This window comes from Cornus florida, unplaced genomic scaffold, assembly GCF_030987335.1.
Source record: "Cornus florida cultivar Cherokee Brave unplaced genomic scaffold, ASM3098733v1 CherokeeBrave_3.0.0_Hap2_Chr03, whole genome shotgun sequence".
NCBI lineage: Eukaryota > Viridiplantae > Streptophyta > Magnoliopsida > Cornales > Cornaceae > Cornus > Cornus florida.
This window is the reverse complement of record NW_026775573.1, coordinates 4303142-4364089: the sequence shown is the minus strand read 5'-3', so window position 1 is coordinate 4364089 and position 60948 is coordinate 4303142. Positions and strand designations below refer to the sequence as shown.

The window sequence follows — 60948 nt, the reverse complement described above, 5'->3', positions numbered from 1 at the left end:
CACTACAACACTTGTAAAAGTCACCACACCACCAAATATATGAGTAATTTATGGACAATATTCATCTGATACCATTGGTCAAAGGAGTTTAAAAAAAGAAAATCTGATCACTTGTTTTAATTGAATTGAATCACAAGTAATTTATGTGAATATTTTTTTTTAAGATGGTGAATCTTAATTTTTTTATTTATTATATTGATAGTAAATAATTGAATTATCAAATATATTTACAATAGGTTTATATAATGTGATAATTTATTTTTTATAAATTTAATGTAAGGGAGATTAAATAAATTATGTTATCAAAAATATATATATTATTTTAATTCTTAAATGAAATATTTACTTTGAAACAGACAAAAATAAAAATATGAATATTTAATTTGAGACGGTTGAATTATTATTTTTGGAAAAAGGTTCGCCAAACTACTACTTTTTAGAAAATGGTTTGTCTTTGTCTGTGCGTATATATAGAGACAACTAACGACCCACTTTATAAAAACAAAGACAAACACATAGACAGAGAGTAACAGAGATGGCACGGTCTGTGAAAGTGCCGGTGATCGGAGCCGGTACTGCCCGTCTGATCTCGGCCCGTGAATTACAAAGAGAAGGCCACCAAATAGTCGTCTATGAAAAAGGAGGCCAACTGGGTGGAACATGGGTCTACGACCCTCGAGTCGAGTCCGACCCACTCGGTCTCGACCCGAACAGAGAGATCATTCACAGCAGTGCGTAGCATTCACTCCGGACCAATCTCCCTCGCCACGTAATGGGTTTCTCGGACTCTCCGTTTACTGCTAGGAAAAATGGGGACCCCAGGAATTATCCGGGGCATGAGGAGGTTCTGGGGTTCTTGAATGATTTTGCGATGGAGTTTGGACTCACTGAGTTGATTCGGTTTGATACTGAAGTCGTCCGAGTTGAGTCAAGGTATGATGAATGGGTGGTTGAGTCGAGGACGAATGGGTTGAGTTCAGTGGATATGTTCGAGGCAGTAGTAGTGTGTATTGGCCACAACACTGAACCACGGTTAGCGAATCTTCCAGGTACTCTACCATCTTATTTGTCTCTTACAACTATTCTCTTTAGGTGGTCAGGTGCATGTATATGACACAAAGGTTAAATTTTTATTTTTCGAGACACCAAGAACGAGTTTTTATTCACCCGAGATAATTTTTAAGATTTGTTATTATAATTTTTTCTTTATTTGTATAATAATAATAATATTAAATTGTAGCAAGATTAAGATAAATATCCTACCAATTCAACTCGTTGGTCTACAAGAAATACAAAAAAATTGTGTTTTCTTTATCATCTTACATAAGCCAAGGGGGTCAATAGGCCCAGTTTTACTACAATTACTCCACTTTGAAATGCGTTTTTCCAATTGGGTATGGGCTCTATAGATATTGGCCCTATTTTGGGAACTTACTGAAACCTCAAAACACCTTAAAAAGTCATTCCTTGTTTTAAAAGTTGTGATACTTCGGTTACAAGTGTGTAAAGGGCCTTTTCTCAAACTCTTTTAAGGTTAGGTTATTTTACACCTATATGAAAATTTTGATTTCAATTTTCAGTTATATTTGAAAAAGTGATTTAATATTTCACTTACACTCCAAATTGACATTTTGAGTAATGTCAGAATTACTTTTAGGTGTAAAATGGCTATAAAACTCTTTTGATTTTGTACTTATTTTATTTCATATATAAAAATTACTTAACTATCCCAACAGACCCATCTGAAATGACCAAAATGTCCCCAAAACACTAACTGAATCCTATTGGCAGAGTTTATTGGTGGAATGAGCTGCTCGGCGGGAAGCTAGAAATGTCGGCACTGATGACGCTGAAATTTAAGGAACAGCAGCCAAGGAATACACCAGTAAGAGGTGGGTTTGTCCGCAGAGGCGAGCGGTGATGGGTGGCTGCTGGCAATCGCCGAATTGGGGTAGGTTTGTTCCGGCGTTAGTGATGATGGATGACGTGATTGCAAGGCGGCATGGAACGGCGAGAACAGGAGGCTATGACCATGAGTGGACGGTTAACGTGTCCGGCAAACTTACCGGCAGAATTGTCTTCACAGGTTAGCATGGAGTGCACGCCGGCGAAGTGGGTCTATGGTGATGATGGACGGCAGGTTCGAAGCGATGGAGATGGCTGGTGGTTGATGGGCCGGCGATGGTGAAGATGATGGCATGGTTTTGAGTCTTGACGGCGACGGATTGAGCAGCTCAACATGGACGACGGTACGGAATGGCAGTGGGAACACTCCGTCCAAACTCTCTCCATCGTCACAACCATCTTGCAGCCTGAAAAACTTACCGGCGGGCTACGGAAATGTCTTCGCCGGTGAGCATGGAGTGCACAGTGGCGAAATGGGTCTAGTGATGATGGACGGCAGTTCGAAACGAAGGTGTGTCTGTTACTCTATCTCTATTCCGTCCATGGAGTCACAAGCTTGTCCAAGAATATGGGAAGAGACTACAGGCACGAAGAAAAGAGAGTAAAAAAAAAAAAATCAGAATTAATTAAATAAGAGTAACATGAACAGCAACAATCATTAATCATTTAAATGCATTCCACACACCTCAATTGCTAAAGCGTTGCCAATCAAGAATGTGCATAGCAAAAGATGTTGATTCTTTACCACCAGAAATATTTTAGCTGCCAAAAAATAGATAATTTTAAACACAATTAAGGGCCTCTTTGCCAATTAAAACTACTGAGACAACACCACACACACAAACACACATTTCTCTTCCCACTTAGTCTGGTTGAATTCAACTTCCAACCCATGAATATTAATTACCCAATTCATACAACAACCGTGTGAGCCGGAATTGATTCCGAACTCAGAGAGTGAAAATAAGGAGATTATGGTCCACAAAAAGTTTGCGAAATTTCCTAATACATCATAGCTACTTCAATGGGCTATAGCTAGCTCTTAAATTTATCACCGACCAACAATATTTGAAATTCTCAACCAATATTAGCATCTAATGAAAAATAATACAAAACCCAAATTGAAAACAGCATAATCCCCATTTGCCGAGAAACAAAATTGCATAATTCTTGTATAATTATCAGAAATTTGAGAGCAATAGTAGTGTAGTGGGTAGATTTATTATATATATGCATATAAGTATATATATAGAGAGAGAGAGTGTACAAGCATGTAAGCGATCTTGGGGATGGCCTGACTTGATGAGGACTTCGAGGTCGACGAGGCCGAGAGACATGAGGCCAAGAGTGAGACCAGCCATGAGACCAGCGAAGATCACAAGTCCTATGATTATCAGCACAAACAGCGCGAACATAGTCCCACAGCACGGTGCGTCCGCTGCCATCTCTAAAACTCGTATTTCTCTCTCTAAAACTCTGTCTCTCTATATCCTCCTCAAGATTTTGCAGTCGTAAGGGAAGGAAAGGGAAGAAGGTGTGTCTGTTACTCTATCTTCTTTTTTTTATATAATTATATATATATATATATAGTATATATTTTCACTTTCCCAGGTCGGCAGAATAGCTGATGATGAAGATGGCAGAACAGACAAGAGCGGCGCCGGCAGCGATGAAGGGGCGGTGGTGGCCGATGCAGGAGGTGTAGCGGTCGCTGTAATAGCAGGGGACGGGATATGTATTTATATAGGGGCTTTTTTGTCATTTAAGATTACAGATATTTTGTATTAAACAATTGAGGGTAAGATGGTCAATTTACATGTATCAGAAGTGTAAAAGAAAGTTGGGGTGTAAGTGAAAGTTAAAACTAAAATTTTTATCTATCTGAAATATGACCTAACCTCAAGAAGTGTCGGTGTAATTTACCCTTTTTGAAAAGCATGAATCGTTAGGAAGTCCATTTAGAAAAGTAAGAAAATGTTGTTTTTAAAATATCTTTTTAGGAAGTCAAAATTTTTAAAAGGGAAATTTGTTATTTTACTAAATTGTCAATTTATTTTTGATAGATTGACAAAATTGTCTTATGTTCTCTCTTGATCCTCGTTCCTCCACCACAATGATTTTCCACCACTGGCGTTTTGCCATTGCCACTGTCACTTTCCACTCCCACCACCGCCACAACCAACTTCCATAATCGTGATTGCGTTTCGCCACTTCACCTTCATACTTTTAGTTAGAGGTTTGCAATAATTGTCAAGGATAAGGTATACTATTATTAAGAAAAAAATAATCTGTAAATGTAAGGAATGCACTCCCTGGATGTTTTTTTTTTTTTTTTGTTCCTCATGAAGTCATTTCAACAAAATTCCTTATGACTTTTGATATTAAGAAGCTCAATCAATACTGTTACCTATAAAGCATAGACTAGTAGACTCTATTGATGCTCGGGATGGGACTAAGTGTGAATCTCATCCACTGCATCAAATTGACAAAAATTTCTTCGACTAAATACTACGACTTGAAAAATCAATTAAAATATCATTATTCGTGTTTATTATTATAACACTTCTTTTTCTAACTTGTTTATCATCTCGATCTTTATTGAATTTACCTAATTAATTTTTTTGACAATTAATTTACCTACTAAATTCTAAAAGTTAGCCAGATGGATCTCATCATGTCTTCACTTTAGTGGCCGCATCGCTCGCTCGTTTCATCCATTGTGTAGACATTGGCTTTACGGACATAGACACAAGCCCTGATGCAAAATTATTTTTCAGCCAAGTCGACTAGATCTAAAATAAAATTTCATATTTGTATGAAAAATAATAAGTTGTTGATGATAGTTCGTGATGATGTAAGGAGATCATTCCACGTCTGTCGGGAATGTTAAGATCAAAGGTTGAGTGGAGCTCCAAACTAACACAAGGGATTCTCCCTAGAGGAGATTGGGAGAGAGAAGGCAGATTTGTTTAACACCCTATGGTAGCTCGAACCCTAGAGGACCATTCTCTATGGTTATGGTTGTGCATATGTATTTTTCAACCTCTGTAAATGGTGAGACTTAAGCCCTATTTATATTATTTTCATTTGGGTAAGGACCCTTGGCCATAAAAGCCAACTCCCTTTTTATCCGATGGTCGCTTTACCTAGGTAAGGACCCTTGGTAATGAGAGTAGCTTAGTCTTTATCCAATGGTAATTCTGTGAGATATATTGAATGTATTATGTGGTCTATATTACTCGAGCTCAACTATTGGGTATTAAACATTCTCTCCCCCTTGTGTAGACTTCAAGGTGAGGCAATTCCTTGAAACTCAGTCACCTAATCATTAATACTCAGATTCCCGCAACTGAAGATAAGGCAAAGAGCCTTCCTCGGGTTTTCGCCTTCTTGGCCCCGCAAAGCTCTATCCTGGCTCTATGCCCCGAAATTCCCACCATAAAAAAGGAGGCTCGAGTCGAGGGCCAAAAGAAATGCTCGAGGTTCCCCCTGCAGGAAGGAACCTCAGAAAGGAAAGGAGGAGGGGTCCATCCGACTGGAGAGGGGCGCGCCATAAGAAATGAAGGGTAGCGACCCTTTCCTCGGTCAGTAAATTCAGTTATAGGATGAGTAGCTCGAGGATACTTAGGGCTAGTTTGGTGTGGTGGAATGAATTGGAATGGAATGAGAATGGAGGTGGGAATGGATGAAAATGGAATGGAATGGTCATTCCTTTTGTTTAAAAGTGAAACGATATTGATGGAATGACCATTCTCCAATAATAATGGGGAATGATGATTCCAACTTTAAAATTGGCACCAAACACGAGAATGGAAAAAAAATCATTTCATTCTACTTTCTTTTATTTCATTCCACCACGCCAAACTAGCCCTTAGTCCTTTTAGGAACACGCCAGATAAGTACTAGCCAGGTGTGCTTATTTTCATAGATGGTGCCACTCAAGCAGACGTGGTAGCACATATATCAACATAAGTGAACCAATCTTCTCGGCCGAAATCAGAGACGGAAGGCTTCTCAGTTATGAGATGCATTCATACGTGATGTGGGTCCTGTAGACACTTAAATTTTAGTGGACTTTGATTTGGACAAATGGACCCTTTAAATATGGGCCTAATGTTTAATTAAGTTATTTAATCGGTCCAAGTTTGATCCACTTAAATTATTTAATTAAGTTCGGTCCAGATGGTTAAATAAAAAAAAGAATATATTTTATTATTCCTAATAAAATATATTTAGAATAATTATTTTTAAGAATAATTATCATAATATAACCGGCCCGGCCCAGTTATGATATTTTCCTTATCAGAAAGGACATGTGTCATCATCTTGTGGATCCAAGAAGCCTATAAATATAGGCCTGGAGGAAGGGAGAATGGGACACAAAGTCAGAATTAGAAATCTAGAATTCCAGAGAGAAATACAGAAATTCTCATCTTTAACATCCAAACCCAAAAACGAAGAACACTAAGCACATCAAATCGTGCCGTTCTTCATCAAATTCCACGGTGATCAACAACAAGCGCAGCCAAAGACGTGACATTCTTCATCAAATTACACGGTGATTCAAGATCAAGCCTGTGCAGCCCTTGGATCCAACCAATCAACAGAAAAAAGGAGATTTAATCAGATGATCAGTTCTTTCTTTTGTAAAGGATATTACAGAGGATTGTACCTCAATTTCTCAAATTAATAAAATTATATTATTTGCTCCATATTTTGTTTCTATTGTAGACTAACAAAATTTGTGTGTATAAATTTGTGGCACGCCCGGTGGGACATCCTTTGCCTCTCATCTTTTTCTCCTACCATCAAGTTTATTTTTCTATCAGATTCTATGGCTCCCCCTAAGACTCCGACAGAGAAGAAAGCCCAAAAGAACATCGCTACCACAAAGGTCGACGCCAAAGCCACCATGAAAAGCGGCACGAAAGCCAAATCAAGTGATGAAAGTACCTTGGCGGGCCCTGTGACACGTAGCAAGTCCCAGGCGATGGCTTCATCCAAACATCAGCAAGACTTGGTGAAAACCAATCCTGCAAAGCTGGCAAACGTGAAAACCCAACATATCAAGAACCCTGACGTGTTCCAGAGGAGATTCCGCGACCAGATTCACCTCATTCCATCCATGATGCTCGCTTTAGTGTCGGTTCACCCCTAGAGTCACCACGTCAGACTTCGGAGTATTCAATCACTTCAAGAAACATTGACTCTCAAGGCCTATCATACTCAGATGTGGTCGCTGCTATGATGACTGGAGCTGCCACGGTGGAGGAACAACTAGCAACTATGTCTCGTGCCATTGAGAACCTCACAAAGACTGTTGAAGAGAAGTACTTACAAATCACTACGCTGATGAACAAATTGGAATTTCAGACCTTCGGTGAATCACCAGTATAATCTGGGAATCCTACATCTTCCACAGCACCGCCAACTGGGAATCGTGCAACTTTCACACCACCACTGTCTGGGAATCCTACATCTTCCACAGTAATGCCGACGGAGAATCTTAATTCTACCGCACAAGGTACTCGCATGGAGGACCCCAAACAGACGCCGGTGACAGAACAGGTGGCTAGTCAAAACCAGATGCCGGTGACAGAACAGGCAATTAGTCAAACCAATCATGTTTCTTCAGTCTCTTCATTATCTATCGCACAATTGCAAGATATGATAACGAATACAATCTAAGCCCAATATGGAGGCATCTCACAGAGCATTCTCATGTACTCAAAGCCCTATACGAGGAGAATCGACAGTATGAGGATGCATGTAGGATACCAACCTCCAAAGATTCAGCAATTTGATGGAAAAGGTAACCCCAAGCAACACATTGCCCATTTTGTCGAGACTTGTAACGATGCCGGAACAGAGGGGGACTTACCAGTTAAACAGTTTGTCCGCTCCCTTAAAGGAAATGCGTTAAAGTGGTACACCGACCGAAAGTCAGAGTCAATTGATAATTGGGACCAAATGGAACGAGAATTCTTGAACAGGTTCTATAACACTCGTCGTACTGTTAGTATGATAGAGTCGACTAACACGAAGCAATGGAAGGATGAGCCTGTAATCGACTACATTAATCGGTGGAGAGCACTCAGTCTTGACTGCAAGGACCGATTGTCATAAATCTCTGCTGTGGAGATGTGTATGCAGGGAATGAATTGGGGCCTTCTTTACATTCTGCAAGGTATAAAACCTCGCACATTTGAAGAATTGGCAACACGTGCCCATGACATGGAGATCAGTATGAAATCCCATGAAGGCAAAAGTCCCGTGGCCATAGAACCACGCAAGGATAAGAAAGAATGGAAGAAGAGCGATAAGTTGTCAAAGACCGCTGCTAAAGATTCCATGGCTATCTCAACCACCCCAATCAAGATATCTATTAAAGATGATAAGAAGGATGATAAAAAGTCTCGCCAGTTTCAAAATGGGGAAAGACAGCGTCCTACGCTAAAGGAGTTAGAAAAGAAGGAATACCCTTTCCCCGATTCTGATGTCTCTGGCATCTTGGAATGTTTACTCGAAAGTAAAGTTATAGAACTCTCTGAATGCAAACGCCCTCAAGAGATGGGACGTGTCAACGATCCAAAATATTGCAAATACCATCGTATTGTCAGTCATCCAATTGAGAAGTGTTTTATCTTCAAGGAGGTTGTAACACCCCGATATTTTAAAAGATTTATTAATTGGGATTAATTAATTTTATTTTTATTTTATTTTTTTAAATGATTTAGTTGATTTAATTGGGTTTAATTAATTTTATTTTATATGATTTGTTTTTATCTAGTTGAGTGCTTAAACTAATTGTCTTGTTTTAATTAAATTATACTTCGTGATTAATATGATGATTGTTATGTGTGTATTTAATTATTGATTGAATTATTGATATGTTGATTTTATTGGTATGGTGTGACTTGATTGTAATTTCTTGTTTTGTTTATTTGCTTCATGTAATTAGTTTTAATTTAAGCGTTTATTTAATTATTTTATTTATTTAAATTAATTGGAGTGGGCTTAAGGAAAGTTGGACCAAAGGATATGGTCTTGGGCTTGAATGAAGCCTTATTGGGTTAATTAATAAAGCCCATGGTTTTGTGATTATTTAAATAATCATTTTGTATAATTATAAATATATATTTAATTATATATAAATATAATTAATTAATAAGTGTTATGAAAGAATATATATATAGATACATATATTTATGGATATATATAGGTATATATGATTTAATTAATTAATAATTAATTATGGAAGGTAATATGCATATATATATATTATATAATATGTGTGTTTAGATATATATATTAGTTAATGATTATTAGTTTCCTTTTATTTAGTAGTCCTACTTTGAATAGAATTTGGATTTTAATGGGTGTATAAATATACACATAAGGCTTTAGGGTTAAAAGTTTTCTACGTTAGAAAATAAGAGAGGTAGAGAGAGAGAAGAAAAGAAGGCTAACAAGGAGGAGGCCGGATCTGAAAAAGAGGATGTTGGATTTGGAAGAGGAAATCAAGGCTTAAAGCGTCGGTTTCGTTTCGAAACCTTCAGGCAAGTTCTCTCTAACTTTCCTCTTAGAACTCATAAGGATTTCACCTTGAGTATCAAAATCTAAAGTTAAATTTATTGATTAAATGATGGTTAGAACGGAATATTTAAAATATGAATTATTATTTTTATTTTTAAAATTTTAGATTTTTATTGTTGTATAAATGTGTTGCATATTTTGTTTACATCAACAGATAGGCTAGATCTGGACCCAAGAGGGGTTAATTAGTGTTTTTAAAATTTCTGGAATTTTTCTTAAATTTTCTGGAATTTTTTGATATTTTTCTGGTATTTTTGGTAATTTATTAGAATTTATTTTTATATATTTATTGAAAATATATATATATTTATATATATATATATATATTATTTATACATATATTCACACTGGATGCGACGTCTATAGTTGGCGCAACAATAAGGTTGTAATCCAGTGTGGGATGGCAAATGGAATGATGGTGTGAATGCTAATCTAGGCTGTTGAAAAAGTTTAATATAAGTGGATTGATCTAGTGCATCGCGGTGCATTGAAGTATGGTGCGCATGTGAATCTGGATCATGGATTAGGTTTGGTCAACAAAAAATTAATCTGGTCTGGGTGCATTTGTGTGAGCTCAAGTGAGCTAATCCAGTGTGGGCGCGCTTACAGTAGCGTTTGAGCTCAGCCAATTAGTTTTGCCTGTTTGTGACGTAAAATTAAAACGGTCATAACTTAGTCATCTTAAATCGAAATTGGGTCATTCTTGAGCTCAAATTCAAGGATTTTTCGTGCTCTTTCCAATGGTACAAATTTCATTATCAGATTCCTATCATACTAAGAGATATTTACATTTTAGTGAAATGATGTTGGAAAATTATTTAAACTGATATGGAGTATTTATGGGAAACTATTTCTGACGATATTTAGTAGCATTTAAATTACGTAAATATAATTAAATTAATATATTGTTATGGAAGGAAGTGTGTGTGTATATATATATATATATAATTATTTATATATGTGTATATATGGTTTAATTGTTTAGGATAAGTATGGAGGGATGTGTATATATATATATTGATATATATGTATATATATGATTTAAATAATTAAAGATTATTATGGATGGTATTATACATATTTATATATTATATAATATATGTGTATGTATATATATATATCAATTAGGATGATTATTATTATTATTCTTATTTGATATATCTGGAGAGCCTGGTTAGCAAATTTGCGAGATGCTTATAATCTGCAGGAGATGTTTACGTATGAATTAGCTTACTATTAAGTTTAAAGTTGATACATAGTTAGGTTGTAGGCATGGATGAGTTGTCATAGGTGTAAATATAGTGCATAAGTATTTGTATAAATAAAATACATACATAGAAAGTATGGATGAGTTGCTAATTTAAATGTATAAAATATATACTTGTGGAAGCATGGTTGAATTGCCAATGTATAAAATATATACTTGTGGAGGCATGGTTGAATTGCCAATATATAAATAAATATACTTATGGAGGAATGGTTGAATTGTCAAAGTACAAATATATATACTTAAGGAGGTATGGTTGAGTTGTCAATGTATAAATAAATATATTTACAATGGTATGGTTTATTTGTCAAAGCATAAGTTAATGGCTATGGGTATGAGGTGTTTAAATTACATATATGGTTATTGTAGGTATAAGTTAGATTAGGATTAGATATTCTTAAATTAGAATAATCTAGTAGTTACATGTTAGTATATTATTTTATATATATTAATAAAATAATATCAGAAGAGACATGGATGATTTATCAAAGCCTAGGTATTCGCTGTATGGTTTAAATAATTAAATTCATTATTGGATTTTGGATTAAATATAATTTTCTTTGAATTATATTTTATTATTTAAATGATTAAATAATTATTTAAAATGGAGTTAAGGTTTAAGGAGTTTCTCTTCAAAAGAGAACGAGTTTTGAATTGGTTTAGGTATGATTATATTTTAATTATGATTTAATGATTTTAAAAATTAATGAAACTATTAATGGATGTGAAGGTTATACCGTATACAATTATTTATGTATATGCGTATCATTGTTTATTAAACTTAAAACTTTATTAGGTTTGGTTTTGATCAAAGATAATCTACTTATTAGTTTTCAGAGGTCTGGTAGAGTGAACTTGCTCGTAGGGTTTAACCCACGATTTATTTTTCAGATTATTAGAAGTTCAAGTCTCAAAGTTGAGGATCCGCAGGTGGAGGACTTATCTATTCTTTCTATTTTATTTCAAAGGAGGATAGTATTACTTCAACAATTATTAATGAATTTATGGATAATGAATTTTGGTTAAGGGGTCCTTGAGTTACAGATTCCCGAGTTGTAACCATTGACAAGTTATTAATGGAAATTTTTATTTATTAGTTTTCATCAGCGTATTATTTATTCTTTTTATTTCATTTTGTACTCTGTGCTTGTTTGAAATACTTTAATTGTTTTGATATCCTCTTATTTTGTGTGCGGACTTGATCAACCCGTGTTCCGAAATTAGGGGGTATCACAGAGGTGGTGATGAATCTGGCAAAATAAGGGAAAATCTTGTTGGACACGGACGAAATTGTAACTTCAAATCATACTACTGCTACTGTGACAACCTCTGTTGTGAAGAGTGCTCGTTCTTAACCTTTAACTTCTGAGATATATTGCACAACCATCCAGTTTGGCTCATTGAAACCAATCCCCATCTCTCTTGGCAAAGGGAGTGCACTTGACGTTTCAACCTTTGGAAGGGTTTTTCCTCAGGATGATGAAAAATGATGAACTCTAGTGATAAGAAAGAAACCACGGAAGCAACGAGCTGACATTTTTCAGACTAGTTATTCTGACATGGGGCAAAGGAAGAAGAAACCTCAATATCACTATAAGCAGTCTGGCCATAACAGAAAATGGGTCAAGAAGACACAGTCAACCAAACACGCCTCAATAAGCAAAAGGATCCAGAAGCCCATTACTTTGTAAGAGTTCTTTCCAGAAGGATATCTAGATGACGAAGTTGTGGCAGCTTACATAGTTTCAACTAAAACGAGCCCTGATGGTGAGAATAACAAGGATCAAGATGAAGCCCAGACTGTGGAGAATCATGCAAAAGACGTTGCCATCATTGAAAAGTTCGATGATGATGAAGTAGTTGGAGGTACGCTGGATTCATGTTATGCACCAATTATTTTCACTGACGAAGATCTTCAATTGGGTTCGAAGCCGCACAATTGTCCTCTTTTCGTTTCCGGTTACATAAAGGAACAAAGAGTTACTCGAATTCTTGTTGATGGTGGATCAGCGGTGAATCTCATACCAAAATTTATGATGAAAAATCTTGGCATCACAGTCGACGAGTTATCTCGTAGCCGTCTTATTATTCGAGGTTTTAACTAAGGAGGACAGAGAGCTATTGGCATGATTCGAGCAAAACTAATTATTGGCGAGCTCCAAGCTGAAACCTTATTCCATGTTATTGATGCAAAGACGTCCTACAATTTGTTGTTAGGAAGGCCTTGGATACATAGTAATGGTGTCATTCCATCGACTCTTCATCAGTGCTTTAAATTCTACAAGAATGGCGAACAAACAGTTATGGCGGACCATAAACCATTTACAGAAGCAAAATCTCATTTTGCCGATGCCAAGTTCTATATCGATCCTGATACACCTTCGGAAGTGTCCATCCCAAGCCATCCATTTACACAAGAGGTTCAATCTACAAAAACAAAAGAAGCGTTAAGTGATCCATTAGATGTTTCAGTGACAGACATTGTAAAGGTAGCTAAAACGAGAAGGGTCTTGATAAAAGCACATCGGATGAAACCTATTTTAAAGTATGTTCCAAAATCTCAACGACAAGAAGGGCAATCACCTGTCATTGAAATACTTAAAACCAAATAATTTAGATGGAAGATGTCACAAACCAAAGAAAAAGAAGATGTGCAAAAGTTAAAAGGAGAGTTAACTCTTCCCCTCACCAAGATCAAAAGTCTTCGCCTTCTAAGCCTCCGTTAAAAGGGTTCATGCGGCCTTCTCAATCTCTGATCAATCATGGATCACTTCCAAAACAAAGGAGTGATGAAGGATTCGATCCTAAAGCATACCAACTCATGGCTAAGTCGGGGTATGATTTTACAAATCCTGCAAACCTTAGAAAACTGAATTTAGAGGTCACCGGTGAGAAAATGCATGGCCTCAATGAGACACAGAAGAAGTTGAAAGATCAAGGGCATAAGATCATTCCACCTAAGTCTGGTATCGGTTTCGTACCTTCTGGGCCACTTCGAATTCACATCACAAAAAAGGATAAGAAGTTAAACACTTTTTACATTGGGTTTGAAGAAGTTGTAGATGAACAAGACCAACAGACTATGCATCAAAAATCAGTCTTCGATCGTATAGGAGCTCTATGTGATCGAATATCTGTATTCAACAGGTTGTCAAGCCAAAAGTCAAATGTTTCAAATTCTCATGTCAACAATTTGCCTCGTACCTCTGTTTTTAACAGAATGAGCTTTCATGACCAAAGAAGAAAATCTCCACAACCTCAATCTCGAAAGACAGTATTTTATCGGATTGGTACTATTAATGATACATCACTAAGAAGCAGCAAGAGTGGAAAGTCAAAGAAAACTAACATCGACGTGGTGAACAATAGTGAAGTTCGGAGCCTAGTGCCCTCGCGAATGAAACGTAAAACAGAGGTAGATGTCACCAATGATGTTACATTAAAAGCTAAAAGGTGAACCGTTGTATTCACTAATCAAGCAAAAGAAGTGGATAAAATAGAAGACATTGGCGAATCATCTTGTGTTACTTCATACCACATCACTATTGAAGAGGAACTTGACTCTGAACAACCTGATGACATCGAGAAAGCTCCACCAACACTAGAAGACGGGGGGTAGGTTACCATTGATCAACTCAAAGAAATCAACTTAGGAACTGATGATCAACCCAGACCAGTTTTCATTAGTGCATTCCTAAGCCCCTCAAAAGAAAATGATTACTTTCAATTGTCGTCTGAGTACAAGGATGTCTTTGCTTGAACATACAAAGAGATGCCCGGTCTTGATCTTAAAATTGCAGTGCACAATCTTGCTATTAAACATGGGACACGTCCGATTAAGCAGTCTCAACGTTTCTTCCGTCCAGAGCTAGTTCCGAGGATAGAGGAAGAACTCAACAAATTGATTGAAGTAGAGTTCATTCGTGAGGTCAAATATTTTAACATGGATTTCGAGGATTGTTCCAATGAAGAAGAAAAATGGACAGATTCGAATTTGTGTGAATTTTCATGATTTAAATGAGGCATGCCCAAAAGATGATTTTCCTCTTCCCATCCCCGAACTCACTGTAGATGCAACCACAGGGCATGAAGCTCTCTCGTTCATGGATTGTTACTTTGGGTACAATCAGCTAAGAATGACTCCGAAAGATAAGGACCTAACTGTCTTTTGCACTCCTAAAGGCATATATTGCTACAAAGTTATGCCCTTCGGACTCAAAAAAGCTGGAGCAACATACCAGCGCGCCATGCAAAGGATCTTCGACGACATACTCCACAAGATTGTTGAGTGTTATGTTAATGACTTGGTGGTTAAGATAAAAGAATGAAGGAATCATTTACAAGATCTACATACAGTTTTTAATCGCCTCCGAAAATTTCAACTCAAGATGAATCCTCTTAAATGTGCATTTGGTGTGATTTCAGGGAAATTCCTGGGATACGTTGTACGTCATCATGGTATTGAGATTGATCCTAATAAAGTGGAGGCCATTTAAAAGATGCCGCCACCAAAGAATTTACACGAGCTTCGAAGTTTACAAGGTTAACTTGCGTTCATTCGTAGGTTCATCTCAAATTTGGCTGGCCGTTGTCAGCCTTTTAACCAACTCATGAAGAAAGACGCCCCATTCATCTGGGACCAATCTTGCCAAAATGCTTTTAATAGTATCAAAAAGTACCTTCTCAATTCTCCGGTATTGGGAGCACCCGTACTTGGAAAGCCGCTCATACTTTACATTGCTGCGCAAGAAGAATCGTTGGGTGCCTTACTTGCTCAGAATAATAAAGAACATAAAGAAAAGATATTGTATTACTTAAGTCGCAGACTCACCCCAATGGAGTGAAATTATCCTCCAATTGAAAAAACATGCCTCGCACTTGTCTTCGCCTCTAAGAAATTGAGGCATTATTTCTTGGCTCATACGATACATCTTATTGCAAGAGCTGATCCTCTCAAATATGTCATGTCTAAACCGGTCCTTTCCGGACACTTGGCGAGGTGGTCAATTTTGTTCAACGAATTTGAAATTGTTTATGTGCCACGAAAAACAGTAAAAGGACAAGTCCTGGTAGATTTCTTGGCTGACCATCTTATTCCGGCCGATTGGGAAATTTCTAAAGATTTTCCTGATAAAGAAGTCTTCCTTGTGGACATCCTTCCTCCATGGATAATGTTTTTCGATGGGGCAGCACGAGCAGACGAGGCCGGAGCAAAAGTAGTGTTTGTCTCTCCAAAGAGACATGTTATTCCGTACTCTTTTGCACTCGCTAAAAACTGCTCAAATAATGTAGCTGAATATCAAGCCTTGATTATTGGCCTTCAAATGGCAAATGAGATGAAGATCATAGATCTCGAAATATATGGAGACTCTAAGTTGGTGATTAACCAACTTCTTTAAGAATATGAGGTTAAGAAAGATGATCTAGTGCCGTGCCATCGTTATGCCTCTTATTTGTTGGAACGATTTGATAGCGTCATGCTAGAACACATTCCAAGGAAAGAAAATCGGATAGCTGATGCTTTGGCAAATTTAGCTACAACATTGGCGTCAACTGCTGAGGACTTGGTTGATGTTCCTGTATGTCAAAGATGGGTCTTGCCACAAGTCTTGGAAGATAAATTTGAAGAAAGTAATTTGGTTTCTTGTTGGACACAAGAGGAAGAAGACAGGAGACTCTCTATCATTGATTATCTGGAACATAGAAAGCTTCCCGAAGATCAATGCCACAAGACTGAAATACGAAGACGAGCACCTCGATTTATCTATTACAATGATACGTTGTATAGGCGTTCATATGAGGACCCATGCAATGAAGGAAGCACATTCTAGGATTTGTGGAGCCCATCAGTCTGGACCAAAACTTCACTTTCGTGTCAAAAGAATGGGTTATTATTGGCCCACCATGGTTAAGGACTGCATGGAGTATGCGAAAAGGTGTCAAGCCTGTCAATTCTATGTTAACTTCATACACCAACCACCGGAACCATTGCACCATGCTGTGACGTCATAGCCATTTGATGCATGCGGATTAGATGTAGTTGGTCCTTTAGACAAGTCTTCAAAGGGCCACTTGTATATCTTGGCTGCCACTGATTATTTTTCCAAATGGGCAGAAGCTACACCCTATAAACATGTGAAAAATGAAACAGTGGTTGATTTCATCAAATCGAACATTATCTATCGATATGGTGTCCCTCGATACATTATCACTGATAATGGGACGAATTTCAAAAATAGTTGGGTAACTGACCTTTGTGAGAAGTTTGGTTTCAAACAACGTAAGTCCTCCATGTACAATGCCCCTGCCAATGGTCTCGCGGAAGCATTCAATAAAACTCTTTATGAGTTATTGAAGAAAGTAGTCAACCAGACAAAGAGAGATTGGCATGAGCGAATGGAAGAAGCATTGTGGGCATACCGCACTAAGCATCGTACACCTACTCAAGCAACTCTGTATTCTCTGGTCTATGGCGTAGAAGCGGTTCTTCCATTGGAACAACAGATCCCTTCGTTAAGGATTGCCATACAAGAAGGTCTTACAAGTGAAGAAAATGTCATCTTACGTCTTCAAAAACTGGAAGCATTGGATGAGAAGAGATTAGAAGCCCAACAATAGCTAGAGTGTTATCAAGCTCGACTTTCTAAAGCCTTCAATAAGAAAGTTCGACCTCGGTCATTTCGAGTTCGAGACTTAGTATTAGATATTCGTAGACCAATTGTCATGAATCGCAAGGGAAATAAATTTGTATCCAAATGGGATGGACCATATGTTGTTCATAAAGTTTATACTAACGGCGCATATCTCATTATTGATAAAGACGGAGTAAGAGTGGAGCCCATTAATGGCAAGTTCCTGAAGCGCTATTACCCATGAAGGCAATGCTTCTGATCGTATGAGCTTAAATTGCACTATACTCTTAGCCCGCATGAGCTAAAACTGTGCACGGCCCCTAAAAAAAAAAATTCCGCATACTCTTGGCCCGCAAGAGTATAAACTATGAACGGCAAAACCAATAAACAATGACAATATCTTTGTTAAACAAATAGAGATAATAAATCAAGTTGTCTTATTGCTGAGATTCAAAGTTACAACTTTTGGGTATTTTGTAAAAATAAAAAATAAAAAATAAAAAATAAAAAGGAAGAAGAAAGATGATGATCAATATTAAAATTCCATAGCTATGATTTCTTCACGTTCTTGCCGTAATATCTCTTCTAGTTGCTTCACTACTTCAAGATCATTATTAGAGATGACATTAGCTTCTTCCACTGATTTTCAATCTTCCCAAAGTTTGGTGACAACTTCCTTCTTCTGAGATAACTGTGCATCCGTCGTTGATATGAGGACTTTAAGCCCCTAAGTTTCTTCCCTAGCTTGTTGCAACTCCTTCACTAACCTGGCTTCTTTAACTTCGGCTTCACTCAAACTAGACCGAAGTGATTGTATACGCTTAGCACCATCATCCTCCAAAGACCTAGCGTTGGTGAGCTGTGTATCAATATTAGCCAATCGTTGGGATTGAGAGTCTGAAGTCATCATACAAGCATAGGAAGAAGATGTAGTAACATAATTAGCCACATTAGTCATATACGAATCAATTCGCCTCTTCAAAGCTGAATGGTCTCCAGGGAGTTTTACGAGTCCTTCATAAAGTGTTTGAAGTTTAGGTGCTCGAGACGATATTTTGTCGGTAGGAGTATCCCGTATAATACTCTTTATGAAATCAATAAAGCATAAAGCGGCATGACGATGAACATCAAGAACGATTTCTTCTGCATTGAAAATTGACATTTCGGAAGGGGCAATACGATGCAAGGATGGACTCGGTTCTCTTATAGGCAAAGAAGGAATAGCTACATGATCTGTACTAACATTTTCAACCACCTCCATAGTTTGACTAGTCACTTCAGCAATCCCCAAAACATCCGACTGTTGAATAGCTCTGCTTCTTTGTAGTGAAACGTCTGCATCTTTTCCTATCGCAGTGGCCAACGCTAAGGCAGACGTTCCATAAATAGATTCTTCACTACATGTTGGATTAGCAACAAAGACGACATCTTCCCCGAGAAATCCCTCATTGCCTTGTGACTATTTAAAAAAAAAAAAAAAAACATAATGGTAATTCGCAGTTAAAAAAAAAAATGTAGTACCTGTATAGGTTGTGAACTGCTAGGTACCCTAGTAAAAAATCGATCAAGAGAAGTGGCAATACATTCCTGTACTGGATCAAGTCTTATCTTATCAGTAACATGCTTCCAGTTACGATCCTCATCGCAAGCTTTCACATCCTCATCTGAATCCATTGCTGACCGACGATGGCGACGGTCATTGATTAATGGTGAAACATCTTTTGCTGTTTGGTGATGACTATTAGACCCCCCAACAACACCACAAGTATTACGAGATTTGGGGAGTGACCCTGGCACTGGCTTTGATGAGAGGTTTGACTTCAGCCCCTTAATTAAAACCTTCCTGATTTTAGTTGGTTTTTCTGGTGGGGAAATCGTGCGTTTAGGTTGTTTTGAGGTAGTTTCTTCCTATGTAAATGGATCAATATATACGCTGAACCACCATTTGGCATATGCTTTGGTAACTGAGGACTTCTAGTGGCTGAAGGTTGAGGGAAGCAACGCATCACAACCAGAAGAATAATGAACAGATGATTTCCAATGCTTTAAAAACTCCTCTAAGGTGCGACTACGAAAGTCATTCTTTAATTTTCCAGGAATATCTTGGTGGTACCCAAATTGTTGGCTAAATCTATGTGGACTATACGGCTCAATGATGAGACAGTCATTTTGATGCAATGTCAAATAACATGATCGAAGACTGATTAGAGTGTCAGAGTCAACCTTATCATCTCACCATTATCCACAATAAGTCGCTGTTTTGAAGATCTTTTAGCCATACGAGTTAAGTTTATTCCTTTACATAATTTGAATAAAGTATCTTGCTCCTCCTTCGCCTGCATATAATGTCATTCTAGGCCAATAGTTGATATTAGGAACGGTGAAATTAGTTCTGAAATATTCACTTAACCAGCCAAATACATAGTGTATAGGAAATATTACAGAGCAGCTTACAGGATCTGGTGAGGAAACAATCTCATTTAAGCCTCAATAAATACTGGCCAAAACTGGGATGGAAAGACAAATATTGTAGCCATCTGCTAACATGCTCGCAACCTTAAAAGTCCCAGGACAAATCATGTTGCCAGGGTGTGCAGGCAAGGCAAATTTACAGAGCCAACATGCTAAAAAAACAGCTAGATAAGTGGTGTCTCTCGATGCTTCATCTACACCAAGGTTAATAAATACTTCTTCTCTTTGGTGGACATCGACCGGACAGGAGGGATCACACCGGATGGGTTTGAGTCCTCGTAGGGCAATGAACTTTATTTTTTGTTGTTCTCTTTGAAGGTTTGACATGTCTTGATGCACCTTTAAACCAGAAATTAATCCAGTCAGATATCTTTACGTTATGAAATCCTTTATACTTCTTGGAAAGTTTGTGGAAGGCCAAAAATAGGTGTTGACAACTCAAGGGGAGAGAATTTTTGTTGTTGCCGGCTCTTGAGAGTTCATCTGCGCAAGGAATAACTTCATCATAAATTGTTTCTTGATAAGGGAGACCACCTAGCATATACAAATCTCGAAGAGAAATTGACAGTTCGCCAATAGAATAATGAAGAATATTAGTGGTTGGGCACCAACATTCAAGGAATGCTTTGAATACATCTTCATAACGATCATAGAAAAATAGAAAGGCGAATAGAGCACCATATAGTTGCTGTTTTGATAGAAAGTCATGGAAACACGCCAAGACATCTTCTAATCACTCCCAATATAGTTCGGTGTATGGCAATTCAGCGAAAAGTTTATAGGGAATACTCCATGATATTTCCTTCACCTGAACATTAAGACCTAAGAGTGAAAACTGGTTTTCCTCAACAACTCTTTCATGAAGTGAAGAATTTAGTATCAAGGCTTTAGAGACAATAAATTCTTCATTAATCTGATCAAGACCAACGTTGGTGAGTTCGCATGTGGCCATGCATGTCCAATGAGATGAACAAAGTTTATTGTCATGATCAGGCACTTGAATAGCATTGCGACCAAAAAGTGAGTCATATACACTTAATGTCGTTCCTTGGACACGTTGGCTATTTTCGCTCTCTAAGATAGTCATCGTTTGTTTTGCGAAATATTTGAACACCACCATGATGGAATAATAAAGCTTGATCGGTGTTGTCTAGAAGGAAGATTTCAAGTTCTGCTATGAAAAAAATAAAAAATAAAAATAAAATTTTTTGTCTCTCCAGCAAGTGTGGGAGAGAGAGAGAAAATAAATAAATAAATAAATAAATAATCTCTTCCAGGAAGCGTGGAGGAGAGGGAAAAAAAAAATCTCTTCCAGGAAGCGTGGAGGAGGGAAAAAAAAAAATTCCTTCAAGAAGCGTAGAGGAGGAAAAAAAAAAATCTTCCAGGAAGCGTGAAGGAGGAGGAGGAAAAAAAAAAAAAAAAAAAAACAGTCATACCTATGTGTTCAAACAGATGCCGCAATCCAACACAATCTTCAGAGGTTACAATCTTACAAGTCCTTCAGAGCTGATTGAAATTGATGTCAAACCTATAACTTGGGTGATATATATAGGCAAGGGATTTGTATAAATTGGAAAGTAAAATTCCAATCCAAAGTGGGATTGGAAAGGTAAAAAAAAAAAAAAAAAAAAAAAAAGGAAAGGAAAGTTAGATACTTCAAGTCCCACTTGAAAGAGGAGACAAGTCTTGTTAAGCTCGGGACTTGAAGTGGGGGCAATTTGTAGACACTAAAATTTTAGTGGACTTTGATTTGGATAAATGGACTCTTTAAATATGGGCCTAATGTTTAATTAAGTTATCTAATTGGCCCAAGTTTGATCCACTTAAATTATTTAATTAAGCCCGGTCCAGATGATTAAATAAAAAAAGAATATATTTTATTATTCCTAATAAAATATATTTGGAATAATTATTTTTAAGAATAATTATCATAATATAACCGGCCCGGCCCAGTTATGATATTTTCTTATTAGAAAGGACACGTGTCATCATCCTATGTATCCAAGAAGCCTATAAATAGATGCTTGGAGGAAGGGAGAAAGGGACACAAAGTCAAAATTCAGAAATTTAGAATTCCAAAGAGAAATACAAAAACTCTCATCTCCAATATTCAAACCCAAAAGCGAAGAACACCAAGCACATCAAATCGTGCCGTTTTTCATCAAATTCCACGGTGCTCAACAATAAGCGCAGCCAAAGACGTGCCATTCTTAATCAAATTCCACGGTGATTCAAAATCAAGCCTGTGCAGCCCTTGGATCCAACCAACCAACAGAAAAAGGAGATTTAATCAGAGGATCAGTTCTTTCTTTTGTAAAGAATATTACAGAGGATTGTACCTCAATTTCTCAAATTAATAAAATTATATTATTTGCTCCATATTTTGTTCCTATTGCAGACTTACAAAATTTGTGTGTACAGGTCCCACACGCGTGAATGCATCTCATGGCTAAGGAGCCTTTGTACGGCAAGCAAGATATGCTTAAATAACATTTTCCACCACGTGAAAGCATTTCATATTTTCAAGGTTGGGATGTTTTGAGTGTTGGGCTTTTAAACCATTTTCTTTTCAAAAAAGGAATTGGATAACAATGAAGTCGCTTGAGTTTCAAGGGTTGACTCGAGGGAGCTAGAGTGAGTCATTGAGTCAAGAAAAAGTGGTTTGAGCTCCGAGATGCAGGGCAGAGGGAGGGGTGGGCCATCAAGGGCCTGCCCCCCCCCCCCCCCCCCCCGGCCCAAAAAAAAAAATTTATTAGTATATACAAATAATAATAATAATAATAATAAATTAGTATACTGGCCCCCAGCATTAGGGCACCAATCAGTTTGCCCTCTTTTTTGAGTTGAGAAGAGCGAGAGATGCGAGAGTCTAGAGAGAAGTTGGAAAAAAATACAAGGGAGGCTCGTGAGAGGAAATAGAAGGCCAGGCAACCACTAAAGGCTGAAGCTGCTCAGTCTGCTCAGAGATCTCAAAGGATCAAGGCTGCCGAAGCTCAACTCAAGGTCTCGACTCTCACCTATCTTTTGCCCTCTTTTTTAAAAAAGATTTAGTAAAGTTTGGTGCTCATGTTCTTGATCTGTTCACATGGAATAAATGTTCATTTCGGTAAATTCAGTTTCTCTCTTTTCTTTGATTGACTGTGCTGCATCTACTTGAATACATTGAAAATTAATCTTAGATTTTGTTACTTTGACCTTTAGGAGTTTCGCACAATAAATAAAAAAAATTGAAGAATATCTTCATATAAGATAATATAAGAATCATCTTTTCTTTGATTGACTATGCTGCATCTACTTGATTACATTGAAAATTAATCTTGGATTTTGTTACTTTGACCTTTAGGAGTTTAGCATAGTTAAAAAAAAATAAAATTAAATAAAATTAAATTAAATTAAAGAATATCTTCATATAAGATAATATAAGAATCATTTTATTATAATGTTTTTTTTTTTCTGCCATTAAAGCATATTAGTAGGGGAACATATTCTTGAGCATCCAACTATATATACAATGAGGGTGCAATATTATTTTTACTCAATTATACTTATTAGGAATTTAGGATCGATGGTTTAAATTACAATGTAAAACACTAGGTATTAAAAATTTATATTTGAATTACCCTCTTTAGGTACAGTGTTATACGATGGTGAAGTCAAAAAGAACTATTGACGTTTTTTTTCAAAAAAATGATGCGCCTTCTGCGGCTTCCGCCTCTAATGTTGATGTTTCGGTTCATGATAACCAATATCCTCCAAAATCTCCAAGAGTTGAACATACAAAAGTTGATCCTACCTTTTTAAAATGTGATCGAGGATTACATCGTCAAACATGGGATTATCCTGTTGACAAACATGATGAAGTTCGACAAGCTTATATCAAAGCGAAAGCATACCAAATTGTGCTTTCAGTATATCCGCTTTCTGGATCGGAAAACCATCGTCGTCGATTTCAATCATCTTGGTTTAAATTATTTCTTACCTGGTTAAAGTATTCTCCTTCAAAGGATGCTGCATATTGCTTACCTTGCTTTCTTTTTGGAGCGAAACCAACGGGGCATCCTGGAATCAATGTTTTTTCTAATGAAGGATTTCGAAGTTGGAAGAAAGTTAATGATGGCAATAGGTGTGCTTTCTTAAATCATATGGGAGGAAGTCTATGTTCTGCTCATAACATTGCTGAGAGAGCATGTAAGGACTTAATGAGTCAACCTTGTCATATTGATACAGTGATGGTTAGACAAACTTCCGAACAAGTTTCAAATAATCGATTGAGATTGAAGGTCACAATTGATGTGGTGCGATGGCTTACTTATCAAGCTTGTGCTTTTAGAAGGCATGATGAATCCCTTCAATCAAATAATCAAGGCAATTTCATTGAAATGGTAAAGGCTTTTGCGTCATACAATGATGATGTTGCTAAAATTGTTCCTGAAAATGCTCCAAAAAATGCCAAATATACCTCACCACAAATTCAAAAGGAGATTTTGCATATTCTTTCTGGAAAAGTGAGAAATAAGATTCGTGAAGATATCGGCGATGCCAAGTTTTGTATTCTTGTTGATAAAGCTCGTGATGAATCTAATAAAGAGCAAATGGCTCTCATTTTAAGATATGTTGATAAGGATGGTTTTTTACAAGAATGTTTCTTTGATCTTGTGCATGTCAAAGATACAACTTCATTGAATTTAAAAGAGGAACTTTGTGTGGCTCTTTCTCACTATAATCTTGATGTTCACAATCTCCAAGGTCAAGGTTATGATGGTGCTAGCAATATGCGTGGTGAATGGAATGGTTTGCAAGCATTATTTCTTAATGATTGTCCTTATACATATTATGTGCATTGCTTAACTCACCGACTACAACTAGCATTAGTTGCCGCATTTAGAAAAGTAATCGCTGTCCATCAATTCTTTTCAAACTTGAACTTCATTATCAATAACATCGGAGCTTCTTGCAAACGAACTGATGAATTACATTCTGCTCAAGTTATGGAAATTGCCCATTTGATAGATCTTAATGAAGTTGAAACCCCTAGAACTTGAAAAAAATAATTGGCTAGTTTGGTGTGGTGGAATGAATTGGAATGGAATGAGAATGGAGGTGGAAATGGAATGGAATAGTTATTCCTTTTGTTTAAAGGTGTAATGATTTTGATGCAATGACCATTCTCCAAAAATAGTGGGGAATGATAATTCCAACTTTAAAATTGGCACCAAACACGATAATGGAAAAAAAAAATCATTCCATTCCACTTTCTTTTATTCCATTCCACCACACCAAACTAGCCCTTAGTCCTTTTAAGAGCACGCCAGATAAGTACTGGCCAGGTGTACTTATTTTCAGAGATGGTGCCACTCAAGCAGACGTCGTGGCACGTATATCAACATAAGTGAACCGATCTTCTCGGCCGAAATCAGAGATGGAAGGCTTCTCAACTATGAGATGCATTCATACGTGGCGTGGGTCCCGCACGCGTGAATGCATCTCATAGCTAAGGAGCCTTTGTACGGCAAGCAAGATATGCTTAAATAGCATTTTCCACCACGTGAAAGCATTTCATATTTTCAAGGTTGGGATGTTTTGAGTGTTGGGACTTTTAAAGCATTTTCCTTTCAAAAAAGGAATTGGACAACAATGAAGTCGCCTGAGTTTCAAGGGTTGACTCGAGGGAACTAGAGTGAGTCATTGAGTCAAGAAAAAGTGGTTTGAGCTCCGAGATGGTATTTGAAGATGTATTAGTTAGTAATGCAGATAGAAAATTAAGGTGAGAAATCTAAGAGAGACATTTTTATTTTTTATATTCAATATATTAGTATGAATAGATAAATTTTCCATTTAGTATAAAATGCTTATAAATAATTTAAGTTATCTGGGGAATATGATTTTCAAATGTATGCAGGCATTGAGAAATGGTCAGGAAAGCAAGTACATGGTCACAATTACCGTGTTTCTGAACCATTTCGGAATCAGGTATGTTACTCTGCTATTCCCATGCATTGTGGTTTGAATATTCTAGGAAAATTAAATTACCTTCAACTATGAAATAATGGAAGTAACTGCCAACTCAAAATAAGTACATTACTTTTTAGTTTTGACATGGAAAGAAAATATGAAGGTATATGGAGGGCAATTTGGTCATTGAACAGTATATCTTGATTTAACTACTTGTTGAACAATTCCATCTTGCAGATTGTGGTTATGGTTGGAGCTGGGCCTAGTGCGTTTGAAATATCCAGAGATATTGCTAAAGTTGCCAAAGAAGTTCATCTTTCTTCAAGACATCCAGATGTTAAAATCTCAAAATTAGACCGTTATGACAACATATGGCAACATTCAAAGGTATATGTATTTAATATGTACATACATATGTTTTATCCTCTCCATATAAATAAAACATTTTTATATCGTATTTACTCCTTACATTTCTATGCATACCGGTGTGCAGGACCTCTCCTTTCTTGGAGAGGATCCTTATCCATGTTTATAGTGCCCGGTGGATCCTCTGTTGTAGCGCCTAAGCATTTTTCAACGCACTTACATCTGTTTTCAACACATGCAAGTGCGTTGAAATGTAGAATAAATATGTTGAAAATCGGTGTAAGTGCGTTGAAAAATGCTACAACACCGAGGTACCACAACAGAGGATTCGGGATCATGTTTATAGAACACACTTCGCAGATAACAAATACTTAAAAATCTACAATAACATCATGTTGCAAAATCATGTGTATCTTGTTTTTCTCAATAAAAGCATTTCAAGATATAACATAATGAATTTTAATCATGTTACAGATTAATTATGTTTTTGAAGATGGTACAATAGCCTTTGAAGACGGATATTCTGTTAAAGCAGATGTCATTTTTCACTGTATTGGGTATTTATCGATTCTAAATTAGTTTTTTTGTTTTCTTGTGTTTTCTTGAACATAAACTTGTACATGCATGATTCATATATGTTTGTATATAGGTACAATTACCATTTCCCATTTCTTAACACAAATGGAATTGTGACCATTGATGACAACCGAGTAGGACCACTTTACAAGCATGTCTTCCCACCCCAGCTTGGTCCTTGGCTCTCCTATGTTGGAATACCTTTTAGGGTCAGTTGTTACTCTTGAATCTCTTGATATTGTTGTTATTAACTTAATTCTCACTTACCTTACCAGAGAAAAAAAATATGTGTCATTGCAATTAATGTATTAATTTCTTAGTATGATAACTCGAATTTTATTTTACAAATAGGTCGTTATAATTCCTATGATGGAGTTACAATCCAAGTGGATAGCGCATGTTTTAGCCGGTAAACTATCTCTGCCTTCCAAGGAGGAGATGCTGGCTGAAGTTGAACAATTTTACCGGCATAAGGAGGAATCCAGGATCCCCAAGCACCATACCCATCAATTTCGTAAAAATGAGGTTTTCATTCCCCAGTTGTCATTCTTCTTGTACTATTCATTTTTCATTTTATATAAATACAAGTATAGAAAATTTATTATAGACATTGATGCCTATATATACACATGCATGAAGCAATGAACATATATATATATATATATAATTTCTTTGATTTTATGGTTTGATGGCAGTTTGAGTACATGGACTGGCTGGCTGCTCAAGTGGGAATACCTCCTCTGGAGAAGGTAAAAAGGATATTTACACAGCATTGGAAGATTGTTTTTAGTTCTCAATTGGAGGGAGCCAGGGACGAATGGGATATCGATAACTGGATAAGCAGCCAAGATTTTTAATTGCTGTACACATTTTTACTGCATTTTCATTTGTTTGCAAACAAGTGTTTGTATGGAATTTTTACCACAATAAGCTTAGCCAAAGAAATGCGTGTCCTTGGAAATGTCACTTTCCTAGTTGTTGAACAATAAGGTTTACATTATGCAATTTACAAAAAGTGCAACATGCCAAAGATGTGATCAGATGACCTCTCTTTCTCAATCAAACGTACATACAGGACCAAATATGTGGTTTTGAGGACTTTAATTATCACGAACTGCTCCACTCCGTAGATATTGTTCGCTTTACACTTTCTTCTTGTCTACGGTTTTTAAAACGCATCTACACAGTTTGAAGATATTCACACATATAAGTGTCAAGTGTCAACAACATCTCCTCCCTGTAGAGTCACAATCGTCACAATCGCTCCCTCTTCGGACCCAATGTCTTCACTAGTCTCAGCTCCACTTTTGCTAGAGAATGGCTCTTTTTTCAAATTGTCACGACCTGTTCTGCTGTAAAACGTAAAACACGCCTGCACAATTCAAAGACATCCACAAATATAAGTGTCAACCACCTCTTATATCATCCAACCCATAAGCCAAACAGTGTCAACTACTCAGAACCACATGTTAAGGCCGGCTGTAGAAGAGCATTTTTGCTTGCATCAGAGCATATACTGACCTTATGTTTTTGTTAGCAGACATTTATTCAAGCGCTAAACTAACGCACTGCCTAACAAAAAATTCTCCACACTTTCTTCACTTTTTGAATGCCTCCCTCCGGAGAAGTTGCTCCGAGTACAAATCGCAAACAGAATTAAAGAATAAAGATCAATTGACTTTATTATGGTCCCCATCTTAGTTAACCATCCTGTTCTCAATATCCCCGAAAATTGCTTCTACAAGTTGCCTCACGCTGTTGATTCCATGCATTTACACACAAAAAATGGTGAAAAGAATGATAGGAACTGAATCAAATAGGAGGTGAGAAAATGTCGTCACCCAGATGCGAGAAAATTTTAATTTTGAAGAGGAGGCATACATATCACACACACACACACACACACACACACACAGGAAGAAGACAAAGACATACATATTACACACACATACACACAGCAAAATGAACTTGAGCAGATGTTTCTGTTAACCAGACTGACCACTAGTACATTTAATAGCACAGTGAAATTGTTCCTAAATGGTTCCTGTTCAAAGTTGACGAAATTAATCATTCAAATGTCAATAATACATGATGCACAAAATTTTTACACTAGAGTAAAAATGTCACAGAAATTTTCTTACAGCAGAACACCGCAAAATTTTGATGTTGGTGTCCAGACAATAAATGGCAGATTGCTCATACTGCAGCTCTTATGTCTTCATAATCAGCCCAGCTCTGCTGATTTCTCTTCTAATCAGCTCATGTTCACTGTAAAAATTGAATCATAGCAATACAGAGCAAGCATAAACAGAAACAAACGAGTTCGATTTTTTACTCAGCAGTATGGGTGGTAAAAATGCAATAGAATCATGTTAATGCAAATAGCAGCCATCATCTAATCCACAGAGTTTTTGGCAAATGACACTCCTCTTATGAACTAGTCAAAAAAAAAATTTAACAGAGATGCTAAAAATCTTTAAGATAGCAATCAAGATGAACAGAGATCACATGGACAACTGTAAAATTCCATTCACCAATTTATGTTGACAAATTCAAACACTTTTAATTTCTCAAAATGCAAAGTTACATACAATTTGGTAATGTATATTAGTGTCAAGACACCCTACCCCCAACCCCACACCCACACCAACCCCATCTCCCACCACAAACCTATAAAACAAAAGAAAAAAACAAGTAAACATTGCTTTACAGCCATCTCTACATGGGCTCAACAGAAAACCCCAGAAAAGAAAAGGGAAACAATGTAAGCAACTTCATAAACCGAAGTGAGTCACAAGTATCACAAGATAATTCTAAAAATGCTTCCATGCCACATACTAAGAAGATAGCATTTAGTAATTGTACCATTTCCCAAGTTCCTTTCTTTGAGCACATTCACTGAGGCATCTTTTGATCGAGAAACTCCAATCGAATTCTTAGTGTTCTTATATCAAGATTCTCAACAAACAATCCAAAACCCATTCCACCAATGTCTTTCGATCCCCATTTGAAGTAGCCTCTATTGTTTATGATTCTTTATTTTCCCATTGTGTAACCATTACTACTATGTACACTTCAAGCCAGTTAGATAAACCTGAGACTGAACCACCGTCTTCCCGAGTTTGAAACCGGGGACTACTGTGAATCCCACCTTCGGCCTACTCTTACTGGGAACTATATCTTTCCGCGTGACATCTTCCATGTATACCATCGAAAAATCTACGCCTCTCTCCACCTGAAAAATCTCAACTTTGGGATTGAAAGAATAGGCCAGCTTATGAAGCAACCAAATTGAGCTTGACATTTGAACAAACGACTCATAGAATACACCCAGTGATCTCCATGAATCCAGTACCACTTCCTTTCTGTCCAAATCACTAAAAATTGATGATTCCATGGTAGGGTGTATGAGTTGCTGATACTTTCTCTCGCTAAATTTCGAAAAATCATAATTTGGATGCTTACTTAGAACCTCTATTGGATTGCCCGATACATGCTCGATCAATTGCTTCAATGAACTGTTCATGTCTGAGTTTGATCCATTACCATTGCACACAACTCTGTTCTCGCCCAAGCCAAAACTTTCTGAATCAAAACCTCGAAACATCACCAGGCTAACATAAGACAGGAAAGCATAGCGATTATGGCCTTTTTTCGCGTAATCGATATTGGGATGAACCGAATTTGCAGCCAATTCCAAATCCCACCCTGCTTTCTTCATCAATTCAATCAAGAGCTTAGTGAAACTATGCAATGCTCTACAAGCTTCACGCAACATCGAATCAAAAACCCGGATGGTTACCGAGACCTCGCCGGTCGAATTAATCGATAATCTCTTTGTCAACTTCGAATTGGTGTGTTGGATACTGTTCAACTGTTGCCTGAGAATCAAAACTTGGTCGTCTTTAACGTCGATATCCGCCTGTAATCGATTGATGGCGGTGTCTAGCGTTCGAAGCTTGCTCTGATTCTCTTGCACCTGAGCTTCGAAGCAAGACCCAGTTGAAAAATCAAATTTGGAATTAGGGTTTTTCCGAAAGTTTCTGTAACATTGCCTCAAATCAGACACTCTCTGGAGATGCGATACCAAAGCTCGATCGGCGGTTTTAATGGCGTCCTCGTCTAAGGGAACGTGGGCTGTCTGTAACTGAAGATACGAAGCTTCAAACGACGAAATTGTGGCGAATAGCGACGACATGAGGGTTTCGGTGAATTGGGTGTTGGTGAGTTCAATCGGAGAAGCTGATTTTGTGGGAGAGAGATTGTGGGTTTGGTCCGGTTTGATGACGACGACTTTCTGGTCGGTGATGAATTCTTCGGCGGAGTCCAGGAGGGCGAAGCCGTCGGCGTCTTCGGTGACGGCGGCAGCGGCAGCGGTGGCGGTTTCGTCATCCTCGGCGAAGAATTCGAAAGTCTTGGTCTTGAAAGCGAGAGCGAACTTCTGGAACATTTCGGAGATCTGCGGAGGTTTTGCCGATCCATCCATTTCTAGCATCTCTGAATTCCTTTTTCCACTTTGTTTCTCTCTGCTCAAAGAAGTTTCTTTAGAGAGAGAGAGTGGGATGGAGGTACTCTTCACTCTTGGTATCTAGAGAGAGAAACTGAGAGCAACTTCCAAATTCTTAGCTTAGAGAGAGAGAGAGAGAGAGAGAGGGAGAGGTATAGAAGTAGTGAGGTGGGGGGTGCTTTGGATGTCTTAGAAGGAAGGTATGTGTAATGTGTGCTGTGGCCTGCGAGACTTTTCTTTCTTTCATTTTCTGACTTGTTTACTTCTTTATATTACTCTATTACATATATATACAATCAGAATAATATTGGGGCTTTAACTTTTCAATTTGTTAGGCCCGTTGGACTTCTCGAGGGACTTTTGATTAACGGTCAAATAATATAAACCTAAAAAGTCATAGAATAAATGTTTCACAACAAAATGTTCATAAAAATAAAATAAAATAAAAATTGTTTCATTGGCATCAATTCACGTCTTGAATTCTAAACTCCATCCTGTTATTAGCTCGAATTCAAAGATAGTGAAATTTCAGCTATGTAAAATTTTGTTATAACACATCATTTAAAAGTTTATTGATAAAAAATGAATACGCAAAGGATTCAAATAGGGTTTTGTTTATTTTTAATTATACATATATGTGTATATAAAATATATATTTTAGAGCAATTTTTTTGGTCTTTTTTTTTGGTTTTTTTTTTTTTCCTGGCACAAATATTTTAGAGCAATTGAATAAGCGGAATTGATGTGATATCCAACCTTGTTTTTTTGTTTCTTTATTATGTATCTATCCATATCTATATGTAATTTCTCTTTTACACTAATTTAGTTAGAGAATGGACTTATATGTAATTTTCTTTTTACACTAATTTAGTAAGAGAATGGACTCATGGGATTATAGCACTTTCTATGAAAATATTTGAAGTGTAATGATTATGTAATTGAAGTTAAAGGATAATATTACAAATATTCAGACTAGATATGATTTTAGTAATGACATTATTAAAAAAAAAAAAAAAAACATAAAACTATTTGACAAATTTATTTTCTAAAATTATTCTTTCTTCTTTTCTTTTTTTTACTTTTATTATAATATTAATATTTTTTTTATCAGTGACATATATGAGAAAATGAGAGGTAATTCTCCAACTTAATGATAAAAAAAATAAGCCAATCAACGAGAAACTCAGAAAAAAAAATTTTGATTTATTTGAAAGGAAAATGAAACACGTGCAATTGAATTAAATTCCTTACATTTATGACTTCATTCATTTTAAAACTAATAAATCCACAATATTAAAGGAAAAAATACTTCTTTTCACAAAACAACAAAATCTTAAGAATTAAAATAAATATATCAGGAAGTAACGAGTTCACATCGATAGAAATTTAAATATTTTGGAGTCGCTCCAAAGATTTTTTTTTCATAATTATCCTGTATATGAGGCCCGGCATCATTGATGGGAAAAATTATTAATAATAATAATAATAATAATAATAATAATAATAATAAAATGATGATGATTGAAGAACCATGAAAGAAAATTTTGAACGGTTCTTCAATCTGGTGGTTGAAAATGTGCCGGTAAGTATACTGCAACTGTTGAAGATATTTATCTTTTGAAAAGGAAACAAGAAAGTGGTGGTCAGATTCAATAAGAAATTAACCATCCTCTCCACTAGTACCTGATTTTTACTGATAATTCAATGGACATTATTGTGCCATGTGAAAATTAAAAGGTACAGTGCTCCACTTGATAATATTACGTCATGTAATAAACACATCATGATGATGTAGAGTAATGGGGGAGTAATAGATTAATGAAAGTGTGAGAAAAATTAACAGTGGCCCACCTTAGGGAGAAAAATTAGATAGAGATTTAAAGTATACTTAAAAGTTTGGACACTTGTTTCTCAGGAGGATTGGCACGATCCGCTAACACGACATGACATAAATGGGTTTGAATTAGGTTTAAATGTTTGAATTATAAACATGTTGATACGATTAACCCGTTTATTTAACCCTGTCGAATTAGGATTGAGAAATTTAACTCGTTTATACCCGTTTAACTCAACATGTCATAATCGTAAATATGACATATGTATGTATTATGTTACCTATTTAAATCCAATTACTATGGATAGTTAAGTCATTTCTATATTAACATTGACTACGTCTTATGATTTTTTTTCTTATTTTGAATATTTGGGTTAATTGTGACAAATTTTTTATAGTATTTATTATTTGATTGAATATTAAATTTCTAATTTTGATAAACAGGTAATTAACCCGTTTAATAAATCAGACGGGTTAGATGTAGGAGACAGGGAGGGCTATCAAAAATAACATGAAACAAGATTATTAAAAATAATTTCTAAAAGTTAAATATAACATGTCAAATGGCATGTAGTAGGAAGAATCTGCAAAAGAGAATTCACGTGTTAACTCGTGTTAACTTATTTTTACATATAAAGACAAGAATAATGACGGTGAGGATGTAATAAATACAAAATGAAGATTTACTATTATATATCAAATGCACCAGCAGAAATCAAAGGTTAGTATAAAGAATCTTGGTCCAATTGACTTGTGTGCTATCTCTAATACATACATACATTTATATATATATATATATATATAATTAGAGAGAGAGAGAGATTCTTTAGGCAAACATTCGAGGCACTACTAGGAGGGTAGGTCGGGTTTTTTCTTCCTTTTTTTTTCCCGGGAGGGTGAGGGTAGGTCAGGGTTGTTCAATGAAACTCTATACGCAGGAGTCAGAAGATGAGAACTTGAAAGGATGCAAAGAAAAAACTAATACCATCCAAGCTATTATAAGTACACCATTAACGAGTCCCTTTTATTTCTTTAATTTATTTTGCTGGCAACTTCTTAGTTCATGTTTGTTTTCCACTTGATTGGCAGGTGGGAAAATGATAAAATTAGAAAGAAAGAGAGGGATTAGCAAATATATTTGTCTAACTTATTTTCAGCTAGCCAAACATTTGTGTAACTTACTGAGTTACTGTGATGACAGTATTATAAACTCGCTTATCTTGTTTAAATATTGAATCGTGGTTGACATTGTTGTATATATAATCAATATGTGTGTGTGTGTGTGTTTTCATACGCAAGAGAGATTCGTTATCTTTGTTGCAACAATCATTGTCACCTTCTTCTTGTTTGCACGCGGACCAGTGGGCCTGACATTGCTATTGTTAAAGTCTGTAAAAGGGAGCATAAATGGCTATGTTTCCCAATCCTCCTTTGATCAAAAGATAGAATACACTTTTAAAGGACAATAATGGGTATGACTAGTAATGGTATTGTTTATGCATTACAACATAGGAATAATAATTTTGACCATAGCAAAAGCAAAGCACAACCTAGCTTGGATGCAAATCTATGTGGGCTCATCAAAGACCTTCCTACAAAGCCCCGATGCTTGGCAGGCTAGGTCAGGAATGAGGTGTTTCAGACGAGTCCGGAGCACAAGTGTTGAACTGCATCTGAGGGTCCACAATCCTCACACGTGTACTTAATCACGTGTGACACTTGTGGACCTTTAGATGCAGTACAACAGTTACGCTGTACTGATCCTACCTCGTTCAGATTCGAATCTAAACGGATGGTAGGCTTAGAAACAATGAACCACAACCTCAATTGGGGCAGTTTTCATGCGAATCACTTACTGTTTGCTTTTTATTTTCTTGCTTTAATCTCTGTGTGCAATGAAGAGTACCAATTTTGGCAGATATTTGGAAGGAAGCAAAGTTAAAAAGTTTTTGGGGATAATGGCACCACTAAAAGGTGTCGAGGCTTTTAAACATTGAATCTGAGTTGTTCTAACAAAATACATATATAAAATTTGTTAGAAAAAAGAAACACCATCTTTCCCTTTTTTCTCATCATTAAATTGCATATATAATTACTTTGAAAGCCAATAGATAGTAAGAAACAACGTACAAGCTGCAATAATGGCAGACAGGATGATAGTGTCTCTCGATCGCCTCCTTCTAATTGAGCCTGCAAGATTAGCAACAAGATTAATAAAGATTAATCATAAAGAAAAGGAACTTGGAGGAGAGCTGGATTCAAGGATGTACCAAGTAGACCCCGAATAATGGGGAACTTATCACTTAATAGCTTCACTTTCCCTTGAACATCTCCGAACATAGTCCTTTGTGACCCGAGGACTGCCCTCGTTGATTGAGCTTGATTAATCACATCATCTATCTGCTTAAAATTAAACCAAACAATATAACGTGAATTGTGATCAAAGCAACTTCTCATTAAGATTTGCAAAGGTCTTACTGTCAAGAACTCAACCAATAAAATAACACTCTGAAAGAAACTTTAGAGGTGCAATTGACTTTTCTTTTTATTTCATTTTTACTGGCATAAATTTTAATAAGCACAAAAGAAACACGACGGGATTCCAGAAGCTTGACCGTTTTACCGTTTATGTGTAAAGTTATATTGGATTAGATAATACACTAACATTTATCTGTTGAAATAATTCTTTGTTAAAAGTATATGAAAAAAGATATGACAATCAAAGAGAAGTGCAGTCTTACATGAGCTATGCTTCCATGTATGGTAGCTCTCTCCCGTAGTAATTGCATTCTAGGTGACGTACTCCCAGATGCCTGCATAAAAAGCAGATCTTAGCTCTAAGAAACAACAGAAGTAGCAGTAACAATAAAAATTTACAACTTTAATCCTGCTTACCTTGTACTCACTGATATCATCTCTTACAGAGCTGAGAAGTTCCGCATGTTCTCTCATTGAGTTTATGTTTCCCTTGATTCGTCTAAATTCCTAGAAGGAATACATCACATTCGTTCACAGAAAGCACAACTTATTTAACCAAATGATGCAGTGCCCACTAAAGAAGTGACAGATTCACGGGAAGCTAGTATAGCTGAGGATTTCAGACAAGCGCAGCTGAAAACCATTTGGGTAAATACACTAACATGGAACTAACAAGATAGGCTCTAAGATACCAACATAGTAGCATTCAAAACATGCTAGATCAAAGAGTATAAGATAATCTACAGGTGTCAACTAATGTAGAAAGTCAAATGTAACCCAGAATCCCAGGTTAGACATGGAAAATAGACCGAAATGCAGCTGGGACACAAAATTAGATTTATGAAACAGAAAGATACTGAATCATCAGGGGTTATAATGAAGAGAGAAGCAACAGCCTTTTAACTTCTATATATATCTTTTAATACTTCTTTCATGACTCAAAAAAGGGACAAGTGTAGAATTCTAGAACGTTCGGGTTTCATGATTCAGCCTGAAAGCTTCGTCCCGTCACATGGTTCAGTGCATAAGTCTAGATTCTTCATGTACTTCACAGCAAACTGAAAAGACCATGTTCGTTGGAGAAGAGCTGAATTTAATAACCGAAGATGGTGAGACCCATCAGATCTGTTGACCATTTATGGGTGAAGTACATGAGTTTTAATCTCTCCAAATTAATAAAATAATATTTCATCGGCTTGTGTACTGCCATATATCAGAATTATTTTTGCAGTTTATTATGCTTAGATGAGTTTTGCAAATAGATAGTAATAGTAAGATTATTCATGGTGATAAGTAAGCAAAGACAAAGAATTGTGCTGAGCATTAGAAGATCTAAAAATATATTACTGATGCAAATTTTTACTCCTTTCTAGGGGGATGGGACCAGCAACCCAACTAATATGATGATTCATATTAATATCAAAGAGATAATTTACAGAATTTTTGACACACTTCCAGCAAGATGTATAGCAAGTGCAACACAGGAATCACCATATCAAATGTCTTCCACAAACTTAGTTTGCAGTCCACATCAAGATTGCCTCAATTCATTGACCTAGCTTTAGCAACCATGAGAGTTTAAGATCAATTATGGGGATCATGATCTAAGCCTAAAAATCAAGGTCATTGCAGAAGCTTTTCCATCAACAGCCATCACGAAATATTTCCGTTTTTCAAAAGAGAGGGTAATTACAACACAACTCAACTCAATAAATTTTCCCAACTATTTGTTGTCGACTGCATAAAATTATGCTTCACCATTCAGTTCTATTTAAGGCCATAGTCTCAGTGAAACCACATATTATCGTCCAAAATTTTACAGAGTATTATAGTCCTGACAAATGTTTTACATTGATTATCAAGCTACCTAATGCAACCCTCTTCCTTTTTCAGGACTTGGGCCTGGTTAAGTAAAATAAAGCACTAAACAAGACACAGGCAAAAAGGGGGAAAAAAAAAGTAGGAGCAAAACAGTCTAGGAAGCAAATGCCAGAATGCACAGAAGTTGCAAACTCAGGAAAGAAAAAAAAAAAAGAAAAAAAAAAAAAAAAGGGCAGCTAGGGAAACAAATAGTAGGACTAAAATCGGGTTAGGACCAGGTTGTCAAGGCCAAAATAAACTTCTGACTGAGCTTGAGGTAACTCTGGCTCAGTTCAAGGTCAAAACGGCATAAATGTAGGTCAACCAGGAAATCTGTCCCATTGCTAGTGAGACTGGTTGTGCACTTAAATAATCGGAATTGGATTACAAATGGTGAAATTTTCAAGTCAAACTCAGTTTCGGATTTGGTTCAGTCTGCCCAGTTTAGACAACTTTTGAGAATTTGTTTTCCTTAAGGCAATCTAGCATAAACCCTGAACTGACTGAATAGTGTCAGGTCCCCAGTTCAACATATCAATCAACACCATAAGAAACATAGATGGTTCTTTCAGACTGTGATGCCTTGTAGAATTGTAGATTTAGAATTTCTGGTCTTTCATCCCGAAATTACATCCAATTAAGAATGTTGGTTCTCTTCTTGACTGAATTTCTATGGCAATACAAGACAGATTTTCTTTTTATTTTATTTTATTCTATTATTATTGTTTTAGAAAAGGAGTGGGGTTTGACACTAGCATGTGCTGAAACCAGCCCCACCAGGTCACAAGGTAGATGGTCTAATATACTATTGCCAAAAAGCTATTGCCCAGTTAGCCTATGTAGTACATGATTTCCTCGAATTTCTTAATTTGTACAAATAAAACTACAATGTTCACCTAATATTTGTTTAGTTAAGAGTTCTATAAATAATGATTGATGACCATTGCTTAATTCTGTATGTTACCATTTAGGAAAGCCTGAAGCTTAGATGTCAATTTAATTGAGTCCTTAATAATTTAAATTAGGAATAAATAGCTATTGATGTAAAGTTAAATTATAAAATCAAAATGAATAACTGCACACGAAACAGTGTGCATTACATCATGAACCATTCATAATGTACCTGCTGTTTATAGAAATACCTAGTACATAATGCAGCCGAAGAGATTCTTTGCACAGAGCAGATATCACTATGATGAAATACTTGCAAAAGCATTATTATTGAAATTGAAGATAAACCTGGGTAAACTCATGCAGTATGTCTCTATGCCTTGCAAGCTTTTGGGCCACTGAAGTAGTAGGTGCAGCAGATGCAGCACATCGACTCATAGCATCATTTATATCAAGTAACTTCTCGAGTAAGGATTGGATTTCCATTTCCATAGATTTACATGACCTGCTGGACCCAACAGCAGGGGATTCAATATCCACATGACCTGGAAGTAAATACATGATCAGAAAAGCAGACACTCCAGCCAAACTATTCAGCATTCAAACTTTGAATTTTTGAAAGCAACTTAAAGAACTTCTCCCCAGTGTCCTTCATTCACAACCATGAAGAGCACTTCCAGCTTGGCCCTTGGGCACCCCAAAAGGCTTAAAGAAGTAACTGAACAAAAGGTTAAGCAGTCCCTAATAAGATATCAATTTCCAATTGGCCCAATATAAACAATCAAAATTAAACAGAAAATATAATCAACAAGTAGGATCGTTAAGAGGATGCCATCTATAAGGAAGTAAGACCTTCAAATCTAGTAATAAAAGGAAATGAATACCCTTACAAATGGATAGCAGCAATGACCAGACCCAAATTACAAGTACATTGTTTATTCAAGAATTCGTTTAACCCATGTAATATGCTAAAAGTAAGTCATAATTTTCAAAAGCATTTGCCAGTTGCTTACAGAACAATAGAGAATATGAACCTGTTTTAAGTAGAATATGGCGCACCTGTGTCTAGTTTGATACCTAAATCCTACACCCTCTCCTCAGAATGGCAGGAGAAAGCACTTAAGCTAATAACTGGTTGTACTTAAAAACAAGAACTTAAATAAGGAATGCCCTTGGTACATAGATTTAACTAATTCTTTACAAAATGAAAATATGATTTCACACTATATCGGCAACTTCAGATGTAAAACTAATGAAAAATTCCCTGCCTTCTCCAGCATAAAGTAAATGTTATGAGAACATGCATCAAATGTTATTAGTTTTATTGCATCAAAAGTTTGACTACTGGGGACAAAATTAAGATTTGGGAAAGGGATGATTTACAATGTGAAACATCAGCTGAGATTTGATATTTAAAATCACTATACAACAACTGGAATTTTCAATTTTTTAAAATAGAATCTTTAGTCTGAAGGGATGGAAAGTATTTTCTAGGCACATTAATGAAATGAAGAGCTGTCATAAGACTTTTAGTCAAAGTTTCAGCTATACCCAAAATGAGGCTTAGTGTGAACTGCAAATGTGTTGGCGAAATGTTCTAAAGAAGCAACTAGTAAAAATAAAATAAATAAAATAAATAAATAAACTGAACTGAAGAAAGTTATCAAATTGCCCCCATATCCATGACCGACCCATTAACTTGGTTGTGAAATGACAAAATTGACCTTGTTATTCAATGTTAAATTAAAATGCTGAAAATTATTATTTTAAAATTACAAAATTAATAAAGGACCATTAGATAATGTTAAATTACAAAATTATTATTTAATATTAAATTACAAAATTGACCTTGCTATTTTAAAATTACAAAAACAATTAAAAAAATTATTATTAGCATTTTAATTTAACCCTTGAGAATAATACAATGCACTTGTAATTTTACCTTCTACACTACAGTATGCAACTGATTTGCCCTAGAAGGTGCTTTGAAATGTTCCCAACTATTAAGTTCATAAGCTATTCTTTTACTCACTTGAGCTATTGCATATCTGCTTCACCTGCAAAATTACTCTGCAATTTTATGAACCTTTTTCAAGTAGAATAAGGCGCACCTGTGTCCAGTTTGATACCTAAATCCTGCACCCCCTTCTCAGAATGGCAGGAGAAAGCACTAAAGCTAACAACTGGTTGTACTTGAGAATATGAACTTAAATAAGGAATGCCCTTGGAAAGCAGGTTAACTAATTCTTAACGATATGAAAATATGATTTCATGCTACATTGGCAACTTCAGATGTAAAACTATTGAAAACCCCCCACCTTCTCCGGCATAAAGTAAATGTTATGAGAACATGCCAAAAACTTCATTAGTTTTATGCATCAAAAGTTTGACTACTGGGAAAAAAAAATTAAGAATTTGGAAAGGGATGGTTTTAGAATGTGAAACATCAGCTAAGTTTTGATATTTAAAAAGACTATACAACAACTGGAATTTTCAATTTTTCAAAATAGAATCTTTAGTCTGAAGGAATGGAAAGTATTTTCTAGGCACATTAATGAAATGAAGCGTTGTTATAAGACTTTTAGTTAAGATTTCAGCTTTACCCAAAATGAGGCTTAGTGTGAACTGCAAATGTGTTGGCGAAACATTCTAAAGAAGCAACTAGTAAATCCAAGTTAATAGATCTGAGAATAATACAGATTGCACTTGTAATTTTACCTTCGGCACTTCAGTACACAACTGATTTGCCCTAGAAGGTGCTTTGAAATGTTCCCAACTATTAAGTTCATAAGTTATTCTTTAATACTCACTTGAGCTATTGCATATCTGCTTTACCTGCAAAATTACTTGCAATTTTAGGAACCTTTTTCAAGTAGAACAAGGCGCACTGGTGTCCAGCTTGATACCTAAATCCTACACCCCCTCCTCAGAATGGCAGGGGAAAGCACTTAAGCTAACAACTGGTTGTACTTAAAAATATGAACCTAAATAACGAATGCCCTTGGTAGGCAGATTAAGTCTTTAGAAAATGAAAAATATGGTTTCACACTTCATCGGCAACTTATGATGGAAAGAATTGAAACTCCCCGGCCTTCTCCAACATAGACTAAATGTTATGAGAACATGCCATAAACTTCATTAGTTTTACACTTTCTCAATTGCAAGTAATTTTGCAGGTGAAGCAGATAGGCAATTCGTCAAATGGGTATTGAAGAATGACTTACGAACTTCAGAGTTGGGAACATTTCTATGGAAAATCAGTTGTATACAGAAGTGTAGAAGGTCAAATTACAAGTGCATTCCGAATTATTCTCAAATCTATCAACTTGTATTTACTAGTGACTTCTTTAGAACATTTAACCAACACATTTGCAGTTCACACTAAGCCTCATTTTGGGTAAAAATAAAACCATGACAAAAAAAAGTCTTATGACAGCTCTTCAATTCATTGATGTGCCTAGAAAATACTTTCCATCCCTTCAGACTAAAGATTCAATTTTGAAATTTTGAAAATTCCAGTTGTTGTAAAGTCATTTTAAATATCAAATCTTAGCTGATGCTTCACATTGTTAAACCATCCCTTTCCCAAATCCTAATTTTTTTTTCCAGCTAGTCAAACCTTTGATGGCATTTCTTCACACCACCACCAAAACACATTATAATCACAATTGACTAACAAGCAATTATTATTTAATGAACCATTTGAAGTTTCAATGCCCATAGTAGTTCATAATATCAAATAAAAAATAAACAATGACAAAACAGGAAAAATACACACACACACACACACACACATATAAAAAAATAATAAAAAATAAAAATTCCCCAATAAAATAATTGAATTGCAAATATTAACTAAAACTTCCAAAATCAAGATTAGTATCAATTCTAGGGCTAGCAATTGGAAATGTGACAGAGCAATATTACAGAGTCAATTATAGAGAGAGATAAAAGACCTTCTTGGGTGAAACTAGAGCCGAGCTTAGCGTAAGAAGAGAGCTTGACATCGAGATCGCCCTCGATCTTGCGAGCATCCTTCCTCAGTTCTTCCCAACCCGACTCCTGCAACAGATCCATATTCGAATCCGTCATTCTCAACCGGACCTCGATGGATCCAAGCCTTCTGCTTCTTCTTCGCCTTTGTTCCTCACTGTACTGTGATCGGACGGTTACTATTTTTTTCTGTTTTTTGCAGTTGAAATCATAAACCAATACTTATTACTCCATTATTTACTGCTTTCGTGGGAGGAAGATTACTTAAATTTCAACAGAAAATGATATTTGCACCATATTTTTTAATTTTTTACACTTGAACTCCATTTCTTGTTTTTTTTATTAAAAATAAATAAATTTGATGCAATTGTTTTCCAAATTTTCTATTAACATTTTAACACTCATCCCAAAAGTATTTCATGCAAAAAAGAAAAAAAAAAAAAAAATCGTAATCTTTTTTCAGATTCAAAACACATGTACTGAATTTTTATTTTTTAAAGGACAAAGTACAAAAAAAAATAAATCCCCATACTTGTAATATTTTTCAGTATAACCCTTCCGTCTAATTTTTTACCAAAAAATTCCCTCGACTTGTAGCCATTCACAATAAATCCTCTTTGTATAATTTTTTACTAAAGAACCCCCCTCAACTATCTAAGGAAGGTAAAATAGTTGATATTTGGACCAAAATGTCATTTTAGTTAAATTTTAATTTTTTCAAACTTCAAAAACTCATATTTTATAAACTGTACATCCAAATATTGCAAATAATATATGCACGAAAATCTTATAAAACAAGGATTACAGAAATATAAGATTTATTTAACAAAACCTCATAACCAGAGAGAAATAGACTATCTAAACATCTACTAGAATAATCTTATTTTATTTTATTTTTTATAAAATACTCGGGTTATTTGCAAGAAAATTTTCAGAACTATTTATTTTCATATGGTGCATAACACATAAAAAAAAATAATAAAAAAATAAATAAAATAAAATAAAATTAGCCCTAATAAAGACCAAATATTCATTTTTATTTATTTTTTAAATGGTGAGTCAATAAAAGAATGAAAATACTTCAACGCAAAATATGATATCTCGTGATATCGACTCTGTTGGAGCTATTTTTTTATATATTCGGCTCCATATGTAAATGAATAATTCTAAAAAATTTCTTACAAATATTTTCAATATTTTATTTTTTTAAAATAAAATAAAATTGTTGGAATAGATTTTTAGATTGCATATTTCTTTCTGGTTATGAAGACTTGTTGTACAAATTTTATATTTCTGGAATCCTTATTTCATAAGCTTTTCATGCACTTATTATTTTCAATTTTTAAATATACGGTTTGTGAAATATGAATTTTTTAATTTCGGAATAATTAAGATTTAAATAAAAGGATATTTTGGTCCAAATATCAACTCTTTTACTCCCTTCACGTAGTTGAGGGGGATTATTTGGTAAAAAAATTAAACAAGAAGAATTTATTAGAAAAGGTTACAAGTCGAGGGAGGTACTTTGGTAATAAAAAAAAAATAGACAAAAGAGGTTTACTGGAAAAGGCTATAAGTCGAGGGGGATTTTCTGTATTTTGCCCTTTTTAAAATTTGAATTCCATTATATTAGTTCCAAATATTTTGTTTAATATAATGCTAATTTCTTTTCTTTTTTCTTTTTTTCCTTTTCAATGCAAATTTAACACAACATAGGGGAAAGAAACTTTTAATATTTATAATTGAAATAGGAGTTCCATCTTATTCATATCTAAGCAAAGCCTAACATTGTATTGCCATAAAAGAGAATAAGTTATTTTAATACTCACATTTCTTATCTGTTAATAATCTAGTGACCTTATCTATATGCTTATTCTGATAGGAAATAAAATATTAGAAATAGCTAAAGCAAGTGGTACCCGAAAGAAAAATCCACCTTGATGATGGACCATTTTAGTGCGCGTGAGAGAGAGAGAGAGAGAGGGGAAAGCTTTATATCTGTTTAGTTTGTTACTTAAAAAAAAAAAAAAAAAAAAAAAAAAAAAAAAAAAAAAAAAAAAAAAAGACATTTCTCAAGGTTAGTTAAAGAATTATGAAAGATAATATTTTGAAAACATATATTTTTTAATTAAATTTTCAAAAAATAGTTCTCAAGATGATTAACCAAGTATGATTTTGTAAAAATTTTGAAGTTTCATTTATAAAAAAATAAAAGATTATTCTAAAAAAACTGAACCAAATATATACGACATTAGTGTACACATTAGAAAGATGACAGAAATTCTCTTTTGTGTAAAATATACATTGTCACGTGTGATGCGTAAATTTTTTTATCTCCACCAGTATATTAAGATACAATGTCACGTCACCAATGTGTAAAATTATTATATATTATTTCTTTTCTCCTTCCTATTTCTCATTAAGGAATTAATCCTATATTAAGTAGGTTTGTAAAAATTAGAATTAATCCTATATTAAGTAGGTTTGTAAAAATTATGTGGAGTCGAGACATGACACTAGTTGGTTATTATTGGGGATATATTTTTATGCAAAAGGTATAAAACAACATCTCGAACTAAAAATAAATAATCTAAATTTTTTGTGTAAATCTATTATGAATCATCATATTTACACACAAATAAAATATACGGTACTTTTTTAAAATAATATAATATTCATTTAGTTTTAGAAAGCAGGATTTTCCTACTTTATTAATTTTCAACATCTCCTCTCATTGATTATTGTCGATATGTAACATCATTGATCAAGATCTTATCAATTATTGAAACAAGCCAAATCTAATACAATTAGTAGCAGTTGGACTACTATTTTTATGTGTTATTTTAAGAAAGTACCGTACAATTTCAAAGCAAAATGTTCCAAAGTTTAGGAGCAACTATATATATATATATGAATTAATATGGTTATAATACTATTTTTATGTAGTAGTTGTTTTTGTTGATTCTATCTATCTACTAACCCCTATTTTTATGTAGTAGTTGTTTTTGTTGATTCTATCTATCTACTAACCCCTTTCAAGCCAAAGAAGAAAATTCTTAATTTCAAGAAGGGAGGAAATCTTTGTTAGTTGATGAAGTAAAAGGCTATAATAGCTTTACCGAAACAATGATCAATGCCATGTCATGCGCATTATCTAGTAATTTAGTAAAGCGTGGAGTCTATTATCCTTAGTTTGTTAAGATAATATATATATATATATATATATATATATATAAACACTCTATGAGTAGGACACAATTTATTCACTTTTAATCATAACTTTAAGATCTAATTTAAAGGTTAATAAATGAATAAATATTTTAAGAAACTAATCCTCTTTTCATTAATTATGAAATGCCTAAAATTGATAATTTTTTCAAAAAAAATTAATCTCTTCAATCTCATTAATTTTGAATTGCCACAATCACCCATTAATTGTGACGGTGTAGGTGGTCCTTTAACTTTCATTTTCATATTTTTAATATCATCTTTGCACATACGGCACAAATTAGTGTCTATGCAAGTTTTACATGAATTGATTTTCTTTGATGATTTAATTCATCAATACGTGCACGCAAAAAAAAATGGTTAATCGAGTCTTACGTGATGGATGTTAGAGGTGGTGGAGGAGGAGGAAGAAGGCGGCGAAGATTGTGGCATGTAAGGTTAATCAAATTAAGAATATTAATTTTTTATTTTAAGAAAGTATCCCTTATAATAATTTCACAATTAATATCTAATTAAAAAAAATAAGAATTTTAAAAAACACTTATTCTTTTTATTAATTGTAAGATTAGACAGTATGGCTACAATTAAAAATGCCTATATAATTTTTTGCTCATTAGGAGCATTTGAAAACTATATACGGTCTCTTCTTAATGAAGATATATGATAAGTAAAGATTTACTGGTTCGAGCCTCTTGAACTAGGTCACCTTAGAAGAATTTTTTGGTGGTAGATTATGGAGTGTTTTAAGAGGTCCGACACTCCCATCATCAACACACACAAAATAAAAATAAAAATTCATTATCAAAACTAAGATAAGCACAAATACAAGTTATACATATATGCATATAAATTATACACACTCTTAACAGACAAAGTTTAGATCTGAAGAAAATAATGATAAGGTGTGGTTTAAGTTATGATCTTGAATTGAGTAGAAAAGCAAAACAACGAAACTTAAAAAGTTGGATAGGACATTATGAAATTGAGATGGGCTACAAATCTTTTTTCTTTGTTTATTTTATACAGTAATAATAAAATAAAAAATAATAATATCAATAAAAATAAAAAATAATAATAAATTCACTCATTAATTGTATGAGGGAATTTGATGGTTACATGCTTATGTGGCTATCTCTAATTTCATGCTGAGTCAGAATCTGAATTGCATCTCATCTATCTACTAAGTAGTATTGCTCAATATTTTGCCGTCAATGTTGATAAACCCACATATCTGACAGTGTTCTAAAAGTTGCACGGCAGGTGCATATGTCCGTACCAATCTGAGCTACGCAACTATATTATATATAGATGACAGTAACTGTGTGTATATATATATATATATAATTATATATACACATATATGTAATTGAAGACTCTAGTGGCATGACATATGGTTATAATATAATTTTCAAAGTCCTTGATTGTTGTCGAAGTTGGAAATATACAGTTGAACAAATTGTGGATTGAACAAGATGTCGAGATATATAAAAACTAAACTAAAAAGCCACGTTATTCAACCATAATAAAACTAAAAACTAAAAGTGACGTTAAAAAATCATATTATTTACTAAGACAATATTTAAAATATGTTGTAGTTGGCAATTGGTAAAGTTGAATGCTAACAATAAGCTAGTTACACTTGTTTCATATTTCCACCATGGTTGAACTATCTAATGTGAAATTGAATAATACACAAAAACGACTGCCTAAAAAATTGGACCCAATACTTCATTAGTTCTTCATTTTGACTCGCTACAGGGATTGAATATCAAGTCTTCAAGAAATTGTAACTACAAGTTTCACTCAAACGCCCATGCATTCTCCCTATGGACCTCCTCTTCTTCTTCAGGAGTGAAATCATTCTTAATGTTAAAAGTCTTGCGAATTTCCTCTGGAGTCTTTCCTTTGATCATGTCCGCCACTTTTTGACATAACAGATCTAACAAACTCTTGATGTCCAAATAGTTTGCAGCCAAAATGAGATCGAAGAGGATGGCCTGGTCGACTTCGACAAAGTTGGCGTCAAAGGTTTTGATAACATCGTTGGAAGTATTGTCTTCGGACTTGGGGGTCTCAACATGCTTCTTGCAGTACTCGATGATCTTGGACAAGATATTGCCGGTTACATTCGGAAGAGGAATGATGGAATCGGCACAATCATCTTCAATCATGTACTTGATGGTCTGTGACTCCAACGCCACGGCCTCTTCCACTTCGAAAGTCTCTCCATCTGAGCTTCTCAACACAATTGGCTTTGAAGTCGACATGATGAATGTCCAACCTTCGTGAAAGAGAGAGTTGTGTGAAAGCTATTGAAACCACAGAGTGAGAAAATTACAGAGAAAATTACATATGGCACTACATGTATTTATAATAAGGAACCCTACCACCTTAAGGAAACTAATTGCATCCGGAAACGAGTATTAAGGAAACCTATATAAACAAATCCTAAACCCAATAGTATTAGAAACCTACCCTAAATCCATAATTTCCATAAACAGACTTAGGATACCTAATCGTCCAGAAATCGTTTCTGAGTAGGATTACGAGAGAATCGGTCCCACAAACTAGACTTATTTTGCTGTTTTTATTTTTAAGCCATTCGGGCTAACAGTATTTATTACTAATAAGGAAGCCCGACTATTTTGGGCCCATGCTATTTTATTTTTATTTTTTCAAAAAAAAAAAAAAAGAGAGAGAGAGTATTTTTGTTTTGTAAATAACCTCCTTGAACTAAAAATTATCCCTTTAAAATATTAATTTGTTATAATTAAGGACAAATTTACTGCATAATACTATTTTACTCTTTGTCATTTCATATTAAATTATTTTTATTATCTTTTCTCTTATCTAAATATTAATTATATTATTTGCCTTAATTTTATTATTGTTATCAATATATCATAAAAATAAAAAAAATAAATAGATTTGTTACTACCATTTTTTTAAATGAGTAAATTATTATTAAAATTTTATTATTTATAATAAAACTAATTATACACAATTTAAATTTTTTTACAGTAGAAAAATACTTTTTTTTCTTCATAAAATATAATGATAAAAAATTAATAAATTAATAATAAAAATACCTTATTTTTCATGTAATATATTCCTGAAAATTTTAAAAATTAATTAAATTATTTTAAAATTTTCTACTTAAGATTTTTATTTAAACAATTAATTTCAAAAATTAAAAGTAAATTTATGCAAATTTAATGGAGAATATGTCCTCAAATTAGTATGAATTTTTTCATACTTTATTTCAATAAGAAAAATAGCTTAAGTGTAATTCAATAATAAATAATAAAAAAGAGCATTATGTTCATTTAATGAAATATAATCTAGGCATTGGAATATTTTGTAACAAAATGTGATAGTTAAGGAAGTTTTAAACACAAAATATAGTATAGGGGGTTATTTACAAATTCAAACACAATTTAGGAGTGTTTTTTTGTACTTTACCCTTGAATATATTATTTCTTTTTACCTACATCAACAATTTATTGTTGTTTATTTTAATAATTTTTTTTTTTAATGTGTGTGTGTGTGTGTATATATATATATAACTACTCAAATTGTTATAATGGTCACAAATCTGTCTAACAACTATATGGGCCACATGAAAATTTTCTCGCCAAGTGTAAAACAAACTATAGATTTAACATATATTATACGTCTATAAAACTACTTCACAAATTAAGTTTGTGGACCAATTGATAAATTTTTTCACATGGCTGTAAGTTAGGTGTACAAGAGATTTTGGTAAATTCAAATCCAACATATTCCTTTGACAAAATTCATGCTTGAATCAAATTATCAATTAACAAAATTATATTTGGCTAGATAATGGGAAAGAATTTATATATACCTTATATTGCAATATTATATATACACACACACACGGTATAATTTACATGTCTTATTCAAAAAGTGCATGATTCGTCCAAACCTCGAGAAAGGTAATTATAATTTACTTAAATTATTAATAAATAAAAAAATCCAAAAAAAAATATAATAAAAGAATAAAGAAAAACATAATTATTATATTGTAGTAAATTTATTTAATAAAATACAAGCTTATCATTCAGTCTTCTTCCCTTTTAACTATGATTGATGATATTAGCTTCCTTTTGGGCTCCTTGGTGGATTGCTTTTTGACGTGGGTTCCTCGCTCTTGTAATGCAGTGGCTCATGCCATCAGCCGACACTCCCTCGCTCCTCGGATTTGTTTTGGGATATTTGGCCTAATTCGCTCCTCTGTGTAATTGATAAGGACATTCATCCTCTTCCTGGGTGAGGTGTTTGTTCCTTTTTGCTTTGCTCTGTTTTGGGCTTCTCTGTCCTCCTTGTATCCTTGTTCAGGAAAAAAAAATAATAATAAAATAAAATAAAATAAAAAAATATTGGTCCCAGTTACAACCGTGCGCACAAAAACACATCCAGATGGAGATAGAATTATATATAGATAAACCTCATGTCTTATCAAAACAACAAAACCTTCTCTTCATATATGGAGAATAATAAAGTATGCTAATCATCTTTAATTGACAAAATAAAATAATATTAAAAGTCTAATCATTCATGTCTTGGAGATAATTAATAATTAGGTGTTAACGTCTAATATCGTTACAGATTTTGTCCAAAGCAAATGTAACTTTGCTTTATGTCTCGCATAAAAATAAAAACCAGGGAAGAAAGTCCACAAGATTTCTGTAAGTTTTGTCGCTTCCCTGGACTACATGCAGCCTTTGAGTGGTGACCGGGTGGGAGAGCCCAATTCGGATTTCGGACTCTTCCAACCTCTCACAATACGTTATGTTTGTGGCCGGAATTTGGTTTTGGTTGGAGGGTGCATTGCCACTCAATTTTGATTCGAAAATATTTAGCGATTTGACTCGTATAAAGGAAATAAGAGATGCGGAGACACAAAAAATAAAAATAAAAATAAAAAAAAAGAAACAGACTTTTTTTTGTCCTGTAAAAAAGATAAAAGAATATATATATATATATATATATATATATATATATATGATAAGTGATAGGTCTTTCGATTTCAATTGTGACTTCTCCCGACGTGATTAGGAATGAGTCAAAAAGAAAGAAATGTTTACGGGATATTTTTTAAGAATTCCAACGTAATCCAACCACGTTGTAAGAATCGATAATTGGAGTCGAAAGACCTATCATTTCTCTCTCTCTCTATATATATATATAAAGAATGACATAGTATTCATTATTTACAAATTTTAATCAGCTCAAAAAGAGAAGACAAGTGGACTATTATAGAAGTTTTAAATAAAATAATATCATAAATTATATAAGTTTTCCTCTATAATATTGTTGGATATAATGTTAGGAATAATTAAAACTTTATATTTCTTTCTCTTTTAATGAAAATAGAAAATTATTAATTTATTATTAATTTTTTTTATCCAACGTAACAAAAAAAAAAAAAATACACAATCTCTTCCTTAAGTAATCTCATCCATCCCTTCTTTTTTCCATTCCATTTACTTTTTCTTTTTCTTTTGGAAAATAATAGGGGCACCAAATGATTTTCCTAAATAAGTTTCGAATGTGTCGTGTTTTTGTCCACCTCATCTACTTAAACAGTTTCTAAAAAATAATTATTTAACGCCTGATAAGTATAACCAACCACGTCAAATTCGGTGTTAATTCAGAGATTTCTTTTCGATTATTCTATCATTACTTTTTTCTTTTTTTTCCCTTACCTAACATATCATAAGGGGTGATAAGAGACCCACAATTAAAAAGTATTGGAAAAAGGGATTGCTCTTATTTATTACTCACTTCGTCTCAAATTAAATATCTACCTTTTAATTTTTGACTGCCTCCCTTAAAATAATGTTTCATTTGAAAAATCAAAGTATTTTTCGTTTGTAACATCACCAATTTAACCTTCTTATAAAAAATAAACCAACACATCTTGTAAACTCACTATGAATGATAATTCATTCACTATCAATATAATAAGAAAACATAAAAACTCACTCTCTTAAAAGTTAGATTTAAAAAAAAAATAATAATAATAATAATTTGAGAAGGAGGGAGTATGTGTAAAATACCAAAAGAAAAGATTAAATAAATAAATTAAAAGTGATGTGTATTCTCAAAATGCAATTTCTAGAATTAACCTTTGGATAAAAATTTCTTTTTCAGATTTGATTCCCGTTTGATCTTTCTTTGCTTTAGTGGTTTTGCTTTTGAATTTATGTGTTGAAAAGGAGTGGGTCGACAATGTGATGGCTAAAGCCACTCTATCCTTCTCGTCAATATTTTAATCAGCCGGCTCACCAATTTAGAATTTTTTAAAAAAATTACACGTCATTTTCTGCAAACGTGGCACTTCGGGGCCCACCAATTTTGTCATGGCCCGATCAATTTGCATCGCACGGTTCCGTATCTCTAGCCAAAAAGGACCGGTAGTCCGCGAACTACAATTCCGTGGTGTACGGATTTTTGTACTTGTCTGCAATATTGAATTCAAGAGGTGTGCAGTGCTAGCTCAAGCTTGAATTCAATTAAATAGTGCAAATGGGAAGAAATACAAAGGAAGCTCCCCCTTTAATTAATGTCTATCTTGGGTCATATTTCATTAAATTAACAACCCATCTCACATAACACCGTCATTAGAATCCGCATCATTCAATATTTGAGAATGAATTTTATAATTTTGTTCTACGTAGTCAAAGACATCTAAAAATCATATTTATTATTTATTATTTATTTTTTAAATGTTATGTGACATGTTTACTATAATTTTTAATGATATAAAATGATTGATTGTAACCAACTGCTGAATAAAATAAAAAGCAAAATTAAAATTAGAGTATCTATCATCTCAAATTTAAATGCATTGTAAATAAATTGAATTGACATTATATATATCAAAATTTCCCAATAAGACTTGGTAAAACAACCAATTATTTTCAAGTAAAAAATCTGAAAGTGAAAGTTAATGCAACAGGACACGACATGTATAGGTCATTCTTATTACCTACTGCAAGAAAACAGAAAAAACCTGCTCACGTTTATTTGAATCACTACCTACAACTTGGAAGTACTTTATAATTCACATTTCAAAAAAATTCTCACATTTTTGTTGAGGCGGCCGTGCTTTGAGAATTATCTGGGTATTTATTTGGTACGAAAATAATTTGTATGGGTTCGATCGTAAATTATTAAATTATTTTAAAAAATTGGACAATGAAAAAAGGAAAAAAAAAAAAAAAAAAAGTTCAATAGACTTTGTCAGTCTGAAGACTACAATATACATGGCATACTTGTTCAGGCTCTTTGAAACAAAACAAAACATGATTCTGAGTAACCAATAACAAGCTAACACTATATATTATCATGAGCAGTTGGACACTGCATTATTAAGAGGCCACAACTATTTATGATAGATTATGAAGTGTTCTAAGAGACTCAACACCGTCATCATCAAACTAAAAAAATAAAAAATTCATTATCAAAACTAAGATAAGCACAAATACAAGTTAAACATATATGCATATAGTATATACACTCTTTAACAGTCAAAGTTTGCATCCGAAGAAAATTCTGATAAGGTGTGGTTTAAGTTATTATGATCTTCGATTGAGTAGAAAAGCAAAACAAAAATTTGTATAACCAACCTTAAAATAGGACATTATTAAATTGAGATGGGCTACAAATATTTTTCTTTGTTTATTTTATACTGTAAAAATAAAATAAAAAATAATAATAAATTAACTTATTAATTGTATGAGGGGATTTGATGGTCACATGCTTATGTGGACATAGGAATTATCTCTAATTTCATGCTGAGTCAGAATCTGAATTGCAGCTTATCTAATTATTTTTCTATATTTTGCCGTCAATGTTGATAAACCCACTCCACATATCTCTAACAGTGTTCTAAATGTTGCATGGCAGGTACATATGTCCGTACCAATACTATAAACATATATATATAGATGACAGTAACTATACACACACACACAGACATATATATATAATTAAAGACTCGAGTGCATGATATATGGTCAGAATATAATTTTCAAAGTGCTTGTTTGTTGTCGAAGTTGGAAATATACAGTTGAACAAATTGTGGATTGAAGAAGATGTCAAGGTATATAACAACTAAAAAGCCACGTTATTCAACCATAATAAAACTAAAAACTAAAAGTGACGTTAAAAAATCATATTATTTACTAAGAAAATATTAAAAATATGTTGAATGCAAACAATAAACTAGTTAGACTTGTTTCATATTTCCACCATGGTTGAACTATCTAATGTGAAATTGAATAATACACAAAACACAACTGCCTAAAAAATTGGACCCAATACTTCTTTAGTTCTTTATTTTGACTCACTTGCTATAAGGATTGAATATCGGTTAAAGTGCAAAAAAAAATAAATTATTGTAATTTATATAATCATAATTGATTTTTTTAATGTGTAATAACTACTCAAATTGTTATAATGGTCACAAATCTGTATAATAACGAAATCGGCCACATGAAATATTTCTCTCCAAATATGAACAAACTATAAATTTAACATGAATTATACATCATAAAACTACTTCACAAATTAAGTTTGTGGGCCAATTGATAAATTTTTTCACATGGTTGTAACTTAGGGTACAAGAGATTTATGGGAAATTCAAATCCAACATATGCCTTTGACAACATTAAATTATCAATTAACAAATATATTTGGATAGATAATGGGAAAGTATATATATATATTCAAGACAAGAACTATTATGAGTTAGATTAGTATATATATATATCAATTAACAAAGTTAATTAATTATTAGGGGTTAACGTCTTATATCGTTACAGATTTTGTCCAAAGCAAATGTAACTTTGCTTTATGTCTCGCATAAAATAAAAACCGGAGAAGAAAGTCCACAAGATTTCTGTAAGTTTTGTCGCTGCTTCCTTGGACTACACGCAGCCTTTGAGTGGTGACCGGGTCCAATTCGGACTCTTCAAGCCTCTCACAAGCCGTTATGTTTGTGGCCCGAATTTTGTTTTGGTTGGAGGATGCTTGCCACTCAATTTTCACTTCAAGATATTTATGCTAAACTATTTAGTTTTGAGTTTTTTTGTGTTTGGTTTTAAAAAAATGAAAAGTGTGGAGAAAAATGACACACATTATTCATCATTTATAAATTTCATTCATTCATTCAAAATTGAGTAAAAGAGAGGAGGAAAGACAAATGAACTTTTATAGAAGTTTTTAATTAAATATTATCATAACTTGTACAAATTTTCCTCTATCAATTACAATATTATAAATATTGTTGGATATAATGGTACAAATAATAAACTATTTATTTCTCTCTCTTACCGAAAATAAAAAATTATAAGTTTATTTTATTCTCTTCAATCTAATCGAACAAAAAGAAAAAGAAAATACACAATCTCTTTTTTAAAATGTCTCATCGCCATAATTAGAAAGTATTGGAGAAAGAGATTACTCTTATTTATTACTCATTTCGTCTCAAATTAAACGTCCACTTTTCCTATTTTTGACTGCATTAAAATAATGTTTTTATTCAAAAAGTCAAAGTACATTTTGTTTGTAATATTACCCATTTAACCTTCTTACTTTTTGTGGACTTACTATAAACATATTTGATAATTCATTCACTATTAATACAGTAAAAAAATATTAAAATTTATCTTTTTAAAAAGTTAAATTTTTTAAAAAAATATTTAATTTGAGATGCAGAGAATAGGTGTAAAATACAAAAAGAACAGGTTAAATAAATAAATTAAAAGTGATGTGTATTCTCGAAATGCAATTTCTATAAATTAACCTTTAGATAAAAGTTTCTTTTTTAGATTTGATTCTTGTTTGATCTTTCTTTGCTTTAGTGGTTTTGCTTTTGAATTTTGTGTTGAAAAGGAGTGGGTCGACAATGTGATGGCTAAAGCCACTCTATGGTCTATCCTTCTTGTCAATATTTTAATCAGCCGGCTCACTAATTTAGAATTTTTTTAAAAAAATTACACGTTATTTTCTGCAAACGTGGCACTTCTGGGCCCACCAATTTTGTCATGGCCTGATCAATTTGCATCGCACGGTTCCGTATCTCTAACCAAAAAGTACCGGTAGTCCGCGAACTACAATTCCGTTGTGTACGGATTTTTGTACTTATATGCAATATTGAATTCAAGAGGGTGTGCAATGCTAATTCAAGCTTGAATTCAATTAAATATTGCAAATGGGAAGAAATACAAAGGAAGCTCCCCCTTTAATTAATCTATCTTGGGTCCTATTTCATTAAATAAACAACCCGTCTCACATAACACCTTCATTAGAATCCGCATCCTTCAATATTTGAGAATGAATCTTATAATTTTGTCCTTCGTAGTCAAAGAAATCTAGAAGTCATATTTGTTATTTATTTTTTATTTTTAAAATACTACATGACATGTTTATTATAATTTTTAATGATATAAAATGATTGATTATAACCGAATGCTGAATAAAATAAAGAGCAAAATTAAAATTAGAGTATCTTATCATCTCAAATTTAGATGCATTGTAAATAAAATTGAATTGACAATATATATCAAAATTTCCCAATAAGACTAGGTCAAACAACCAATTATTTTCAAGTAAAAAATCTGAAAGTGAAAGTTAATGCAACAGAACACCACATGTATAGGTCATTAGATGGTGCTTCTTATTACCTTATGCAAGAAAACAGAAAAAACCTGCTCACGTTTATTTGAATCACTACCTACAACTTGAAGTACTTTGTAATTCACATTTCAAAAAAAAATCTCACATTTTTGTTGAGGCGGCCGTGCTTAGAGAATTATCTCGGTATTTATTTGGTGACAAATTATACGTGTCTGATAATAAATTATAAAATTATTTTAAAAGATTGAACATGAAAAAAAAAAAAAAAAAAAAAAAAAAAAATCAGTAGACTTTGTTAGTCTAGATGACTACAATATACGTGGCATACTTCTCTTTGAAACAAAACAAAACATAATTCTGACTAGCCAATAACAAGCTAACACGTGGGCACTATCAAACAATAAAAAATGATCCAACGGCAGATTGAGAATCTGCATCTGCATCTGCATCACCAACTCTTCAAATACTATAGTACTATTCAATTGCCATTTTTGTTGCAACTTCAACTATTGGTCCTTCACACCATCTCTCTACTTTCTCTCTCTATATAGCTCCATTTTCTTCAACCCATTCAATCGCGTGCCGACTTTTTCAAGCCCTGCCCTATTTCGCTCCCCGTTCTTGCTTTGACCCGTATTACCCATTTCGAGTATAAAACAACCCAAATAGCCTTCTCATCTGTTTCACACCCCCTCGTATATCCACCTATCTTCTACTACATCACAACCAACCCTCAGAAACGGTTCAAAACCCTAGTTTCGGATGAAATTCTCATTCTGTAACATCACAACTGAACATGTCCAACATACCCACTTCTCTCTCTGAAGTCTGTCTCACTCTGTTTCGCTTAGCCATGTCCACCGCCGATCCTTGGCCTTTCTCTTGAAACCCACCTTTCTGAAACAACCAGATTCAGCAAATTTCACTCTCTTTTCTCTCTCTCCTTTCTCTCTCATAAATCAAACCCAAAATGAGAAAGTTCCGGGGATTCAATATCAAGAAACGGGTCTTCAAGTTTTTCCGGCGAAACAGGTCGCCGGCGGGGTACATCCGGCTAGACCCACCTTGCAGCTTCAAACCCATATCGAGACTTTTCAGCTGTATTAAAACCAAAGCCAGGTCTCTCTGTTCCATGAAATCGTGTCGGTTAACGAATCCGGGTTATGCTCATCTGGGTCAGGACCCGATTGATCGAGAGAAGGCTGTGGCGGTGCCGAAGGGTCATTTGGCGGTGTATGTGGGTCAGAAAGACGGCGACTTTCATAGGTTTTTGGTCCCGGTGATTTACTTCAATCACCCACTTTTTGGGGAGCTGTTGAGGGAGGCTGAGGATGAGTATGGGTTTAACCACCCGGGTGGGATTACTATCCCTTGTCGGATCTCCGAGTTCGAGAGCGTTCAGACCCAGATCGCCGCCGGTCACGGTGGCCGGAAGTTGCTGACGAGGAAGAGGCATTACTGAGTCTGATGGTTGATTATGATGATGACGAAAAAAAAATTATGATTAGTGTTGGTGAACCAATCGTGTTTAGCATTTTATTTAGATAGTCTTTTATATATATATATATTTATTTACTTCATAGATGTCATACAATTTTAGTTGTAAATTTATAGAAGATCTATTTTTTCATCATTTATGCTCTTGGGTATTTTTGTTTGTGAGAATTCTGTGGAGGAAATTTTTTTCTTTTTCTTTTTCTTTTTCTCAACGTGTGTGAATTGTGATTGAACTAGTCTATTCACTTGGCACGTGTCACGGTTACATTAAGCACGTGGGAATTTGTTTCTAAACCTTTAATCAAGGTAGAATTCAGTATTTATAAGTGAGAGTTAGAAATTGTAGGTACACAAACAAATTGGTAGAATTTGGTCGTTGACGTGGAATCTTTAAATCGATACAAATTCAATTGAATTGTTGTTAAATTTGATCTGTTGGATTCAATTCAGTTTCAAAGTTTCAATTTAGGCGTAAAATATTTTTTTGTGTTTTTTGAAATTTGGTTGTAGAAAAAAATATTAAAATTAAATAAAAATAATTTATTTATCAATTTTAAACAAGTTATTTTATAAATATGTCTCACTAGTTTGGGCTTGGCCACAACCTCAATTTAGACATTTATCAAATATCAAAAAATAAAATATATATATATATATATATATATATATTTTACTTAAAAAAAAAAATTTCCCTCAAAAAAAATTTTTATGTCCAAACAAAACATAGCCTTAATAATTTGATTATTTAATAAAATGCAGCAGTTATTTGATGAAATGCAATATAATAAAATAATAAATATAACAATTAACAGTTATTTGATGAAATGCAATATAATAAAATAATAAATATAACAATTAATACTTACTTAATCGTGACAAATACGGCATGAAAACAACTTTGTCTCCCATTTTTTTTTCTTCTTTTCTTTCTTTCTTTCTATGGCTTAAGTCAATATAATTGAAAAATAAAAAAGTTTACTGATTACGAATCTTAACAAGTGCAGCTGGTTGTCAAGCACCTAATGAATCTTTAATAAGAAGTTTTTAAAACTTAACTAATTTAATAAACTATCTAGATTGTCAGATAAATAAATGAACATGAATAACTTCCAAGTCAAGTTAAGCTCAACTTTTTCATAAACAACTCAACCCCATTACAATCTTAACATATCGGATATAGCCTTTTCCATATTGCTTTTAGAAAATTATGTTTGGACGATGATATATTATTCAAAGTAATTTTTCGCTCTCATTTTCATTTTCTAATGTTTAGAAATGAAAAATATTATTTTAAATATTTATTCAAATAAATGAACAATTTTGATTATAAGTTTTCAGAATGTACTGACAGGCATGTTTGTATATATATATATATTTATTTTAGCTTATGATACATGGAGTTATTTTAAAGTGTTATCTAAAGGTGACGTCCCACGATTTTTGATATTTATATGTGTGAACACTTTTTAACTGTTGCAACCTTTTTTTTAAAAAAAAATCATGATAAGAGTTTGCAAAACGAATAATATTTATACAAGTTGGGACATGTAATCATAGTTGACAGTATCGGTCACTTTTGCGGTGGCAGTGTAACGGTTTCGGATAAAATCAGTATAAATTGATCAATACTGATGATATATCGAACTTGAAAAAGGGTTGCGTATTGAATGATATAACAAATTATGAGTCGTAATAGATGATACCAAAGCTAATTTTCTTTAAAAAATAGAAGATATGTACAAGCCCATACGGGTTCGGCGGGTTGCGACATTTTTCCTTGAATTTTCTTCAATTTTACTTTCGACCAATAGAAATTAGATAATTTGCCGTCAAATTATTCATCACCACAGATGTCATTTTCTTGAGTATTGGTGAACATGGTAGTGGAGAATCTACATGGTTCATCCCCACTTGCCTTTGATGGGGGTATAAACTATGAACTTGATCTGTCAAAGGACAGAGCCACATTAGGAGGACCCCAAAACCCAAATGGTCCATTATTTAGGCAAATGGCACATAAAGTACGGCCACCCACTTTCTTAGGACTTCTTAGACCGTGGTCCATCGAATGTGTGGAATTTTGGGCACTTGATATATGTATATATATAGAGAGGTGACCCTCTCTCCATTCAATTCAAGTCGCATCATAAATACCTGCATCTTTGGGCATTCAAGCGTGATCAAATGGAGCGTTGAAATGTCAAATATATACACATATAGGGCGTGTTTGGCGGGTAGCATGTTTAAGCATGTTTGGGTAGGATTAGGAATTTGAACCACCCTTAATAATTAAGACACAAGTATAGAACTAACCTCTTTTTAAGTACATGATGTGAATGATAAGTTTGAAAAAGTGAGTATGGGTGTCAACTTTAAGGAAGGGAGACATACTTGAATTTGGATTTGAGATTAAAATGTATTGTTGTGGGTTGCACTAAGCAAAATAGTTGCGAAATATTAACAAACATTTAAAAAGAGATGAGTGTTGGGGCACAGCGAAAGCCAAAAAAAGAACGAAAATAACACTTCAAACCATAATACAAGATATATACGTGGTTCACCCAAAATTAAGGTTACATCCACGGAGGAGAAGAGATTTATTATATATGTAGAGATATTACAATAGTAGAGAATTTCAACACCGGACCATGCATACAAACTCTTGATCGAGTTCTCAAGCCGATTGACTCCACCTACAGCTGAAGCCCGTTGTAGCACATGTTGAGACTTCTTGTGTTTTTTGGATCTCTTTCACCTTTGGCTCTGATACCAGTTGTTGGAGCACAACGGAAGCAAAAGAAAGAAAGAAAACAACACTTTAAACCACAACACAAGATATATACATGGTTCACCCAAAATCAAGGTTACATCCACGAATGAGAAGAGATTTATTATATATGTAGAGATATTACAATAGTAGAGAATTTCAACACCGGACCAAGCACACAAACTCTTGACCGAGTTCTCTGTGTACGCCACGAGACTCCATCTCGCCATCAGTATTCACTCTACCAAACCCGTAACTCACCCTTACCATCATCGTACTCCCTCATGAGGTTAGATCTCCCTCAACTCATCACTCTCAACAATAGCCTAAGTGTCTATTTATAGAGTCGCATACCCAATTCTTTTATGGACAAGGATTACAATTTTTTAGAGCCCAATTCACGTCTCTATAAGAAATTACCATAAAATTACACTCTAAAATAGAAACTAATAATAA

General features: G+C 34.2%; 4 protein-coding genes and 1 pseudogene across 4 annotated transcripts; 2 read left to right on the top strand and 3 right to left on the bottom strand.

The window, feature by feature from the left end:
* Positions 1 to 535: 535 nt before the first annotated feature.
* Positions 536 to 27623, top strand: LOC132300967 (flavin-containing monooxygenase FMO GS-OX-like 3; annotated as a pseudogene).
* A 1776-nt stretch (positions 27624 to 29399) lies between these two features.
* Positions 29400 to 32207, bottom strand: LOC132299125 (IRK-interacting protein). Its single transcript, XM_059795588.1, has one exon. It carries the CDS (start codon positions 31259 to 31261, stop codon positions 29831 to 29833), a length of 1431 nt encoding a protein of 476 aa, XP_059651571.1. The 5' UTR covers positions 31262 to 32207; the 3' UTR covers positions 29400 to 29830.
* Positions 32208 to 35053: 2846 nt separating this feature from the next.
* Positions 35054 to 42555, bottom strand: LOC132299126 (Golgi SNAP receptor complex member 1-2-like). The gene is made up of 6 exons (XM_059795589.1): positions 42293 to 42555; positions 38685 to 38881; positions 36003 to 36092; positions 35849 to 35920; positions 35378 to 35507; positions 35054 to 35297 (listed from the first exon to the last, which is right to left on the bottom strand). Exons 1-6 carry the CDS (start codon positions 42426 to 42428, stop codon positions 35200 to 35202), a joined length of 723 nt encoding a protein of 240 aa, XP_059651572.1. The 5' UTR covers positions 42429 to 42555; the 3' UTR covers positions 35054 to 35199.
* Positions 42556 to 47143: 4588 nt separating this feature from the next.
* On the bottom strand, positions 47144 to 47938 carry LOC132298607 (SKP1-like protein 1B). The gene has a single exon (XM_059795008.1). The coding sequence runs from the start codon at positions 47822 to 47824 to the stop codon at positions 47357 to 47359; it is 468 nt and encodes a 155-aa protein (XP_059650991.1). The 5' UTR covers positions 47825 to 47938; the 3' UTR covers positions 47144 to 47356.
* An 8784-nt stretch (positions 47939 to 56722) lies between these two features.
* Positions 56723 to 57861, top strand: LOC132299124 (auxin-responsive protein SAUR36). The gene has a single exon (XM_059795587.1). It carries the CDS (start codon positions 57199 to 57201, stop codon positions 57688 to 57690), a length of 492 nt encoding a protein of 163 aa, XP_059651570.1. The 5' UTR covers positions 56723 to 57198; the 3' UTR covers positions 57691 to 57861.
* Positions 57862 to 60948: the final 3087 nt, after the last annotated feature.

Coding starts and splice junctions, on each gene's coding strand:
- LOC132299126 (XM_059795589.1), bottom strand. CDS start 42,428: ATGACGGATTCGAATATGGATCTGTTGCAGGAGTCGGGTTGGGAAGAA. Junction 35,921..36,002: donor ATGATATCAGTGAGTACAAG/GTAAGCAGGATT, acceptor CTTTTTATGCAG/GCATCTGGGAGTACGTCACC. Junction 35,298..35,377: donor CATTATTCGGGGTCTACTTG/GTACATCCTTGA, acceptor CTAATCTTGCAG/GCTCAATTAGAAGGAGGCGA.
- LOC132299124 (XM_059795587.1), top strand. CDS start 57,199: ATGAGAAAGTTCCGGGGATTCAATATCAAGAAACGGGTCTTCAAGTTT.
- LOC132299125 (XM_059795588.1), bottom strand. CDS start 31,261: ATGCTAGAAATGGATGGATCGGCAAAACCTCCGCAGATCTCCGAAATG.
- LOC132298607 (XM_059795008.1), bottom strand. CDS start 47,824: ATGTCGACTTCAAAGCCAATTGTGTTGAGAAGCTCAGATGGAGAGACT.